A 69947-nucleotide genomic window follows, 5' to 3' on the forward strand; every position below is an offset into this window, starting at 1 on the left:
TTTTTTTTAAGAACGCTACATAGGATAAATATCACTGTAAGGTTTTTCCATTTCCATTTTATTTGGATTTACTATTTGACAGCATGCATATCGTATTGAAGGCAAGAGGAGCACACTGTTTAAATAAATGTTTTTCACCTGTTTTAAATGTGAAAGTGTTGGTGTGGAGAAAAATTAACCACTTTTATTACCCTAAACATTTTCTTTAAAACGCTGTAGGCTACCTGATATTTTCTATATTCTAACCCAATGATTAATAATAAATAGATGTTTAATTAATGTTTATTATTAATTACATTTGTACGTTCTGTTTTAGAACATCCTTGAGTACGTTTTTCCCTTTGCAAATTATTGATGTGTAAAATGTGTTGCCACTGCTTAGTGTAAACCAGATTTATACCTCTTAAAATCTTTAATTTCTTCTCTTTTTTTTTTACAAGTTCTTATAATGCAGCCTTTGCTGCCATCTAGTGGACGAAGCAGACAGTTGACAAAGGAAAAGTACAGTACACAATGTTCACAATTTGTTTCTTTCAAAAGCCATCCATCTAGTTCTCAGACATCCAAACATGTAACACTTGATGATATTTCCATGTTTTAACCATGTTTTAATGTTGACATTACATTTAATCACATTCATTTTTATTATACAAGCCTTTCTCTTCAAAAGTTTATATGACTGAAAATAACATTCAACATGGGGCATGCCTGCTTTGCATTGTAAGAATGAGGAAGGGTTGTGACTGCAACATCAACAGACTATAGGAGATCTCCAATCTGTTTATAGAGACTGCAATGTCCATCTAATGGAATGACTGTCAAGGCGTTGCTCTTTCTACAAATGGCTGTGGCAAAAGTATAGTGTCTTGTTGCGCCAACACAAACAAACACAGGAGAAGCTGACTGCAACTGCATACCCATATATGTTATGTACATACACAGAATTACATACTTACAAGAAAATGTAAATACTGTATATAAAGAAACAATCAAAAAAATCTAATTGAAATCGGAATTCTTGAGACGAAACATTAACATTAACACATCTTTTCATCAGGGAGGATAGAAACATTGAGCGTAAATCACCTCATCTGAGCATTTTACAAGTCCATCTCTGTGTGGTACATTCATACAGAGAGTAAGACCGTTTGAGAGCGAAACAGTTTGAAGAGCTTCAGAAATGCAGTCTCCGTTACAGAGTCCATGCATGGGCAGCTCTCTTTCTCTCTCTCTTTAACTCGGACACATTTGAGACACATTCACATTAATGTACAGTACATCACAGTCATTGAGCTTCGCCTAAGCTTTATTATGACAATGTAAGTCTACCGCCAATAGGACAGGTCATTCGATAAGGTCACTGCAAAACCCTCTTCAAGTGGAATACCATCCCAGGTTTAGATGAGAAACTTAATTATGATCACCCGATGAGTGGTGGTATTCCATAACTAAGAGGTTCAATGTTGTTTTCATGGAAACAAAGGTTTAAACTATTTCCCATTTAGGTCAATAAGCACATTCAGTCATTGCACTTCTTGGTAAATTTGGAAAAATCAGGATTTCACACAGGGATTTACAGTACTTTCAGATGATTGCTCACCCCATTGCAATTTCAGTGCAACTAACCTGGGTCTAACATGTAACTCAAGTGCTGATTTCCCCTGATAATGAATGAAAATAATGAGGTGTATGGAAGATACAAAAACAAAAACCAACCAAGCAACCAACAAAACAAGCATTTACACTCCAAAGCGGCCCCACGCAATCAAAGTCAACACAGGATTCTAGTTAATAGTGCTACTGTACCTTTAAAATTCCACTATAGCTACACGTTATTTTAAAAGAGTGGATGAAAATCACGTATGGCACAATCAAGTTCTCTATGATCCCAACCTACAGACAAAATGACTAGATTTTTTTTCCCTCAAGCCTGGTTTAAATACACATATAGCGCATGTTTATCAAGATGAGGCCTGAGAAAGACAGTAATCTACTGCTGATCCAGTCCTTTCTGAATGCACACAGACACAGCTGTGACTTGTATCACAGAACATGTTCTTGAACAACTCAAACAAATTCTGATATGACTCCATTAGCTGTTATTGCAAAATGTTTATCATACCACAATAATAAAATATAGATGTTAAAAAGTAGATTGATCCTCTGAAAAGTGTCTAAAAGTGTCCAAATAGTTCATCATCGCATTCTTAAAGTACATAATAAGTCTATGTAATTGTGATTGTGAGTGTAATATGTTGATTTTATTTGGATTTCCTATTTGGCAGCAATATTGTATTGAACTGCAAGGCTCTTGAAATAAAAACGTCACAATGATGTAGCGTATTATTTTTAAATAAATTATTTTCATTTTTTAAAATAGTTTTAACTTAGAAAAATGTTGGTGATAAAAAAATAAATCACATTTATTACTCTAAACATTTTCGTTAAGAAACAAGATACCTGTACCTGGCCCTTAAAATATTTCCTTTCAATTATGGCTTCTCACAGAACATTTAAATCTACTGTGATGTTTCTCACATGATATATTTTTTGTTCTCAGTAAATATCAACTTTTTGCTAATAATCCACAATAAGTCAGGCCCACAAAGCCCTGCACTCAGAACAATATGGCTGCCAGTGAGATTTTGAAAAACTAGGTCTATGTCCATGCCAAGCAAGTAAGATAAAAACCTCAGCTCAAATTTTCATAACTTCAGAAATGTATAGCTACATCAGTATTCTTGGTGAGAAATAAATTCATTTTCAGGGCTGTGTGAACAACCATAAGACAGCGAATGCTAAAACTGAAAAAAGAAAGAAAGATGTATGTCCATTTTAGAACACCAACTGTGTTATAAAAATAGTTGATTTATGAAATTCCAATGAAAAACAGCAGTAATGTTAGAGACTATAAAATATCACCTTTAACTAATTTGGATAGATACAATGGGATTTCACTGGGAATACACTGACATGTCGGGGTTTTTAGTGTACTTGTAGACAAAACATTATAAAGTCCTGAACTGATCATGATGTAATTGTAAGGAACAGCTGCATTTATGTCTTACATGTTGCTGATTGTTAGCCCTAAAATTCAACATTTACCAATGGCACATAGTTCAGTGATATTATATTTTTGGCACAATATGTTCAAATACAGTTATTATTCAACATGAAACTGCAGTTTAAAAAAGACATTAAATAATACCAAGGTTGATTCTGTGGTCTCCCATACCACCTTTGGTATCTCTAAAATGACTAATCTAACAACATCTACTTGTACGAATAATTCAAATACGAAACAATAAATAAATGAATAAATAAATTGACAAACAGCGAGCTAGATAAATAATTCTAAATTAAATAAATATGTTTTCCCTCATGATTCCTGGCATGATATTTTTTAAGATATAAAAAAATAATTAACATTCTTACCTCTGAATATGCATATGGTGCTTTACATAGCTTTACAAAACATAAATGTACATAAATACACTCTTGGATTCACAGAAAATTGTCACTCTCAGGTTCTCTATATTATCACTTTAGGGACATGAGAATAGTCGTTTTTATTGTATTTTACTTTCTGCTTGAACTATCTACAAATACCCTTTTTTATAATTGAAAATATTGATTTACTTTATTTTTCAATGCAAATGACTGCTAAGGACTCAATTTTGGGGAGAGTGAAAAACAAAAATAACTGACCGCATTCTAATAGGAAAAGAGACGGATATAGCTAAATAAAAAAGGACTAGCAATGGTTCTTATAGCTAAAGCTCGAGCAGGTACTGAACAAAATGAGCTCATTTTTGGATCAGAATTAGCCTCCCTTTCTATGCGTTTTGCTGGGCCAAAGTCTGGATCTTAGCACTCAAAACAGAGCACTTCAAAAAACTCTCCATCTCAAAACCACCAAGAACCCATAAAGACTATTGATCACATTCTGAATAATTACTTTTAATTGGGTAAACTTTATTTTACCATGCCTTAGTGGGAATTATGAAATTAGAAGAGGCTCAGTTACAATTTAAGAAAGATAAGTGCAAACTGAATTGATCAAATCAATTCCTGAGGATAGAAGAGTCAAGAGGCATTCAAATACGGAACAATTCGCTCTCTTTATCCTTGTTGCAGCCACCACAAAGCTATATGGGAACTGAAACAGACAACATGAGAGAAACTGCTGGAGTATCTTTATCATGATGAAGAATGTTCAGTTGAAAACCAGTTGAAAACTTGATCTATTTTGATAATTATAGTATTATCTTACATGTGATAATGAAACACTTATGGTGGTTTCAAGTCCTTTTCTGCTCAAGTGTCAAAATACTATGCTGCCTATACTGAAAAGTAAAAGAATAGTTCACCCAAAAATTATTCATCCTTATCACTCAAAATATATATTTTTGTTATCAGCAGGTTGCTGTCTTAAATTTTTGGGTGAAGTATCCCTTTAAATAACCAACAAACCATAAAATGACAAATAACATAAAAATAACTCAAATAAAGGATTAAGACACTTAGAAACACTGCAGAGAGTTTCCTGAATCAAATATTTTTTTCTGAACCCAATTCTTTGTCCAAAGGCCAGACAGCTACCAAAAACCATATAATTACCACATGATAAGTAGTTCACTATCATCTCCCAACCTTCCCACACAAAATGTGAGGAAAAAATAAATAAAAAATGCTCAGTGCTTGGCTCAACAGTTACTATTTCATCAAGCAGCAGTTGGTATGAGTGTAGAAAATGAGAAAATATCACTTCACGATAATGGTGGGAGGAAAATACCACCAAAACTCTCTTTCCTGAACATTTTCCCTCATTTTTATTCCTGGCATACCTGTAACTCTCTCTATCCCTTTTTTCTCCTCTCACAGAGGCAAGTCGGTGCTGTTGTGGCGTGTCTTCCGTGAGGTGCCGTCATCCCGAGGGAGAGCCTTCTGTAGGTTGGACATGGCTGCGGTCTTCTTTAGGTCAATCACGGCGTAGCATTCTCCACGACGGGAAGATGGAGCCGCTGCGGCGGCGGCTGCCATGCCACGTTTGAGGGGAGGAGGTCTCTGTGGTACCGGAGCCCCTCCTCCGTGTCCCGAGCAACCAGAGGGCTCACCCTCCAGGTCCACCTGGATGTAGTTGAGCTGGCGAGAGGGGGGAGGCGGCGGGTGACGGCTATGCTGCTCGCAGGTGGCGCTGCCACGTCCTGCTCGCTGACGTCTGAAGTCGAAGTTGAAAACCCGGTTGGCCCTCTCAGAAGGGTGAGGGTGGGGATGGCAAGCGTGACGAAGACGTGTTGGAGGCTGTATCTGTTAAGAGTTTGCATGCAAGTACATTTCAGTGTTACTAGTCACAGGGTTCCCACACTTTTTGACTAATGACTTTTCCAGATTTTTAAAAACTTATTTTATACAGATTCAACTCTCAAAGAGCAATACCTAGCCAACTAAATTATTTTAGAGTTGAGCATAACTATAAAAGTACATAATCACTACATAAACGTTCTTGACTCTGTGACTTTCATGTGATCTTTTTTATATTCATATTGTATCATCATTTTTATAATACATTTATTTTTTTATATTTCATTTTCAATTCTATTATATTTGATTGAAATTTGACTTTTGAATTTATATGACTTTTCCAGGCTTTACAATTCCTTGATATTTCCCTGGAATTAGATATACACTCACCTAAAGGATTATTAGGAACACCGCACTAATACTGTGTTTGACCCCCTTTCGCCTTCAGAACTGCCTTAATTCTACGTGGCATTGATTCAACAAGGTGCTGAAAGCATTCTTTAGAAATGTTGGCCCATATTGATAGGATAGCATCTTGCAGTTGATGGAGATTTGTGGGATGCACATCCAGGGCACGAAGCTCCCGTTCCACCACATCCCAAAGATGCTCTATTGGGTTGAGATCTGGTGACTGTGGGGGCCATTTTAGTACAGTGAACTCATTGTCATGTTCAAGAAACCAATTTGAAATGATTCGAGCTTTGTGACATGGTGCATTATCCTGCTGGAAGTAGCCATCAGAGGATGGGTACATGGTGGCCATAAAGGGATGGACATGGTCAGAAACAATGCTCAGGTAGGCTGTGGCATTTAAACGATGCCCAATTGGCACTAAGGGGCTTAAAGTGTGCCAAGAAAACATTACACACACCATTACACCACCACCACCACCAGCCTGCACAGTGGTAACAAGGCATGATGGATCCATGTTCTCATTCTGTTTACGCCAAATTCTGACTCTACCATCTGAATGTCTCAACAGAAATCGAGACTCATCAGACCAGGCAACATTTTTCCAGTCTTCAACTGTCCAATTTTGGTGAGCTCTTGCAAATTGTAGCCTCTTTTTCCTATTTGTAGTGGAGATGAGTGGTACCCGGTGGGGTCTTCTGCTGTTGTAGCCCATCCGCCTCAAGGTTGTGCGTGTTGTGGCTTCACAAATGCTTTGCTGCATACCTCGGTTGTAACGAGTGGTTATTTCAGTCAAAGTTGCTCTTCTATCAGCTTGAATCAGTCGGCCCATTCTCCTCTGACCTCTAGCATCAACAAGGCATTTTCGCCCACAGGACTGCCGCATACTGGATGTTTTTCCCTTTTCACACCATTCTTTGTAAACCCTAGAAATGGTTGTGCGTGAAAATCCCAGTAACTGAGCAGATTGTGAAATACTCAGACCGGCCTGTCTGGCACCAACAACCATGCCACGCTCAAAATTGCTTAAATCACCTTTCTTTCCCATTCTGACATTCAGTTTGGAGTTCAGGAGATTGTCTTGACCAGGACCACACCCCTAAATGCATTGAAGCAACTGCCATGTGATTGGTTGATTAGATAATTGCATTAATGAGAAATTGAACAGGTGTTCCTAATCCTTTAGGTGAGTGTATATTCCATACATTTACTTGCTTGTGCTTTTGTTGATGTACCAGTTTAGTAGTCACAGGTTTTTCCACATTTAAAAAAAAATCTTTTTTATAGATTGAAGTCTCTAAGAGCAATACTTTTTTTTAGAGCTAAACATAACTATAATATACAGTATATTGTTATAGTCAATTGTTATACATGTTATATATTTTATTATATTTATGAAATTGATCTAATTTGCCTAGAAATCCCTATTTTACAGTTCCCTGATTTGCAATTAGATTTGGCATATTCTCACAAGCAACATGTATTTGCTTGTGCTTTTGTTTACACACCTGTTCAGTGTTGACATAGTTCTGCAGAGCATCGCGATGAATCCCACCGCCACTCTCCTGATGATATCCGTTTGGGGTTGTGGGCCCTTCAGAATACTCGTACTCATCATATTCTTCTTCCTCTTCCTCCTCATACTCATCCTCATCCTCGTCTTCATCCTGATCCTCTTCTTCATCACGCTGAAGCGCACGGTATTCCCAAACCGGGGGGAGCGAAGGAAGGTTTTCATAGTTGAGCAACGCGGTGCGCCGATGACCACCAACCCCCATTCCCCGGTCACAGCCATATCCCTGCGGAGGCAGTGAGGAAGCGTGTGTGTGCGTCAGCGGGAGGGAGTGCGGATGTGTGTGTGTGCGGGAATCACCGGTGGTGCTGCTACTGCTACTGGAGCCCAAAGACTGAGATTGGGACACAGTGCTCGGACTTAGCCTTTGCCTACGTGCCCCTCGGAGTCCGTTGATATTCTCATATGTCAGCTGGCTTTCTGAGCAAGGCTCCATGCTCGGGTGTCGGTGCATTAGATGATGGCAATGGTGATAGGAGTGTGTGTTGCACATGTGTACGGACGGAGTCTCCTCTCCTTCTGTTTCAGAGCTGCCATCTGGTGCTCGAAGCGGGTGAGTGACGTGACGGTCTCTGTCTCTTTCCATCATGTGGCGCTGTGCTGGGGTCGGACCCAACATGAACTTCACCTCCTGAGCTCCAGGCTGGAGGAAGACCTGAGGGTCTTTGTGAGGGTCGTCCAGAGGGCAGCAGTGCAAGCTGGGCTGGCCCGGGACTGGGCCCCCACGTATGGTGGTGGTAGTTGAGGTTTCCGGGTAGGTGGTGGGCCGAACTTCGGGCAGGGAGTGGACACAGTGGCGGCTTGAGAGGTCAGTTTCCATTCCCACTGTATTCACATATGTATGAGTCTGAAAACAAGCGAGAAAGTTTCGTAACTTGCTATTTAAGTGACTTGCTGCACAATAATTGCCTGGGCTAAGTGTTACAGTATGGATATTTGAACACCTGGAAAAAGATTATTTTATATGCACACTATTTTTAATTTTTGATCACCTAATTAATTTCAAGCAAAGTAAGTTTTATTATTATTCAAATGTACAAGGGCCTCAAAAGTCTTTTAGAAATGTAAGCCAAACTTACAAATGCATGAATTGTCAGTGCATTAAAAGATAAATCAACATCAAATAAAGAGGCATTTATAAAATAGAACAAACACACTTATCAAGCGAAACACTTCACTTATTAGAAGCTATGAGGTTTAAAAAGTTTGTGAAACACAGTTAAATGTTATTAACTTGAATCTGTGGTTATTCTGCTAGAACCCCTGTGTGAACTTGAGGGGAAGTGACCTCATGCATCCACTGAAATTATTTTTTGAGATGAATTGGTTAAGGGTTAGTTCATCCAAAAATTACAATTCTATCATCATTTACTCTCATGTTGGTCCAATGTTATTTTGGACCCAAATGACAAAAAAATCCACAAAATTTGTTCCGCAGAAGAAAGAAAGTCATACAGGTATGGATCGACACGAGGGTGAGTAAATGATAATAAAATGGTAATTTTTGGGTGACCTTTCCCATTGCAAAATCAGCTTATTTTTGGAGAAAAGTTCTAGCATTGTTTGTTTGGTTTGGTATGTTGTGGCTAATGCAGTCCTGCTTGTGCATCCAGATACTTTTTGTGGCTTCTGTATATGTGCACAGGCAGGTGTTTGCTCTCACTTGGTCATCCAGTCCCATGAGGCTGTGTCTGAGGTCGTTGGTGAGAGAGGGCTGTGATGAGTCTGCACTGATTGGGTATCCTGGGTATCCATTAGGAAAACCCTGCATCGGGAAGGCTGGGGCTACACAAACAGAACAAAGCACAGTACACTTAAGCAGGTGACATTTAGGCATCCCTCCTATAAAAGTTCTGTTGATTATGAGCAAGACATAAAAATAAAGTTGTGAGAGACATTTAATGAATGGAGAGATATGTAAATACAGGTGGCTAGGTGTTTAAATGTGCATGCACTTTTTTTTACTGATAAAAAAAAGCCATACCATTGATGTGACATTGAAATTAATTTACATGTACATATGAAACCCTATGTTATAAGTGTGTAGATAGGCTATTCCAGCTCACTATTGGGTGTCTGTGGAGTTCGAGGCATGTCCATCTCTGGCGCATGCCCGGGCCGGGTCATGATCATAGGCTCTTCCACCACATTGATGCTGTTACACTGCATTAACTCCTGCAGCAGGTTGAAGATCTCTTCTGCACGAGAGCACTTGAATGCAAATATCCCTGTCAAAACATACAAGAATAACAAAAAAAAGCAAGAAAAATAGTAAATGCATAGGTGGATTGTCACTTTTATGCATGGGGGAAGGCGCAAAAATATATTGGCAGCATGAAATTGAACTTAATTTAACAATAACTACAATTAATATAACTAGTATGCACATTAAATTAAATAGCCACATCAACCACCCCATAAACAGAGTGCAACAGTCAGGTTCCATAAGGAAAACTCATTCCATTTTCTCCATAAGGAAATTGATTTTTAACAATAACTTACAAACCTTTATAGATCACGATAGGCCTACTGTTCAGAGTTCAGAGGTTAATCAATGGTATATGCTTCAGCAGACATTATTTTAACTTATTTTTTAAATAATTGTGCTTAACAGCTACATTTATTGTGAAAAAGTACATTACCCATGATGATGATGCTGTATAAAAATTCCACCAATCAGTCGCAACAAGCAAATCGGGCCAAAAGAGCCTCCATGAAGCACTCCGAATGACGTTAAAATACTTAATTATTTATATTTATATGCATTTTTTGCAATAAACCTAGAATATATTGTTTCTATTGATTTAATCAACAACTTTAAATTAAAGCCATTGAGTACACGGTCTTGTACATTTGTCTTTTTCTCCGATTTTCAAATACTTTTTGCTTCAAATAAAACTTTGTAACATTGTGTTTCACCTCATAGCTGGTTGTCTTGGTGGCAAAAACGAATGGAAAAATTCTTCCGGAACCAATGCCACTGAAAAAGTGTGCGGATATTATTGTACTCTATATATACCTATGAACAAATGTAACACACAATTCAGTCTTACATCTGCATAATGTAAAGGTAAGAATCATCTCACCTTGTCCTGTCTGACAACGACGGCCACTCTCGAAAGAGAAGAGGTTGGAATCGTAACCATATCGCCGCAGGCAAAGGTATGGCCACCGGATGGCGTCACGTTTGCGCGTGTGCAGAATGAGCTCTGTCTGGGTGAGCTCCATGGTTCCTGAGCCCAACTCATTTCCCTCATCATCCACATTAGTCACCTGTCAAACAAACCCAGTTATCTCAGATCCAAATGATGCTCTACTAAGCAAACTTAGCAGCTGTTGTCAAATGTTGCACTTAAAATATTTACCACCACAGTACTTCTTTAAAAGGTTTGTTTCTATCAGAAAGTGTGAATACACAGATGTCTTTTGAAAAGCACCTTGAATTTGTTGAGATGGTTGTCTTGGATAGCGTCTCTGTATAGACAGCTCCAGCAGCTCCCCATAGCTTCAGCAGGCCAGCTGAAACCTTAAACAGGGACAAACGGGTAAGTTATTGCTAGAAATATATGGAGACAGATAGAAGTTAATAACCAGGACATTTATAATTTGTTATTTATGCATAAAGAGATGACTGAAGACAAAAAGTACACTTATGCATGCTCACCTGGTCCAGGCCATTAGTGGGAGTGATGCTTGCGTCAATCCCAGAATCCTCTGCTGGGTGTCATGGCGGAAGTGGGGTGTGCTTGTAAGAGCATCCAGGCCCAGTGCACAAATATTTCATTTCTCCTATGAAGCAGAGAAAAAGAAGAGACTTGATGTACAATCCTCCGAGTATACTGTCCTCTTTTTTCAAGAACTACTGTGATTAAGACACAGGGAATGAAGTTTATCTGTGTCTCCTCTGACTCCCACTGGAGAAATAAAACGTAATTACTTTACTGGGAATCTTATTCTCAAGAGAAAAGCAGCTTGCAATTCATGGTTTCACATTCAGCCTATAAGATGTGCACTGATCCTTAAAAAAAAGATGGCTAATAAATGATAACCTCATTTTGTATTTCAGGTGGCTTCAAACACAGCAAAAAAAGCTAGTTCTGTGTTCAATTTAATGTCATAAAAATGATGCTGGTATGTAGAAACAGTAAAAATGCAACTTTTGATTGTGTGATCCCACCACGAAAATGCATTGTTGTGTTACTGTGTTTCCCCAGTAATTGTAATAATGTATTATTATATTAAAAACCCATAGACAAAATTTCAACAGGTGTCATTACTTTCTGTAAGTGTGGAATGATCACTAACTACTATCTAATTCAGTGTAAACATGATTTTAGACCATTCATGAACTGAATCTCAAAATGAATGTCAGTAAACATGTTTAGTGTTTTTAAAATATGCAAGAATAACATGCACCTGCTTAAAGTTTAAAACACAAACGTTGACTACATGTGTTGATCACTTAAAACGAAACACTATAAAACTGTAAATATTTGTGTCCATCAATTAAAAACCAAAGATCAATTTCTGCAAGTAACAAGTAATGCAAGTTCATCAACACAGCAGTTCATCAGAAAATCACGTTAATTAAAATGTTCACGAGCATGCTGGACCACATCAGAAAATCTCACAATGTATGAATAAAAACAATAAATAAAAATAATACCTTTTGCTCTCAAATCAATGCAAATTATTTTGCAATGAATACCTAAAACATGCAAAAAATATATATAACATGAAAACACTATTTCATTCTTCAAACTTTTTGCTCTGATTCTCTGCATGCTTGTAAAAACTAGGAACTACCATGAAACAAGAATGAAAAATAGAACAAAAAAAACTTTAATTAATGGCAAGTGTGTTTTGTGTAAACTACTGTTTGTGTCTAACATTTAAACAGCAGCTTTGTAACAATGACTTCCACAAGAATGTAAACTCAAATCCAATTCATATTACAAAAAAAAAAGAGATTAACTACTATATAATGCTAAAATATAACTTGTATATTTGTTGTCTGTTTTATAATATTAATAATATCAACATTAACATGACTCAAAATTACTAATCCAGTGCTCAGGCTGGTCAACATAGCATCACGAGCATTTAAAATGCAATAACTTGTTTCAATAAAATGAAGTATGCATGATTAGGCTAAATTTAAAAAGGTTCATGCTGGAAGATGACAGAATTTTAAATGTGTACCTGGCCCTTCAGTTGAATTCATGAGCAACTCATTAATAAAGTTTGTCCTGCACATGAAGGCCCAGTCATAAAGTTGCTTTCCACATAACCCCAGACTAACATAGTATTAGTGCCATACAGTAGGCTACACAGAAAAAGGAAACTGTGCAATGCAATAAAGGTAGGCTTGGAGATAATCCATTTAATATTTTATCTCTTTTTGTATACTGATAAGTCAGTATATATGAGCATGTCAGTTCATAACATCAGGCCACACAATGTCTCGTGTCTCACACAGCAATTTGCACTGTCGAACCTGAAATCCACGTTTGATTTTCTGAGATCTATCATCCAGGACCAGACGCGTTTGGCACCTGGAAAATTGTGTTTTCTGACTGTGGTTTATGCAATAAACCAGAATCGTACATCCAGATCTCGTGCAGCAGGTCTTCCGAATAGACAGTGACAAACAGATGCAACTTGAACGTCTTGAAGCACATCACCGCCGCCAAGAACCAGTAGTAAAGAGCGTAGAACTGCTGCACAAATCTGCAGGACTAGCTTTTTAAATGCTAAGACAGAAAAGCAAAGTAGAAGTCGAACCAGTAAAAGCAACACTTGCGGCGTTCATGGAGATGGAGATGGCTCGCTCGCTACGTTCCAGCCTTTGTATCAACGTTAGTGTTACACGACCACTTACCGTTTGCAGCTGGATGCTATTGATATGTGTATCAAACACAACACATTCACGCAAACCAACGAGATGAATGAGAGCAGGATGCGATAGAGCTCGCGCTGTACCAGCAGCATCGAAACACGTTTCGGCTACTGCAGAACAATAATCAGCTGCGGTTTCTACTCACATGTTTGGCAATGATTGCAATTCGAGACGAGACAGATGAAGGATGCGAACAGCAGTCCACGGCGGATGCTACACCATCGGACTTGGCGGTCGGCGTGGTGGTCGTTTTGATGCTTATTCTAGTGGTTAGACTAAGAAAATAGAACTGCGTGAAAATATAACAATAAAGGCAATTGTTTTCCCCCCCCGTAACGCCCCCTTGCTGCGGCACGGGCCTCTCTTTGACATTTCCCGACCACCAGGGTGAGAGTTCAGGCAGACAACGAGGGCTGCTGGAGCGACAAGAAGGTAGAATATGCTGGAGGACCAGAAGATGTGTTTGAGCATCACACGATGACGTGTTGGCAGCAGCTCTATTTAAATCCACCTTGCTGTCATTTAAGACAGACAAATCCAATTCTTATTGGTTTATTCATTCAGCATTGTGTCAAACAGGTGTTTTTCGATTAGAGAAATGGTTCAAACTTTCATTTCTGAATGGTTTGTAACTGTCCAATATTCATTACTTAGTTTATAGTCAGCTGTCCGATAGTTTATTGAAGAAGAATACAAATTTAGCTACAGGGAAAGAAAATCTATATATACACAAAAGATGCATTTTTATTCAAAAGCTTGAGTGTCTGAACTTTTTCAAAAAATATATCAGATTCTCAGATCTTTTGTGTTAACTTAATCATTATTTTCAGAAATGTTTTCTAAAATAATAAAACATTGAAGATATATATATATATATATTTACAAATATTCTTATATTTTTGAACAAGTACTTGGGATTTTTTTATTTGAACAGAAAGGTCTTTTCAGAAAGTAATTTCTGACTTTTTTTATTATTATTATTATTATTATTTTTAGAAAGCAGGCCCGGAAATGCCTGTCAATCTTATGGTTTATACTTTTCAACCTCAGATCATTTATAAAAAAAAAAAAAAGCACTACCATGTTACATGTTGGAGCGCTGCCCACACGGCTAAATGCTGTAAACAAAAAAAATATATTGCTCATTATTACTTGGATGCTAGCTAATGCATTAAATAATTTTAACAAATTATACCTTAGTGTTACCGAAATGTGGTATGCTACACTTTGATTTTCATCTAGCTCATTTTATACTGAATCTACAAAATCCACAGATGATTGCCACAGACATTGCTTTAATCGTAAAAATCAGTGCTTTCGTCAGAGTAGATGTAATGACAAAGAGAGAGAACATCTTCAACAGTCTCACAAGAGTCCAGGCGAGGCTTTGAATGTGGAGGCTCAAAGAGCTCAAAATCGTCATGCATCTCAAAACGTTCGGCAGCAGCAGGAGAGAACTCATTGCCAGAGTAAATAGCCCTTTTTCTCTTTCTTGAGCCTGTGAAATAAGACAGAAGTTCCTCCGAATCAGTGGCTGCTGCTTCCATGACGCCAGGGCTGAGAGACAGCTCGTACTTGTCCTCTCCCTGCTCTGTGATGGCAGCAATCTCAGTCTGTCCATAGTATTCATCAACAGAGAGGCCTACTATGTCAAAAATATCCTCATTTGCATGATGGGAAGGTGTCGAGAAATTCGAATTCTCAAGAAGGTCCGTTGTATCATATGGCACGAAGGAGGATGGATTCTTTATGTTGCTGCTGTCATCAGCTCTGTTTGTCCCATCCACATCAATGCCAAGATTCTTCACCCTATCCTTTAAGCTGGCAGGCCAGAAGGCTGGTGGAAGGTTGTAAACACCCAACAATTTCATTGGACCAAGCTCCTTAAGATTTGGAGGATCCCAGATCAAATCTAAACATAAAAACATAACCAAATATCTCTATCACCTCTATACTGATAAACTGCAACATTGGTGTGATATTAATGTTATAGGAAATTACTTTCAGGTCTGATAACACCACAATGGGTCTCAATCGCATCAGATCTTGGAAGGGCGGTAGATTCCACCTCATCTCTGTAATCCTGCAGTGAGGGAGGAGGTGGAGATGGAGGTGCCATGAAGTCATTTTGGGTCGTGGGGGGTCCTTAAAAATTACACAATGTAATTTAATGTAACAAGCAAAAATATTTCAATCAGATTTAACTGATGTTGTATGAAGAAATATTATTAAAAAATATCATAATCATAATTCATATACAATTTATTGCACAGCATTTTGGATGAATGAAAATGATTATTTTTCATCAAAAATAGCTAGTTTAAAGGTTATGCTCGATAATTTGTTTGGTTTAAATCAACCACTTTAAGTGTTGTTAGGCATGTTCTCTTACCATTATTCAGGCATATTTGAGGTGGTGGAATGTAAGAAGACTGGGAACAGTCGTAGGAATTCATTGAAAAGTAGATAGTCTCAAAAATTGCTCTCTTAAGTCAAATGTGTTCAACTGAGATTGTTTGTTAGCAGCAAAATAAGACCTCAGTACTTTCACCTGCTGTTAGTATGTTTAAAAGAAGCATTCCTAACAATTCCCTTTATGATGTCATAGTGGCTTTATTGTAATTCCTGCAGTGGCAGGAGATGGAATGATGTACAGTTAAATACAACCAAAGAAAATGCAGTTGTACCAGATATATAAACAATAAAAGGAATACATTTTTGCAGCCATCACTGCCAAAAATTAACCCCTTTACTGACACCCCCTTTTTTGCATAGACATGAAAATGCACTATCCAAACTTAAATGGTTGTAATTCAAGAATGCTTTGGAATATAGACCTAAGGTTGGTCTTGTTTTAAAGAAGACAATTGTAGAAGTGAAAGTTAATGAAATTATGAAAGTGAAATAGAAAATACGTTTTAGAAGTTTGTTTAAGCCTATGAACATGTAAAAATATATATATATTTTTTTTTAATATGAAATATTTATTTTACAAAACATGTTTTACTCTAAAACTGCAAGAAAATCAAAGCAAAAAAAATCTGAACAAGTTGTGTTCCAAATGTTAGGTTGATATCTCAAAAAGTTAGCTTTCAGTAAGATTTTATTTGGGCGCAGTAGGCTACCAAACTTTTCACTATGACGTCCAAGCTACTGCGCCGCGTTGATCTTCTTGAACACACTAGTAGTGGGAAGTTCGGATCATTTTACTGACTCGGATCTTTGAGTCTCGTTCAGCAAAATGAACGAATCTTTTTTCGAGTCATTTCGTTCATTTCAGCATAATATAATTAAAATGGCATGTTAAATATCCCAACACATCTAGAACTTACGAAAATGTTGATTACATTTGTAAAAAGAATAAAAATAAATTATAGGGTAATGCAGCCAAAGCCAAATTATAAGAAACCGAAATTTTTACGAATTGATTAGTTGTTGGGTTTTAAGTTCAGGCTATTGCAGTCTGATTCTGTTAGTTCACCTCACCTCCTCATCCGAGACGTTCTTTCCTTTGCAACTTCATATTTATCAGGTTTGTTCTCCTCCTCTTGTGTCTCGAGACGTTAGTTGTCGACTCGTCAGTGTCTGACTCTGATCTGTCTGCTGGGCCGTGCCGTGTGTGATACAGCAGGGCCGGAAAGAGTAATGATTAGTTCATCTTCGAGTCTCGAGTTCGGGTTCGGCCGGGTCCGAGTCTTTCGTTCTTCCTGTCAGTCCCATAGAGGCTATGCTGTCAGTACCGGAAAGAGTAATGATTAGTTCATTTTCTTCGAGTCTTCGGGTTTGAGTCCTTCGTTCTTTTGTCACGTGACCGCTGGTATCTCGCATCAAATACAATATTAGATTCGTATTATTGACTGCGTCTGAATGTATATTGTTTTATATTTAGGAATTAAAATACAAAATATGTGAAATAAACATTATCTGAAAAATAAAAGTTCCATCTTATTATTGTCCCTGTCCGTTTCTTTAAATGTTTCTTGTGCATCTGTGGTGTGTTTTATTATATATTATACATTAATTAACTACTATTATATTATACATTAACTACGTGCTTGTTTGTAAAAAGGTTGTGAATTAGTAGGCTATTCAATACGGTGACAAGTCACGTGACAAAAGAACGAAGGACTCAAACCCGAAGACTCAGAAGATGAACTAATCATTACTCTTTCCGGTACTGACAGCATAGCCTCTATGGGACTGACAGGAAGAACGAAAGACTCGGACCCGGCCGAACCCGAACTCGAGACTCGAAAGATGAACTAATCATTACTTTTTCCGGTACTGACAGCATAGCCTCTATGGGACTGACAGGAAGAACGAAAGACTCGGACCCGTCCCGAACCCGAACTCGAGAGAGATGAACTAATCATTTCCAGTACAGATTCAGAAACCATATGTTGCGCAATGCGCATGCGCGATCAACACAAAATGAACGAATCACTCTCTGAGACAACTCGGTAGTCCCGAGTCATATTAAAGATTCGTTCAAAATGAACGAATCGTTCATGAACGACACATCACTAGAACACACCACTCTGCTGAGGGATCGTTTCACAACACGAGGGAGCGGCAGATATTTACATGACTCTCTCTAGTGGCCAACATTTAAGTAGCATTGTTTCGACACAAGAGCAGCAGTAGTCCTTCTTGCACGCCCACTGTGTTACACAAAGTTTATGATTTCAAGATCATTCCGGTCATAGAAGGCCATCGAGACTTCTCTCGTCCTCGCATAACATCGAGCAGCTCTTCGACCTGTCAGGTAAAAACAACAGCGCTGTAGTTACAACCATGAGTACAACACGCAAACTCTTGATTCGGCGTTTATGTAAACAAATTTCCAACATCTGTAGCGCGCGTTAAATATTGTTCTGCGTGACATTTCGCGACAAAGCCACATGCTGTTTGCACGAAAGGAAGAATACTGTCTAATATTCGGCACAGTTTTAGTAGTCATAGGGTACGTGCGTGGAGTCTCTCACATAGCAGGACAAACTGAACTGGCATGAACCAAATTTCTATTATGTTTGATTCTATTATTCCATTGTTGGAAGTTCATTCAAATTAGCTTTTTAAACAAAATATTGATTATTTTGTTCGCCTATTTATTAAGAAAAAATGTGACAACTTTCGCCAAACAGGCATTTATTTAGAACGCAGTTCATATTTACGTTTAAAATATGTTTATTATTTGTATTCATTTATTTGGTAGCATTTTACAGTTCTGTTCCCCGTGTACACACTATGTATTTATTTTAGCCATTGTAATAACTGGATAATAACTAGGTACTCACCCTGAGCTCACCCTTAAATCTAACCTTAACCCATGTAGTTACCTTATATTACCCAGTACTTGTAAGTACCCTACACTGTAGGCTAGCCTAAGTGCACGTACTGTAAAATAAAGTGCAACCAATTGTTTGTGTGTTTACATGTTTACCCAATAGCTATAGCAAAATAGGATTATATTTGAATGTTTCATTTATTTTACTTCTTTTTATAGGCCTATATATTAATTACTACATATTATTATATTATTATTATTTTTTGCATCAAGCTAATGTTGTATGATTGCATTTGTTGAAGGCTGATGTCCTTATTTTACTACTAATGAGCCCTAAGCTACTGTTGGCCTCCTTGACTCACATGCTGTGGAGATAAGCTGTCAGACGTGTTAAACAGACAAGGAGGTGCAGAGCAATTAGACTAAAACAATGTGTATGTACATAGGCAATGCTTAGGGATCTTAATTTGCCAGTTTGCATTGAAAGGATGTGGATTCCTATGCTGAGTTTGACTGCCCTGCCACACGTTGGTGGGATATTTGGAGGTCTCATCACACGGAAGGAGGTGAAGACCTGGTACACCACGCTCAATAAACCCTCATGGAGGCCACCTAATGCTGCCTTTCCAGTGGTGTGGACCACTCTCTACACTGGCATGGGGTAAGTTCAAACAGTGGCCACTAACTGTTTCTGTCAGTTATGCATTTAAAAGCTTTGAAGGAAGTTGAAGTTAAGTTTAAAAGTTAATAAGTAACTAAAGAAACCTCCAGATGGTGTGAATAAGTTTATTTATTTATTTTAAGCTACGGTTCATACCTTGTGTGGAAAGAGCTTGGAGGCTTCAGCCAGGATGCAATGGTGCCACTGGGGCTCTATGGGTTGCAGCTGGCACTTAATTGGGCCTGGACTCCCATCTTCTTCGGAGCACACAAAATTAAACTGGTGAGACATTACTCTGAGGTTCAAAAATCATATTGTTCAGTTTAACTACTTTAAAGGGAAACCAGGACCAGTTTCTCTGCATATAGCTATGAGATAGTATCAGATTTTTGTGAAGACATGCTTGACTGAATCTCTATAGTACAGTTCTTCTGTTGCTCTTTCATATCTAGGCAATGATAGAGATAGTGATGCTGAGTGGCACAGTGGCAGCCACAATGGTGTCTTGGTATCCCATCAGCCGCACTGCAACACTGCTCATGGTACCATACATGGCTTGGCTCTGCCTAGCTACCTGCCTCAACTACTGCATTTGGAGAGACAATCCAGATCCCAAAAAAGACGACTAAAGAGGCCAATAAAAACTAACACCTTTCTAACTAACACAACTGACTAGAAAACTACTTTATTTTGCTTGTTGGCCATTTGAAGTTACTATTTAATTATGAAAGATTTTTTTTTAAACTTTACTTACAAGTTTATAATATCAGAAAATTCACCATGTCTTAATTATAAGAGCAGGAAAGGCTATAAAATGAGAATGTTCTAATGCTTCCATAATTTTTTTCACTTAAGCTCAGCATTTTACACAGATCAGTTTATAGGTTCTTCCAACTTAAAATGTTTAATTAAAATAAATAAATGTTTGTTTGTCTTCTTGCCTATTTTTATGAATAAAAAATTATTTTAACGACTCCGTTTCTTGAAAGGAAACTCAGTTACAACATAGATTTTATTTCAAACACCAAGGTCTGGTCACAGGGTGGTGGTCAGGCAGGGTAGGTTTTTATCATCTATCTTTTATGAACATATTTTCCCATGGCGTGGGCCATTTTATCACTATCTGCCAGAAAATTCCCCAGTGTGCACTCCGCTTTGATAGTTCACTTGTCTATGCAACTATTAGTAAACTGCTGCCATTTCATCCTAATCCTAAATTACAAATTGCACAAAATTTCTTCACAATTTACAAATTCACAATAAATTATGCTGGATTGTTAAAATGGAAATTAAAGACATTACTGTTTTACTTTAGACTTTAAGGAATAAATATATAACCCCAAATTATGTTAAGAGAAGTAATGAAGACAAAAGTCTGATTTTCTTTTCTTTTTTTTGTAATTTGAATAAAGATTCTTTTGAGGGAACCTACCTTAACACCCCATAACTACATATGCAAAACAGAGGATTCAACCATCTAGAAAAAAAATACATAGTCTTAAAGGGTTAGTTCACCCAAAAATGAAAATTATGTCATTAATGACTCACCCTCATGTCGTCCCAAGTCCGTAAGACCTCCGTTCATCTTCAGAACACAGTTTAAGATATTTTGATTTAGTAGTAAGTCGTAGTTTTTGTTATTTTTGGACCAAAATGTATTTTCGATGCTTCAAAACATTCTAAGTAACTAACCCACTGATGTCACATGGACTACTTTGATGATGTCTTTATTTCCTTTCTGGACAAGGACAGTATACCGTACATACATTTTCAATGGAGGGACAGAAAGCTCTCTGACTAAATCTAAAATATCTTAAACTGTGTTCCGAAGATGAACGGAGGTCTTACGGACTTGGGACGACATGAGGGTGAGTCATTAATGACATAATTTTCATTTTTGGGTGAACTAACCCTGTAAGTTTAAGTTAAATTTTAAAGAATGTACATAATTTAGCATGGCTTTTTATCCAGTGGAATCATAAAACATACTGGGTTGTTTACGGTAAATACAAAAAATATTTATTTGCATTATGGATTCAAGAGAAATAATATGCAAGTAATAATCTATGAAACTGAATGTTATTTTTCCTGAATTATCACATTTCTCTAACTTTAATAAAGCTCTCCGAATGAAACCATCCGTCCGTTTACTTCTTGGAAGTTTCTGTTCAACCATCAAGAGAGCTACAGTTGTTAGAAGTGAAGATTTAAATACACTCCTTAATTGTTTTATTTGAAAAAGTGCAAAGAGGGATAAGATCTGTACAGTATGATGATTATTTTTCAGTTTTTTCAGGGGGTCCATCTTCAGGTTTAGAGGAGAAGCGCTCCGTTAGTGTCTTCCACAATCCCTTCTTTACCTCATCTGCTTGCTGCATGTTTCCTGCAAAAAACAAAAAGACAAAATAAACCAGCTAGTAATACAAATGACCTTTCACATTCTAGTACACATAAAAATGACAGCTAATGAACCATTACTTTGACATGAAATGTAAAGGTGATCTAAACAAACGGCTCTTATAGTGAAAATTCACAATACAATGCAACAATAACAAAATGTTTCCTCCCTAATTAAAAAAATATATATACTACATTGTTGTCTCTTCACTAGATTATGAGATGCATGCTACATGACACTGAATGTCACTACAGACTAGTACTTTACATTTAAGATTTAAACAAATCTTTATATACACTACTCAAAAGTTTGGGGTCAGTAAGATTTATTTGTTATTTTTATTAAAACATTCGATATGGACACACTAAATTCATCAAAAGTGACAGTAAAGATTTTTACATTGACTTTCTAAAGAATCCTGAAAATTGTTTACATCACTGTTTCCACAAACACACCGGTATTACGAAGCACTGTTTTGAAGAATATTTCTTGAGCAGCAAATTAGCATATTAGAATGATTTCTGAAGGATCATGTGACAGGATCAGAAAAATCAACTTTACCATCACAGGATTAAGTTTTAATCCTCACCTGTTGCCAATAGTATTCGGCACTCTTCCACTGTCACACCTGTAAAACTTGTATCTTTTGCTCGTGGAAACTGAAAACAAACAGACAAAAATATTATGATGTTGTCAAACTAAGGTTTGTGTCAATCAAATCAACTAAATGAAAGACGTTCTACAAAAAATGCGAGGAAAGATGTTGTGACAATACATATTCCAGTCTCCACAGAATATGCGAGCTATGAAGATTGTAAAGATACAAAAAAAATACAACATTTCTAAAGAAGACAGGCCAGTTTAAGTAAAACTGATTATATAAAAATAAACTTAGATCTAAAAAATCTTTTAAGAAATTCCACTCACCTTTTCTTTGTACACATTACTGTTGATGCGAGCCAGACTTTCATACAGCTGATCACATTTCTCTGGGTCTGAAATCTAAATTGAGACATAAGACAACATAGGCAATGTTGCATAAGATATTTGTATTGTTGCTTAAAAAGTATTTTTACAAGAAAAAAAAACATACACCAAGCTAGAGAAAATAAACCTTCAAGTACATGTTACAAAAAGAACTCCTCTAACATATCCTAATAACATGTTAGCGACTGTCTGTTGAACGCGTGAACTGCGCATAATATGAAAGATGACATTTGACTTGTCTTGCAACTGGCAAGGTCTGCAGCAAGGGTAAATCGTGCAGTAAGTTAACGTTAAGTTAATTCACTTAGTAAATCGCCTACCTGTGTATTTTCGCCTTCTCGGAAAGCACTAGCGACTCTTTGGCGTAAAAATGTTCCTAAATCTCGCCCTTTCTTTGATTCGTCCTTTGGCCATTCCTCGCATAGCTTTAGAAATCGACGGTATCTGGTGGCAGACATGTTTAACGTACAGGAATTGTAGGTGGTGTTTCACAACTGCACTGTGCTGAAAACTGTAAGCCGTGGAGGGTCAAATAATACGGCGTTTCAAAATTGATCCCTTATAGAACGAATTGCCCGTCTCTAAATACGGCTTGTCCCAGTTGAGGTTCCGTAGTGCCATACTGTTAACCTCGTGGTTTGCCGTAGAAATCTCAAGGTAATTTCAAAGACCCTTTGCTCGGCTAATACTAAAATAATCATTTAGTACCTAATAAAATGAGCGGAAAGAAAGTCGATGGGAAATCGGGTAGCGTCATGGGCTGGATAAGCACAGCTTGCCATTTTGCAGCGGACAGAAATGACTTTAGAAGGTTTGTTACCGTTGTAAATGATCTGACACAAACAGGAACGTTAACGTTACTGCTGCGTTCAACTCCTATACCCGAAGTGATGTTCAAATGTATTCTTTTAAATATCCTGCCAGCATCTGTGGTGATCCCATTTGTTTTATTGTTACAGGAATCTCCTTGTAAACCTGGGTTTATTTGCTGCGGGTGTTTGGGTCGCAAGAAACCTCTCAGATTTCGACCTAATGTCTCCTCAGCCAATTACGTAGCTCCCGATCAACAACGACAAAAAGGACTTACAGGTGAAACAGCAAAAAACAACTTGGCATTGTTCACCCCCACCCTTCAAAAACATATCCGAAACTTAACTCCTTTATTTTCTCTTCTCAAAATAGGTGGTGCTGAAATGGAAGAACAGAAACATTTTCTACAGTGGGTCTTGTTGAACAAGCCCATTCGACACTTAAGGGAACAAATCCCAGCAACTGGATAATTACAATTGAAGATTTCTTGTGTATTTTGTGTTTTGTTGAAATAAAGCTCACGTTGAACAGTTGCCTACAGCAGTTTATTCATGAATACATAAAATATACATAGTATTGGAACAATATTCTAGAAAATAAAAAATTCCATTAAAATTTATATTTTAAAGCACTTTACAATGCATAGTTTGATACCCTTTCACGTAGCATTTCCACACTTGCTATCCCTTATTTTGAAGACAAAACTTTGATCCAGGTCTCTTTTTCTGACCTGAGGAGAGACAAGTATTACTGTTTTAAATATTACCTTACACAAGAATTGAGATTTTTCAAACCAAAATGTTCTCAAAATAAACAGTGCTTAAGATAATAAATACAGGGGTTGGACAATGAAACTGTTGGAGGTTTCACGTCTATATCTTCACTGATTTTACATTCTACCAGTAAGAACAGAGTGTGAATTAGCTGAGCAATAGCACAGCTGTAAATAAAATAGCAATCCACACAACATAATGGGAGGCGTATAAGAGTTCAATAGTGGAATTCAAATTGCTGTGCATCTCACTGGCTCATCTGTGACCAGGACAGCAAGTCTTTGTAGTGCATTGAAAGCCATGGTATACAGGGTAATGTCAGCATACCACCACGTAGGACAAATCACATCCAACGGGAGTAGCTGTTGATGCAAGAGGAAGCTGTCTGAAAGGGATGTTTAGGTACTAACCTGGATCTAAATACTTTTTGAGCCACTTAGGAGTCAAATATTCTTATTCCAAAAATAATTTCCTTCACCAGCATCAAATAGTGACCTGGCCACTATTCTGGAAGAATGGCTCAAAATCCCTCTGGCCACTGTGAAGGACTTGTCTCTGGCATTCCCAAGACCAATTGAATTGAATTTTGTCTGCAAAAGGAGGCCCTACACAATATTAATACATTATTGTTGTCTAAAACCAGGTATTTCAGTTTCATTGTCCAACCCCCATACTTGTAGTCTTGGCAATGAATTATATATTGTATAGTGAAAGTTACCGTGTGTGTGCAGCCAATATGAGGGCGGTGGAAGACCTATTGTGGTTCTTGGGCAGATGGAGCAGGAGGGACTCAGCGGGTAGTCCCAAAATTGTTTTGATTTCCTCTACACGCACATTATCAGGAAATAGTGCATGGTCCTGCACAACAAACCTGTGTCCACTGAGTGGAGTGTAAAATAACAATAACATTGGATATCAAAACTTTAACATAAAACAACCTTACAAAAACATTTCACCAGATCATACCTTCTAACAGAGAGGAGCAAAAGATCATTGAAGAGATGAATGTATACATCTTTGCGAGAGACTACAGAGACTTTGTTATCGCCACCAACAATTAGTTGCTTCAAAGTTCCCTCTTGAATCAAATGACGCCCTCTGGTGATTAATGGAATGGACTGATTGAGAACAGAAGAAAACAGGTTTAAAAATATGACAGCAGAAAGAAAAAAAAGGAAGAAATTTTTTTTTACCTGTACATTAAGATTTTATACCTTGACATTTCCGAAATCCACTAACTTGTCCAAACAAACAAGCAGCTCTGTCCTCTTCATTTGTTCGACACTTCTGTCACACTCCTCCACTATCTACACAAACAGATTTATGAAATTACAAATGTATTAATTTATAAAGTATCAGATTAATTGCATCTGATTATGAAAGCTTGTTTCTGCCACGGAATAAAAAAGAAAAGAAAAAGGTAATTGTGACTTCTGTCTTTTTCTCACAATTGGATGATAAAAAAAAAAAATCACGACTAACTTTTTTCCCCTCGCAATTGCAAGAAAGAGCTTTTTTCTCAGAATTGTGAGAAAAAGTAGCAATTACATTTTTTTTTTATGTCGTGCCAGAAACAGGCTTCCATACAGTATCTAATACTGATCAATATGGATCAATTAATATCTAAGAAAAGATCCAAGATAATTTATATATAAAGATATCAGGGGCATTTATTATTTTGAAAGCAAAGCATGACAGCCTACCTTACGTACAGCTTCAATGGCTTCCATCAAATTAGAGACATTAAGATAAACACCTTTAGCTCGCTTGAGGATGTTCTAAACCAAAACACAAACAATTCATGTTCACAAAAAGATGAGACTCTGAAGAGCCAACACATCTCCCTGGCCTGTATAAAGGAAAGCCAACCTCAAGTAAGAGTGTCATCCGTGTGATCCTCTGAAAAGGAAGAATCAAGAAAGATTTGAGCGTCTGTCTCTGGCATTGTGGATCTTTCTCTAGTTTCTTCAGGATCAATGCAAATTTCCTGTTGCTCTGCCTGGTGGGAAGTATAAAATGGTAATTAGAACGCTACCATGCCAATGCTATAATATTAAATTGAATGATGTGTTCAGTATGGAATAAAAATGGAACAAACAGCAGCTGAGTGATGATGGCCTCCTGGTACATCATGTTGGTGATATACGGCACATAGACTTGTTGGAAGTCTTGCTGGTGATTCAAAACAATATCACCAACCCGTGACATCACCACATCCTGCCTGAGATGGGACTCCAGGTCCTGCAGAATCCTAAATAAACCCAAATAAAGTAATATTGCATTATGATTTATATATATACACACACAAAGCTGCATTTGTTCAAAAACACAGTAAAAAAAAAGAAATGGTAAAATATTTCCCCATTTTAAATATTTTAAAATGTAATTTACCCTGCACCCTGTGATGGCAAATCAGATTTTTCAGCAGCCATTATATTAGAAATACAGCAAAAACAATACTGTGAAATATTATTACAATTTAAAATTATATTTAAATATGAATATACACCATATAAAAATATAAAATAATTTTTATTTTAATAAAGTATATATATATATATATATATATATATATATATATATATATATTCCTGTGATTGTAAAGTTAAATTTTCAGCAGCCATGACGAAAGTCTTTAGTGTCCATGATCCTTCAGAAACTCAAGTAACATTTTTTATCATCATCAATGTTGAAAACAGTTATGCTGCTTAGTTTTGTGGAAACAGTGAGACATCTCTTTACATTCTTTGATTTTAGGATTCTTCATTGAATAGAAATCTTTTGTAACATTATAAAAATGTATTTACTGTCACTTTAAACCAATTTAATATAGCCTTTGCTGAATAAAAGAATAAAAAAAAACACTTTTAATGGTAGTGTATGTAAATCGTTAGATTAATATACTATTAAATAAACAAACATTTTCACATAATATTTGTAATTGTACTTTTTTTATCATTAGATGTATAGAAATTTATAGTTTGGCAATCAGTGAGATCAAGTGAAAGCAGCATAATGCATCTTTCATTTACATAATTGTATTGTGTTGTATTGTATTGTATATCCAAGCATGTATCCTTACCGTTCACTGACTCTGCAGACGTCCTTTAGGTTGGAGAACAGAACATGATGCTGCACACGGGAGAGGATCTGTTTGAGTTCTGCTGAGCACTGATACACATTCAGAGCTACCACCAGACTCTTCTGATACGAGGCCTCTGACACAATCAGCTCAAACATGGCCTAGCCCAAAATCACAAAAACAGAGGGATGAGTAGTGTAACTTTACAGTAGCCATCAGACCAAGGTCACATTTTGCAAGCATGTGGAGTCTTGTAGGTATCCTGCAATATACACCTCCTGAAGCTGGATCTCCTGCGCACTGAGGGACTTCAGCAGACACTCAACTTGCGGTAACTCCTGCCATAGAGCGTATGGCTTAGCATGTAGTCCTGGTGGACTCAACACAGAGGTTGGGCTTAAAGGAGGAGGAGTTTTCAGACCATGACGACGCACCGATGCCACCAATTCTGAAAGTCCTGTGTGCTGTGCTCTTTGTAAATCCTTCTTCACAGACTTCATCCAATACTCCTGATATAAAGGGACAGCTAGGAAAACAAAATTGGAACATATGAAAGCAATATTTGGTGCTACCATTTTGGTAAATAAATTCATATCATATTGTGTAATGAAAATAAAGATTTTTAGGACCATGTGTGTCTTTTGCTGTTTGGATGAAATGTGACCCAGCTACAGCATTTGGTTGACCGTTTTTGCAAGATTCATCAGTAAACTTACAACTGTTGATGTACTTGGATTTAAACTTGGCAACATACGTTTCCTCTTGTTGTGCATCGACTTCAGTTGCATCTGCCCTGAAACGAGAAGAATGCTTAAATGCTTAATTGCTTTGTTTCTGTGCAAAGGCTGATGTACGGACAGAAATGGACAGTTTGTTGAAATGGACACACTGGAAGCCTGAATTATAGTTTTGTGTTACCTTTTCACCTCATTGTCCTCCCAGTTCATGTCAGATGATTCCAGACTGGAGCTCTCCGAAGAAAAAAGGGATGAAATGGGCAGAGAAAACCCCATTAAGTTCCATAACTGTGAGGTTGCAACAGATCTAAGAGCTTCAGACAACCCTTGAGATGCACTAAGGAAAAGAGATCAAAATGAAAAAGAGGTAAAAATGAAACACCATCCTGGCACCATCTGAAGCTTTTAAAAAAAAATTATTGCGAGGTAGGCGGCTAATAGGAAATAAAACTACAGGTTAGGATATGAATAGTTATGATATTAGGCCATGTCAGAACAACAGAGTAACAAACGTACGTCAGAGTTAAAATGTATTTTAATTACATACGAGTAAAGCCCTACAGACGCTTCACAGTCCTCCACATTTATGTGTTGTTCATCCAGCCCGGGACGAGCATCTAGTGCTTCTGTTACATCATCTCTGTCGGCCCACATTCTCTCATTCTCCATGACATGAGCCATTTAAGGTAATGTTTCTCGCAGTTTTATGCGTAGTATTAAATTTGAATATAAACTTTGAATTATCGCAATAAAATACCTCTTTTACTCGCAGATACTCATACGCCACTGGAGTACTTTCCAAACCACTGGATTAAGATATGTCTGGGTCTAATTGACTCAGCGTCCTCACCTGTCCAATTTCCCACAACCAATTTTGCTGCGTTTGATTGGGCGTTGCTTTGGCGAAGGCTGAACCTAAAGAAACAATAAAGAAAATGTAATGCCGTGTCTCAGTGTCATGTCATCTTATGAAATAATGGGATCAAGATTATCATTATCATCTCATTACAATTAAATAGTGCAAATAAATAAAAACCTAATGTTCCTAAAAATATGCTTTATTTTCTGAATAAAATAGTTTTAATTAATATTCCTTCTCTAATATATATTATGGTTTTAAGGTCAAATTTAACCAAAACACTTCAATGTGAGAATCACCCTATTATTATAAAAGATGAATCAGTGACACGTTGTTAAATGTAAGCAGTTTATGCTAGTCTCATGCTTAGTCCGTATTTTTTTAAACACTTTTGACATGATTTCTGTCAAATAATAATTACACTTAAATCATACTAAAAAGCATAACTTCACGCTTGAAATAAGAATCACTTTCTCCTTTTATTTGGTTTTTAAACTGTATACAAGATGGAACTGAGTTTCTCAAATAGAATGAACACAACTGATATATGACCCAGAGATTACAAAAATGACAAGAGGGTAGACATGACAAAAGATCATAGACAGCTGGACAGAGCACATCAGGACTTTACACTAAAATCAAGTGTTTAGGGACAAGGGACAACAAATAAGAGAATAAAACAGACATCCCAACAAAATGTAGTGGTTGCTGCCCTGAGGGCATATTGGGGGGTAACTCTTCCTGTAGAACACTTTGTCAGCACCAACTTTGTCCTGTCAATTTCATTTTAATGGAAAACACAATATAAAACACTACCACAACATCATGAATTTGATAAAAAGAAATACTACTGATAATAGACTGACAATATTGTTCAAGGATGGACTATGAACGCAAAAGGTTATGGTATTTAAGTCTACTATATAATTTCCAAAGGCAACCTATAGAAAACATGTCAAGTTATACAGGATTGGCAACTATCAAATAAAATGGTTATTAAAGAGAAAACCTCAGCTTGAACATTATCGGCAATTCAAATTGGGAAAAGGACTCTAAAATTGGTGCTTTACCGGTTTACTATCTGTTCCGATCACATTTAAACAAAATTAATTTAGTAAGATGCTTCAGAAGATTCTGTGTAAGGTCAGTAAACATCAGGCACATAAATCAATTTTGAGATCTAAAACCATGCAGTTGTTGGAAGATAGGAAACAGGTCTATTTCTGACACATTCATTTCATTACAGAGCCCCACCACATAATGTAAACTATTCATATTCCTGTAAATTGTCTGACAGTTTATCAAATTTATTCAAACCAAACCAATAAAATCAACAATCCATTACGAACTATTGAGGCAACATGCAAAACTTAAAAAAGACTGCACAGACTTTATCGTTCTCTTGAAAGGGAAATATGGCCAGCTTCTCGCATATCTATTTTTAAACATTATGTATGGTGGCAAAGTAGAGAGCCAGAATAAGACCATCAAGTACAAGACAATGAGGACTGCTAAAGGAAAACCACAGGATGAAAAAGGCTCATATGTTGACTGACGGCATCCCTACAAAGTTGATTTAGAGTCTAAGTGGGCACAGTGATCTTTCTTGCAAGCAGCACCAATAAGGCAAGCTCCACGCTTCCTTGAGCCTGTTCCAGTGCCTCAGCGGCCTCACGAGCGGAGAACCCTGACGCCTGGATCCTCTGAATGTGCTCTAATGGAAACTGTCCCATCGAGGCCTGTGATGGAAGTTGGTTGGAGTCTCCAAGGAAAAGAGGATCTGCCGCAGTCGCTTGAGTTTGAGGGGATGGCCCTTGACTGGAATTGGTTGATATGCCAGCTGCAACAGAAAGGGGGCGTTGCTGAGACTGGTCAGCTGATATGTCAATGCCTGAGGGGTTTTCGTCCACAATGTCCTGCACTTGCTGGCCCTCAGGGAGCTCAAGATCTCCCTGGGAAGAAGCTGTCACCAGCCCAGAACCTTCCTCAATAACAAGGGCACAATTTCTTTCAGCTGCATAAGGGTGCTGAATAGTTTGTTCCACTATAGGATCTACCAGAGTAGAAGCTTGGTTCTCTGTGTGCCTTGGATTGCTCGGTACATCTAGAGTATCCCTCACTGATTGAGAAGTAAATTCAGCTTTGGCAACACTTCCCTTCTTGTCCTTTGTTGTGGCAGTATTAGAGGATGTGTCAATAGTTGGGTTCAGAGTGGCTCGGTTTCTTGCAGCATGATCCTGGTCCACCTCATCAACAGATTGTCTTGATGTTGTAGCATTAGGGTCAGACAGAGGATTCATTCCAGAAACTGTTGGCCAGCTGCTGGACATCAGAAGATTATGGAGCTCCTTAAGGGCTTGAGCCAAGGAAGGGATGTTATCTAACTCTGGCTGGTCTCTTTCACAGGGTATTACACTCTTTTCAGTGTCTGCATTGACAGAAGTAGTGGCTGGCTCAGCAGGACAGGGTTCAAGGCTCAAATCTGGAACAGGCATGCATTGTGGTTGGGCCCCTGAAACATCTTCAATCACACTACCTTGGTCTCTCTGGAACTGATCAGGAAAGTCATGGCCAGTTTCTGGTTTTGCATTGGAAGAAACATCCATGTCCATTTCCTGATCCAGTGTTAGAGTCTGAGAGCCTGGGTTAAAAAGAATAAAGGGAGATTCTGCTGCTACAGTCCCAGAGGAAGTGATATTCTTCCCCAAAACCGTGTCCATTGGACTGCCGGAATCTCCTGAAATGATGTCACCAGTCACTTTATTGTCCTCGGGCACAGTACTAGAGAATGGTTCCTGAGAGGGAAGAGTTCTTGGGATGGGAGCATCTGCATCCGTCTGCAAGCAAGAAGATGTTGAATCGGCCAGTCCTTGGGACTGAGATCTGAAGGTGTCATCAGAGGGATCTGGAGAGGGTTCACCAACTTTTAATGGCTGAAGTGGAGAGGATTCAATCGATGTGGGAATTTCAATTGGGGACGCTCCCTGGTTTATAGAGGCTGGGGCAGATTTGGAACAATCTAGGGTGAGACTGTGGGGATGACTTGAGGTTGACGATGTTGTGGGTTGGTTGAGAGGTTTAAATGGCAGGGATTGTGGTGAGGTAGTTTTTCCATCTTCAATATCTGAGAGAGATACAGTAACTGATGAACTTGAAAGTCTACATACAGTATAGGTGATATAAAACCAAGCAAATTCAACAAACACTGCAAACCATGCAAAAACAGTTAGCATCATAGACAGGCAAAGTTGAACTTATTTCAAGAAATTACTCACAAAATGAAGGCCGTTCCAAAGCGTACCAATGTATATATTGTGTCTAATATTTACTGGGTCAAATATTGTATTAGGCTAATGAAATATTCCCTTTGTGACTGTAGTACCTGGTAGGTAGAGCCCTCTCCAGCTGTCTGTCCATATGACATCAGTTCTGTCCTGCTCATAGTTAGGGCACACAAACGCCACACATTTCATGCAATAAGAGGCAAACAATTAGCAAAAACACATCCAGAAAAAAGGCGAGAAAAGAGGCATGCTCCTATCAATCACATAAGCTACACAAGGTGGCGTTCAACTCACATTATTCAAGGGTAATCTGTAAACATGAACTTCATCAACATGACCTATATGAACATGAATTACAGTATTTGCAGGTATAAACAGCACATTTTTAATGTTATCTAGTGACAATGTTAAAACTGAAGAATACATTCTGAAGAGCCAATGTCCTAACATGTTTTAAGTCATGTTTCCTCAGTATTCCTCAATATTGTGAAATATTACAATAAAAAAAAAAGTCTCATGTAATCCTTAAGAAATCATTCTAATTTGCTGATTTGATGATAAAGAAACATCCTCAATATTAAAAAACAGTTGTGCTATTTTTGTGGAAACTGATTTCTTATTGAATTATAGAATTCTTATAGAATTCTTAGATGAATAGAAAGTTCAACAGAACAGCTTGAATTTAATTAAATTGTCACTTTTGATAAATTGTCCTTGCTCAATCAAAAACTATTGATTTCTTTTTTCTTTTTTTTTAAATGAACACCACCTTGTGAACTCGGTGAGTGGTTCTGTATTGCAACCAAGATAAACAAACTATACAAAAATTGTTTTCTTAAATTCTTCTGATCCCTAAAGAAGGAAATCCCTTTTAATTCTACAATAAACCCCTGATGACTATTCATTCCTTGTGATAAAATCTAATGCTGCCTTCGTGTGTAATTGGAATTAAATACGGAGATTAAACAAGTTTCCTAGTCAAAAATTGGACATGAACTCAAGTCATATTTACCACTGGGACATCAAAATTATCAGGGATAATTTTGATACCCAAGTTCCCGAGCTGGGCGGGTCATAAACTTTAAACATGGCAATAACAATAAGATTTTCCAAATAAACAGGCAAGAATAAACCTGGCGTCCTCCATGATTCCTGTTCTTTCCGACAACAAAGCGTTTGAATGCGACAAGCTCGTAATCACGACTTGAGAAGTAGGAAATTTCTGATAGCACGTGAAGGCAGCATAAATCTAGCTTTTATTCCAACCCATTAGCCATGCAATCTCTTGGTCTACATATCATGCATCTCACCGCTGTCCTGCACAGATCTTTGTATTGCCTCTGCCAGTTCTCGATCTGCAATCTCCTCAGGCCGGGTATCCTCTCGTCCCTCTGGTCCATATGCCAGCCGGGCACACTCGGGCAGCTCTGCCTCAGGTAGAAAACGTGTCTCTGTACCCGTCGTCCCAATCAGGAGAACATTTTTCTTCAGATCTATGGAGCACTGGATGAGAGAAAATCAAGTTATAAGAAATAGAACAACGCTAAGTAGAAGAGAACAGGCATTGCAAGCTCAAGTAATGAAAACAAAAACTTCTACTGGTGATCTACTCTAAAACAGAACTTAACATAAATTATATTTAATATTAATATCATTGTTTACATAATATTATAGAAAGAAAAAAAATAGCTAACAAGCTATTCAGGCTATATTTGTAAGATTAAGTGAGATATAAAATATTTTCCTGAGTACACAGCCTGACAATAGCATGCAGACAAAGTAACCTCATTTGCTAAACTCTATGGGTCTCATTCATGAAACATTCGTAAATATACGAGTAAATATGCGAGTGATTTGCGCGTAAAGAGACCTTCCCGAAAACTCTTCTCCTGATTCACAAATACTTCGTAAACGTCAGATGTGATAGTGAAATGTGTGTGTGTGTTAATGAATTCCAATCAGTCGTAAATGGGATGCGCGTGCACGTTCATTCTCAATTACCATAAATCCCGCCCATTAAATCCGACTGACAACTATATATGGGCATCATATTATGACATGAATGCGAAAAAAAAAAAATTTCTCAGATGCAGAAATTGAAGTTTTATTATCAGAAGTTCATTCAAAACGCCACATTTTATTTTCAAGCGTACATAGTGGCGTATCGGGTCCTAAAAAAAAAGGAAGCTTGGCAGCATATTACAGATGCAGTTACTGGAGTTTCATCTGTTAATCGAACATTCCCAGAAGTGAGAAGAAAATGGTTCGACATTAAGCTTGAGAGCAAAAAACTAATTAGTTCACTTCGGAAAAATAGTATTCAAACTGGAGAAGGACCACCATCGCAGATGCTATTACTGGCTCTCATAATAAGAAAAACCGTATGTAATTACTATATATAATATTTTTTCAAAATGCTGTGCAAATATGTACCCGATTAAGGTGAATTAAAATGCAGCCTTATGAATGAGCAAAACGTTCGGGTGTTAAGCGCACTATTTACGCGTGGCTGGGAGCAGGTGTAGATTTCTTGTGTACCAACTAACATTTGGAAAATACGAACATTTTAATGAATCCGAAAATTTACGCCAGACCCACTTTACACACGATTTACACAAAAATTCGTTCTGCTCGTGTTTCATGAATGAGACCCTATGTGTCTAGGGAATATGGGAAAATCCTCATGTTAGTTTCATTCCATTAAAGCAACATTAATGGCAAGTTAAACAGATTCCATTACGGGAAATAGATCACTTTATTGGCTATGAATCAAAGTTCCCGAGCAGACCTGGTGTCTCTTCAGCATGTCAAGGCCTAACAGCATATCCATGGGCTGATCTTCCAAAATAGAGAAAGAGCAAGGCAGGAAATCTCCTTCGATCTGCACCTGGGCTGGGTGTAAAATATATATTTTGTATATTATAATAAGATTTAAGAGAAAGTGTTGGAGGATATGCATATTGCATATTAAAGGAGCAGGTCTAAATAAATGCCATACTTAAATGAACTCGGCCAATAATTTTTTGAGTGCCAACCCCTTTGGCAATGCCTGCCCAGCGTCTGTCCACTAGACGCATGATATTACATCGCTCTGCACATGCTTGGCTCATAATCGTCATCTGAGCTCCTAAAGAAGGATTATAAAACATTAGCACATAATATAAAGACACCTCAAATGTTAAAAGGATTCCCCAAACAAGTATATGAATGAAGCGTATGACTGAATATAGGATGCTAAATTAAGTAAAAACTATAGATTGATGATGTTTAGTAAGACATTACCTTAAGCAAAATATAATAATGCATTCAACAATATCCTTGAAAAGATATATTAAAATACGATTGACTACCTGAGTCAACAAAGGCCTTTACTGGGTGTCCATTGACTTTGCAGTTGATGTATAGCATGACCACCTGGCCAAAACTCTCAGGTGCTTCTTCCATTGCAATGGTCATATTCTCCTCAATGTTGTGCTGTCTGGAAATGTAAAATAATGTCATGCATTCTTTTATTTAATTTTTTTTTATGATCCATGTGCCATAGACCATGTTTTTGCTGTGCATATAACCTCACCCCTTATGTGTTACCTGATTTCTTCCTCAATCTTGGCCTGAGCATCCAAGTCAAAAGGATCTGCAATCAGCAGTTTGATTCTCTCCTGCTCTCTCCGTGCTCGGTCCTGCTGCTGCTCCACTAGCACCTTGGTGAAGCGCTCTGAAAAAGGGAAGAATAATTATTCTGTCACTCTGGGAAAAAAAAACATTCAATCATCGATTTAGGTCACATCATCTTTATTTACCAAGGTCTCCACTCAGTAGAGCCTCAGCAAGTGGAGGGTTTCGCTCTTTCAGCAACGAAAGCTCATGTGGATTTGCCAGCAACATGTCACGTAGCAAGGCGGGGTTGTCCAATCCCTGGGGAGAAAGGGCTGAGCCTGAGCCTGAGCCTGATCCTGCACCTGAGCCTGATCCTGGAGTGGTGGCTTGGGGCGGCCTTGATTGGGTGGCACTGGGGCGCTGGGGATGGTGCTGTCTGTTTTGGCCTGAGGACGTCCCAGGAACAGCAATGGAACTGAAATCGATCCGAGGCAGACCTAAGACATTAAGATTAATTATGAGTAATGTCATGATAAGCTCACATAAAGCCATTAAAAAGCAGATCTAGTTATGCTGGTTTACCTGGAACTGAGGGTTGTTGTCCTAGTAACCTCTCTGCTTGTCTTAACACTAGCACATCTCCATCCTTCAGCCCATAGTTCCCTAGGGCTCGGGTGGGATCTTGTAACGGCTGCTCTGCGTATGAGATCTAGAGAGCAAAGGTTGCGTAATTTTATCCAATATGTTAAAACACAGCACATCCTCTTTTTGTCAAATAACCTATTAAATCACTTTACATTTCAAAACAATTCTTAAAAATACCAAACTCACAGAAATAAATGCCTTAGTTTTTAAAGTTGTTTGTTTCAGTTTCAGTTCATGCACCATTTAATGTGAGTACAGGCAAAGTTTCCCTTTCAATTTTCAAAACGAAAGATTTATCTGCTACCCCATGTTACCCAACACCCATGTCAAATAAAGACTCGTCCGTGTTATGTGTTTTAACAGCACACAATTCTGTGTATTATGGTTTCCTGACAAGTTTAATCTTTACCGACCAAAATACGTTTTCAGCTTCAATTCAGCTTTGCTAAATGCTCGTCATTAGCGCAACTATGATCTGTTAATCTTTCCAGATTTGTTTTTTTTTCTGGAAGTGTTGACATAGGCTCAGTATGCTATTAATAGCATGGACCTATGGCACTAATTTGTTTAGTCAGGTCGCTTAGCATAGTAGCTAACTAACTGTTGCAACACTTTTGGAAGATGTTTACCTGAATCTCCCCGGCTGGTATTCCTGATTCAAGTTCGCAAAGAGCCAAAAAATCCCTGAGTTCAAGCTCCGGGGACACTTCCAGGGCGAAAGTGGTTTCCGAGCGGTCTCTCGGTGCACAAAACACGGTGAGCAGCATTGCGCTCGGGGTCAAACCCGGTTACTGCTTCTCTCTCGCTGTCAGAAACTGCCGTTATTTCTGGGTTTTGCTACAGGAAACGTGACGACGTCTGTCCTGTTAAAACGTTGTGTAAAATCTGGTTATGAAAAAGTTAAGCATATGGAGAAACATCTGAACAAGCCAACACAATTCGCTCATAAAGAATTCGTTCACTTCCTTTTCACACAGCTCTCTAGCCACTGCCGTAAAACGATTACGTGTGTCGTAGCTTACTGAGACAGGAAGTCAGAAACAACCACTGTCAATGGAAACAACATACATCAAAACAATGCATTTTGATATGATAAATTAATAGAATATTTGAATGAATGAATAAATACATTTAATTCAATTTATCAAATTAAATAAACTAATACCATTAATTAAAGCGAATAACCGAATATAAATAAAGCAAAAATAAATAAAATACATGTAATTCAATTGTAGTGTACACACTACACAGATACTAGTTTGTCCAATGTGTCCTCAGACTTTTATACCAGTGTTACATGCATGCATATTTATTTAGACTTTTATATTTCGAGATCCGATTTAGCAACTGTACTAATAAGTTAATAACACATAAAGTACTTTAATATCCCTACAAAATATTTTAGTAAGCAAGTGTACCACAAACCCCGTACTGTAGAGGGCGCTACGGCACAACTTAATTGGATATAGATCATAGTTTTCACAGCAGTTTTAATTAATATTAGAGAATTAAATTAACAGTTTTTATAATTATGAGGAATGACAGTCAAATGTAAAGGTAAGGGTACTTTAAGGATAAAACTGTGACACTGACATACTGCTGTATTGGCAGTATTGCCCTTACAAATAGTGTGTTCCTGGGAAAAAAGCTTTTAAAAACAAAGAAACTAATATCTAAATCACTAATCTAAAAGGAAATTTGACCACGTGAGCCTCTTTGTGAAAAAGATCATATACATTTTTCCACTATTTAAAAAAAAAAAATTATTATACACGTATGATTTTTTTTTGTTCTTATGTTTTTATAACATTACTATAAAGGTGACTAAATATGACTGTAAATATAAATCACAATCCAAGTCAGTTTATTCACCATCAAAATGTTTATTAGACCCTGTTAAGTGTCTCATCCTAAGACAGAGTCATGTACTGAATTTGATCATGTGGTCTCTTAATGAGTGGATCTTATAAAAACACCTTAAATGCAACAATATACACACTAAAATACACAAACTGATGACACTATTAGAGCTAAGATAGCTATGTTTCTGTACCAGATATACAAATTTCCTAATTAAAACACAATATATTCATTTAACACTTACAAAGCACATATTCAACATGTTCTGGTCAATCCTTTGTGCAAACAATTAATACACACACACACACTCACGGAACAGACACAGATCATTGCAGAAATTCACAAGGTAATTATGAATATAGCATGCACATATTGATTTAAACAATACTTGTATATAATCTCTGACCTATTTTGTTTCTGTACACTTCTTTAAATTGCTCTTCACCCAAACAGAACAACACACTCCCTGCATTCAACCGTCAACTTTGTACTAACCCAGTTAGTACTAACCCAAGTTATTTTTAGACATCCTAAATTTGTAAGGACAGGTTAAAAATTGCATTTAGATTGAAATGTATATTAGGTTATAAAAAGGCTCCATTAGAAGCTCACTGACAGCCTGTCTTGTCTTACAAGGTTAGAGTTCAGATCTTTTAAAGGAAGAGTTGGGAGAGTGCTCATGGTTGGTTTGGTTAGAGCAATAAACTGGCTCAATACTGTGATCACATGAACATAACAGATTTTTTTGACCCCATTATAAATGGGTCACTTTTGTAAAAGATGCTCCATTTTTGGATTAATGAATGAGAAGCCAGCAAAAGCGCTCTGGTCCATGGAATCGATCAGGCCTTTCTCGCAGTGTGAGAGACGAGGTTTCTCACTCAAAAACTCCCGGTCGAAGTTACTGCAGTCATTTGGAGCTTTCTGCAATTAGACAAGACCAGAAAAAAATTTGGCAAACACAGAAAGACAAAAAAGAAGAAACAGATATGGGAGGAAAAACATACCACTTTTGGTTTGAAGGGGGGCTCAACTTCTTTACTTTCTAGAGCAGGCCAGTTGACAGTCTTGAAAAATTGGTGGCCTCGTATATTACCCACAATCCCTAAACGGCTTGACGGATTGCGGTCAAACAGCTGTGTGCAGGCGTAACAAAAAAGATAAAGTGTAATTGCAGAAATTTGATTTGTGTTGTTTTTAATTGAGTATATGTGCATGTATACCCTTTCTAGCATCTCTCTAGTATCCGCTGTGATCCAACGGGGATAATGAGGTGTGTCCATTCGGATCGATTCAAACAGCTCGTCCTCGTCGTCACCGTGGAATGGAGATTGACCAATCAACATCTCATACACGAGCACGCCAAATGACCACCAGTCTACTGAGAATGAGTACTGATGACCCAGCAGAATCTGTGATTTACCACACACAAACACATCAAGTCAGGACCAGGACATTGTTGGTCTGAGAGTGAACCAACATCAAAGTGCATTTTATACCTCAGGAGCGATATAATCTGGAGTTCCACAAAAGGTAGTGGCTCGATTGTCCCCAAACACGTTTTCCTTACACATTCCAAAATCAGCTATTTTTATGTGACCGTCTCCATCTAACATCACATTATCCAGCTTGAGATCCCTGACAAAAGGTAAAAAAATTATCACTGAAAACGGCCCTGTGAATGGTTTCAGAGGTGAAATGGGGAAGTAATGTGTAATTAATACATCAACACAGTGGTGTAATTTTGTCTGTACCTGTAAATAATGCCTTTGGAATGGAGAAACTGCAGGCCACACACTATTTCAGCTGCATAGAACCTGGTAAGAGACATCAGATCAATACAATAACATGCTCACTAAATCAAGGGCTCACCAATATTTTATATTATAGAAACTATTGTTATTTTGTATGCATATACGCATGACATACGTGGTTCTGTACAGATCAAAACGCCCCTTTTCCTGTATATGAAACATCAGGTCTCCTCCATTCAGATACTCCATCACAAAGAATAAGTGCTCCTGTTAGAGATAAATAAAAATAAAATATTTATTGCTAACAATAAATTATTTGTGCATGACATTGTACATTTGTGCATGACATTTTACATTAACTTATTGTTTGGTACTGTCACTTTAAGATTTAGACACCCTGCAGACCTAGAGTAACTGTGGTTAGGTTTATAAATTGGGATTTGGTGACATCCTTAGATTTTGTTTTATGTGGTATAGATGGCTTTTACAGCCATTTTCTTGGAAAATCTGATAAAACAATTATTGGTCAGTCCTTCTTTATTGAGTTTAAGACCAATGTGTAGTTGTATTTAACTTTGAAACAACATCCATGTTGTCTTAATGTAAAGAGTTTAGCTGCCTGACTATAAATAAAAAAATCTATAGGAAAGGGAGGCATCCAAATAATAATAATAATAATGTCTAGTCAAATTGCCCTTATTTTAATGAGAAAATTGAATTTAAAATGAAAAATTCATTGGAATTTTATTGAACATTTTAATTTAACTGGAATTTTAAAATGTAAAAAACTTCAAATGATGATAATGTACTAAATGTGACAGGCATAATTGCATACATTTCAAGTGTTTGTGTAACTAATTTGTGATTGTTTTTTTTGTTGTTGGTAAATGTATGTTTGGTGTACCTTGGTCTGAAAAGTGGAGTAGAGGTGCGTAAGAAACGGATTGTCCCAGGCGAGAGCCAGCACTCGTTTTTCTACCATGGTGCACTCCACATCATCATCCATCAACACCACATCCTTCTTCAGTGCCTTCACCGCAAACCATTCACCAGAGCCCTTTAGCTCAGCCAAAAGCACCTGACAACAGAAAGATGATGAACATGGGTTTGTGTGAGTGACCTTGAGCATGACTGTATGTAGCAGCTACCTAAAACTTAGAAAAGGCAAAAGGCTAAGTCAGGGAGCTTCCCACATAATCCTGTGCCCCTCCACCATGATAACATAACATAAGCAAAACGTATTACCTCCTTCATGTCTTCTACACTGTATATGAATGTGTGTGGGAAAGAGAAATTGTATGTTACCTTGCCAAAGCTTCCCTTGCCCAGGACTTTATGGAAAATGAAATGCTCAGCAGTGATACGTGTTTGGTGGGTGAATCGAGAGGGGGGGCGAGGACTCAAACCCTCCCATAGACGACCATAAGGAGCCCCATCTGCAACATAGCTTTTCTGATAAACTGAAATCATCCTTTTTATTGTTATAATTACCACCATTTAAATCAAGCACTCTCACCATTAACATCAGATCCTGGACTTTTGTTAAAATCCTGGTAAACAGCAACATCCTGCGAGTTGCTCTGTGAGTTGCTTTCAGGTCGCTTGGTGGATTTCTATGACAACACAAATATATACAACTTTATTTCAGTACTTTAATGCTGTTATTTTTATATTAAGGGCCTCATAACAAGGGCTTGTGCAAACATTGATATATACAATTGAGACTTGAGTAAGAGCCTCTGCCAGTAGTTTCTGGTTGATGCCACACAAATTAGCCACTTTAGTCTGGCACTTATGATGGACATTCATGGAACAATCTGAAAAAGAAGAGACAATTGCAAACATAATCAGAGTCCAAAATTAAGACTAGCCAAACACCAAATAACAAAAATAAAATGGCTCCCCCCCCAAGTACATATAACTAGACAGTTTACATAGTTTCAGACCATTGAGCTGGTAACTATTTTTAGGTGTTTCTATATATTCAAATGGTTTAAACCACGATATAAAACACCAAAATATGTTGCAAGTTAAATAAATCAAAAAGGGAATTAATTATATTAATTTTCATAGTTTTATGGTCATAATAATTGCCAGTAAATCAGCAGGTTTGGCAAACAGTTAATTTAGGGGGCCTTATAATAATACATATACTGTTCACATAGTATACTCACCCTCGCATTTGAGGCCCTGTTTGACAAGACCCCACAGCAGACTGCCGCAATGGTCACAAAAGGTTGGACTCATGTAGTTGTTGTTCTTAAAGCGATGTGGCATGTCAATCTTAAAACGCTCCTTCTGAAACTGTAGACACAAACTTTAAATAATCCTATCACAATAAAATTAAAAAAAAAATAACGCAATACAGCACATACCATGGTGTCTCGACTATTGGTTGCAGTGCCGGTGCACCTTCCAATAATTTTATCAATACACTTCTTGTGAATGGCAGCATTGCATTCTGGTGGAGAAAAACATTTTTTAGGTGGGCTCAGGAACTAACACAGGTTTTCCGAGGCTCTGTGTGTTCAGTGTTCCTTAATTCTGGATAATACAATAAATCCAATCCAATCAAGTATTTCCCCTTTTAGGGTACAATCTAAAGCAAGTCTGTGGACATAGTATGTGGGCAAGTATTTAGGATAATGGGGGAAAAAAAAACAGCAAAATATACTCACGTCTGCACTTGTAACCTTGCTTGTTGAGACCCCTGGGCAGTAAAAGACAAAATTATAAGTATGTCTGAATTATAAACTTCTAATGTCTTTTAACTGAACATTCAGGACTGACCAAACAAAATCTCTACAGACAGAGCAGAAGGTGGGCTGTCTGAAGAAGGTGGCGATGAACTCATGGTTTTTGATGAAGTGAATCTTAGCCTGTTTAATCGCTCCACGACGACGAGTGAGAGTTGGTGCCTCGTCTTCTGTCACTACTGACTGATGACTCTCTGAGAGTGAAAGAGAAAAAACGAAACAGGATGGAAGCAGAATCAAACTGAAGGCATGAAACTTTTTGACAGTAAATGCATGAGATCGTTATGTCCTGAAAGCAATTAATTATAATTTTAATTAATATATATAGTATATAGTAAATATTATGCTTTTTTTATTCAACTTTTGAAATGCCTGCATTTTGTTCCATTCAGTTTTGGAATGAAACATTCAAAAAACAGTTATTTTAAATTGTAATAATATTTCACAAGATTACAGTTTTTACTTTAATTAAATAAATAAATAAATACATAAATAAATAAATAGGTAAGCATAAGAGACTTTCTTTCAAAAACATTTAAAAAATGTATTACAGGCCACAAACTTTTAAACAGTAGTGCACATAATTTTGTACATCCCTACACATCATTACAAACAAATCTGCAGTGGCACACTTTGTATTCTAAAAACATTAAAACACAATATAAGAGGACCAATGGACAGAATATTTGAAGAAGACAGAGTAATGCAGGGAAGATCTGTTGTGACATGTTCAGCAGATACATTCCATTGCACAGAACTTTAAAAGAAGTCCAAATGGATTCACACACACCCATACACACGTGATCAGATAAGCATGACCCCTCCCCAAGCTAACGGCAATAGGATAGATTCGAGCAGGGCTGCGTTTAAGTCCAATTTTTTGTGCTCTTCCTTCGCTAATTTCTATCCATCTCGTTCACTCGGATATACGTCATTGCTTACGCAGCACGAGTGCCTACAACTGGCGAAACCCTTGAAATGTATTTAAATAGAACACCCTAAGCCCTTGATCACTTGGAATCTGCTATGGAGCTGATTTATTTTGTACAGTTTTTTTCCTTATGAATTTGTTTTAGCCACCATTCTATAGGCCTGTATGTATTCTTGGGCTGTAAAAATAATAATAATAATAATAATAAAAAAAATAATATATATATATATATATAAATTAAATATGAATATATACATTTTATATTAAATATAAAATATTTGAAAAAATACACAAACGGAAAAAAACAAAAACTATAACTGTGTTTTATAGTCATCTTAAGGTAGCTACAAGTATTAAATGCAGTTAAATGTCTAAATTACTCCAATATCAAACACTAGAGTTGTCTGGGGTGGGGGTAAATTAAGCGTGACCTGCTGTGACGTCACAATCGTGTTGCATTGTGGTCTATGGATCTGCCTGAAGTGTACATGTTGAGTAGAAGCGCTCCCTCAGTCAAAATCAAGGGGTCGAGGGTCTGTCCAAATACACTTCCTTGCCCACTTGAATGGCGGCGGGGATTCCCCCGAGGGGAAGTGCATAGGGAAGTTTGCAAATGTATGTCTAAAAGTGGACTTAAACGTAGCCCAGGGCTTTAAATGAAAAAAATTACATTGAGAAGGAGCTCAAGGGTGGCACTGAGGTGAAACGCCCCTGTCCCATTACTGACCCATAACTCAGGGTGGATGTATTAAACTGCTTGAGCATAATATGAATAGCTCCCTTTAAATCTAGCCATTTTCATAAAAAGGGCATTTATATGAGAGCAGCAATCCAGTCTCAAGTTAATGATTCTTTAAGTTCTTATTTGGAAATGCAATTCATATTGTATTTAGTTTATTGCCAAATGATAAGATGCAGTCAGTATATGCACTATTAAATCACTGGAAGAGAGAAGATTGAGTGCATATTTGAGAGAGTATGCCTTACCTGTATCTAAATCATCCAAAAAGAACTGTGCAGACATCATAACTTTCCCTGAAGGCTGCAAATCAACCTGAAAATGAAGTGAGACTTTATAAAATTACCTGAGAAAATGCAAATATTGACACTACATGACAATGCATAGACATAACCACATACCCAAAATTCTGCACGTCCGTTTGCCTTCTTGCATCTTTCTGCCAACACAGACACACCCACAGTAACATCTGCTAAAGGTTCTTCTGCAGTTCTCATGAGTAGTATTTGTATCACACGTCCCTCATAAATATGTGCATCAAAATTGGATCGCCAAGCAGGATACATGGTGGGCTTCTTCTGGATCAATGTTTTTCCTCGTTCTTAAAAGGAAAATGGGATATTTTTGTGATCCAACATAAACCATTGGAAAAATGTTTGGAATGAAATACTAGTATACTTCACAGTAAAGTGAAACTATTTTTAAAAAGTATGTGAAGCAGTATGCAAAAGGCAGCAATAAACATTTCCGTTCATACTGTAGTATGACCTCATTACGTTGCATGAAATAAGTACAAAATATTTTCCTGCTAGTTTTGAAAATCAACCAGAAAAATGATATTCAAAATTGCAAGTGATATTGCTTTCAGTCACATGGAGATGTAGGTCAAGTCAGGGTTCATTGCATTTTGGGAAACAGTATTTCGTGCATTGTGCTCCGTTCTAAACTTCTCATTTGGCAGAATGAAATAGTAATTCAGTTCTATGCAGATGGAGGATTTACATGTTGTTCCATGTACACAGAGTATACTTCAAAAACAGAACAAGAAGCATGGCAATGTGCCATTTCAAACATAGCAATGCACTTGAAACCCCCATTACACACACACACACACACACACACACGCATGGACACATTTACTCACCAGTGCTGAGAGCTTCCTTCATTTTGACGGCACAGAATGGTGCCTCAACCATTGGCGGGAATGTGCCAAGATCATAGGCATTAAACGCAATTCTCAGGAAAGGGGCCATGGCAACCCCTCAGGCACAGCCTAAAAAAAGACAAAGACAACCAAAATTCTTATGATTTTAATAAGAAAGAAATACATCAGCATTACTGCATATAAGAATACAGAAATCAAAACAAAAATATTACTTCATTATCAATTTAGAACTTATATCATTATGTTGTAATTATATTTAGTCATAAACAGGAGGCTATACATTGTTTATGCTAGCACATGTGCCTGCAGAGGAAATTGTTTAGTCTCATTATTAGGGATCTTGGTGTTAATTTCTCAGTTCTATCATTAAATGTAATAGTAGCTCTATTGTTCTCTTAGCAGTTTCATAATACTTTGTTATGTTACTTAAGTTTTGTTATAAATTCGCATCAAAAATATATAGTCGTCCACCCTCTTTCTGACCTTTACCATTAAGCGGGCCATTTTTTCTGCTGCGCCTTTAAGGCTTCTATGTAAACGAGATTGAGTGCTTTGCTGTATTTTCTCAAGAGCAGTGGATTTGCTACCGCTCTGTTGGTCTCTTTTTGGTTCAGAAAACAATCCATGATGAAATGATCAGACTGACATGATGACAGTGACCATGAAATAAAAACAAACTTCCAAACACTGGGATTCTTTAGAAGGATATGCAGAGTGACAGGTGCTACACAGAACCAAAACCATTGCATTTTTACTCTTTTCATTAGTATTTCCAGAGTTTAGGAGTAAAAGTATCCTACTTCCTTCTTATTACCTCACTGTGAATGGGTGGACCAAGTACCAAAGTACCAAATAGACATTGACGGGGAAATGCAGGCATTCATCAGAAGGTGTCAGAATGTCAGAAGGTGTATAGGAATAAAGATGAAGTTTAGTATATCAACATGTATTCTCTGAGAGTCTGATATACTGTGTGTATCTGAGTCTATTTCAAAATATTTCAATTTCATTTGATTTGAAACATTGAGTGTATTTGTCTGTGTAAAACTGTGGTTAACCTAAAATGTCATTGGTCCAACAAATAGCTACTAACAAATTTGTGAGATCTGTATTTACTCAAGTGCTTTAAATCCAATCCCAATAAATATGATTAAAAAAAATATTTAATTGCAAATTAAACCTTTTTGCTAAGGTTTCTTAGTTTAATTCTCATGCGACAGGACCATGTAGAGAAAGGGCTCCTAGTAATCTATCTGTAACAAGGTTATCCCTTCAATCCTCAATTGCCTATTTCTATCACATTATCTTCCTTTATTGTGCATCAAAACATTTGGAACATGACCCAGATGAGGTTTATAGGTTATGGTAATAACTGAGACTAAAATTGATTGGTTTGTTTAATGTCAGGACTCCACCCACTTCTATCGAAAGCCAATGACATGAGTCAGGCTGTGACTGCAACATAGAAGCTTCATAACAAACTTGCGGTTGTTCACTGGACTTTAGACCGTATTACTATAGAGTGTGTAAGAATAAGAAAGACAGGGAGAGAGAAATTTTATCAGTCAACACACACCCATATGCACACAAACACACATTTCTGCTTTAGTTCAATTATGAAGCGTACGTGTTGAAACATGTCAGAAACCAGCACAGAAACGTTCAAACAAGTTGCAGCATCTCAATCTAAAAAACCTAAATCTGTGTGTGCTAGCGAATCAGTTGTGTGGAAGCCTGTGTCGATAACATAAGCTAGCAGCACAGTACAAAATCAATTCTGAAACAATCCGACACGTCAGTCTCTCCAATTTACACACACACATAATGAATACTGTCAATGCCTGATTCTTCAGCAAAAAAAAAAAAAAAAAGACTAGAAGAGCCTGAGCAACAAGTCTGTGCTCCTGTGTAAGCATAAGTCTGTAAATGAGAGCGATATAGAGAGGGAGAGAGATAGTGAGGGTGAGATGATGGGTAGGCAAACGTGGTAAACAGGCTCCATGTGCTTTTCTGAAAATAATTTACACATAACAGAGTTAAAATAAGTATTTAGAGAGTGTTTGTACTCTTAAACCTTATAACAAGCCATAACAGGAGCTGAAACAATTGTAAGGGTGTTAGAAGTGTGTTCGTGTGTACAAGGATTTGATAGGCATTCATCACCAGTACTATTGCAACAAACTACTAATCCTATAAGTATTAAACATAAAGGGATAGTCCACCTAGAAAAAAAAATCCTGTCATCATTTACTCACCCTCGTGTTGTTCCAAACATGCATGACTGTACAACATATTTTTGCAGAACACAAAAGAAGATATTTTGAAGATAGTTGCAAACCAAACAGTTTCAGTTTCATTGACATTGACTGTTTTGCTACCAACATTCTTCAAAATATCTTATTTTGTGTTCTGCAGAAATATGTTGTACAGTCATGCATGTTTGGAACAACATGAGGGTAAGTAGTAAATGATAACAGGATTTTATTTGGGTGGACTATCCCTTTAAATGTGTAACTGGTCTCGCACTTTTTTTCTATGTTTTTCTCAAATGGTGCGGTTTGGTAAAGAGGTTGAGGTGCGCAAGATATTTAGATTAGAAAATAAGATTTAGGATTTTAACACTTAAGAGTGGCCTCATTGACTTGGATCAGTAAGCAGGGTGCAAATTACAGGCTTGATCCTACCCGGACATGAAAACAAAACGGCGGGGACCGGGGGGGGGTCAAAGAAATAGTCTACCCGTAATATGAAACTTGGGTCATACCATTAACATTACCTGAGCAGCTGAATTAAATATGCTATAAAAACCACACTCATTCAGGACATGCATTTATTGCATGGACGAAGAACAAAATGTGTTTAAAATGCATATACACAGTTCAGTTAAATCAATGATAGCATTTGCCCTCCTTAATGCTGTTAATCTGGATGCATGGAGCAAACAGTTTGCTGAAAATATACTCAACTTAACAACAACACTGAAATAGGAGTGCACAGTTTATCTGTCAAAAGTTGCGTTCATTACTAATAATGGTAGGTATATATATATATATATTAGGGGAGTAACAGTACATTTATTCGCCCCGAATCGTTGCGGTCTGGTGCATTCAGTCAGACGACGAATACAGTCACAGGCGATCCACACTTCAATCCAGAAGGGGGCGTGTGCAATGATGCAATGCTGTTTGCAAACCGCCACAACCAGAAAAAAAGAGCAGAAGAAGAGACAATCTATGCACCAAACCAAAACAAGGGTGTTTCTCAATACCAAGTACACAAAGTTGGGACTTGCGAAGTTCGACTCAGGAGGACACAAGTTCGGTGATTCTGCAAATGGTACAGCAGCGTTCTTAATAACGTCACTCACTCTGGCTATTCCAGTTATCTTTGTGTATATTTACAATCAAATTAAATATGTACACCACCCTTCCTCTTTTCGTTTTATTTTTTATATTAAACATTTCTCTCTTTCACTCTCTCTCTCTCTCTCTCCATGGTTCAGGCAATATGTGCTTACGTACTCTTGATTATCTTATCGGATTATTGTTTTTTGTACACGTATGTACAATAAATGAAATGACAACTTTTTTGTTAAATGTCAGTTTTAATTATCAATATCCATTATAAAAGTATAAGAAGCTATACAATAAGAAAGAAATAAAGACAATTCAGCAATTCAGTAAAACGTACAAAGTATAACTCCCTCCGGGGGGACTAAATGCTGCTAGGTGGATCTGGATCAAACTATAATTTGCACTACTTTCTGTTCAAAATAAATAAAAAGAAACCTAGGATTGGGGATTTGTTGCTTTTTCCTGTTGTACCGAACTCGTATCGAACCATGACACCAAAACTGAGGTAACATTATGTAACGAACTGTGACTTCTGTACACATATATATATACTGATACATCGCTAATACATATAAATATATGTGTATTTGTGTTACACCCCCCCCCCCAAAAACTCTCTGAGCCCCCCCCCTTCCCCTCCCGAAGGCCATTGTGTAATTCGCACCCTGCCAGTAAACCACCCAGAACACCGTAGTACCCATACTGAAATCAGAAGACCTTAGCAACCGCATAGCAGAAATCTTGTTGCACATAAAGTAAAGCACAACGAAACCTCTTCACTATCTTTCACAGACCATCTGATGAAATTATCAATGTATTACCAAAATCATTGTAACTACTAGTTGTTTTAAAGTGCATGAAATACATAATCTAAGAATGTACTTCAAATAATCTTTCTTGCAAGGCCTTTCTGGAGTCTTTATGTTAATTTAGTTAATGTCGACAGGAGTAGCAGGTTTCATCACTTAGCCTATGTCCACAGTCATACACATACACCATTTAATATACGGGACAGGAAGGAACTATCGACACCCATGAACAGAATGAAAGAGTAGTATGGTGTAAACTGTTCAACCACAGCAGGATGTGTGTCTCCACTGCAAACAGTCATCACGTCATCACATGCAAGTGTAGGGATCCACAGTTAATATTAAAGGAAATATAACAGGTGTGAAATCTGTCCACAAATCACCCACAACAACTAAAAACACCTCCCATTAACAGTAAAAACCATTAACTAAAAACAGTAACAACCATTTCAAATTCCACCATGCCCCCAACACACACACTTAGTCATCTCAACTAGAGCCACGCTCCATCTGTTTTGTATATTAGATCAATAATCATTGATATTTTGAAGAGGAGCGTGTCAGTGGCATTTTAGACCCCTCAATGTCATCAATTGGGGGCATTTATGGACTATGAATAAGAGAAATGTGACAATTCACTAATAATAAAATATAATAATATGTTACTAACAGTTTTGTGTAACAAACTATCTAATGCCAGTAGGCTAGTCTACATCACAGGCGCGAACAGCATTTTTGGATATCAACAGCTCGTAACTCGCCTGTAATATACAGTTAAAATGCTCTCTAGGTATGTCACTAGGTTGAGACACAACAACCTCTATTGCCTTTTCAACTACGTAGAGTTGTTGTATAGCAACACAAAGTGCGGAAAAAAACGATTCTGTCAAGGTCCAGTAGACAGCAGCATACATGACAGTGTTGTGTGAAACTGCGGTTTGAACTGCGCCCTTTTCATTTCATTTCATTCTAATAGCACACATATATGTTTAAAGTTTTTTGAGAAACATAATGCCATAAAAACATTGAAGAGGAGAGGGATTGAGGTCTGGTGTATCTAAAAAACACACAGACTGCCTCTGCGCGCGGCGCTCGAATCAGTTCAGCGCATCAGTCGGAAAACAAACAGCGAAGAAAATGAGTCAAACACTCTAAAATGCAATATTACAAAAGTTCTGACACAACCAAGCAATATTCGATAAAAAAAACCCAAGAAGTGATGTGTAACTTCTTACCTCTGGAAGAAACGGACTTTTCTCTGAGGCGCCTGCTTTCTTCGATGATTGAGTCGTTTCGTTTGAGGAAGTAAATCGCTCGTGGAGTTCTGAGTAAAGTGGGGCGGAGTGACGTTGCACAGGTGCTCTCTTTCTTCGCGCGATCCCTCTTCTGGCTCACGCGCTCTCTCTCAGATGCCTGTATAATAAAACATTGCACTGAACAGAGCTCTAGCACAGGTGCGTTTGTAGAGTCTGTATCAGTACGGCCAGTGTGTTTGTTAGTGACCTCTTTGCGAAGGGCTCATGCGGAGGCACTGGCGGTGTACCTCTAGATGCCCCACTATTGATTGTATGCGTACGGCAAGCCATTTAAACATTTATTCTTTTCATTTATTTATTTTAGCAGGGCCCCCCTAACCATCATTGACACTGATGGGGACAATATTTTGATTTTCTTTTTGCTGATGCTGTTCTTAAAGGGTAACTAAACACTGAAACAACTTTTTTTAGTTAATGATCTGTAAGAATGGAGCTTCATAAATGCTGTTCTTTGATTCGAGTACATTTTTTGACATTTGGGTATAAAGTGTTTTAATTTTCAAATATATGGTGTAAAAACGTATGAGTGCTGCCCTCTTCAGGTTAAACTGAAAGCTCCTGCAGTAGGGGTACTCTCTGACGTAGGGTACTCTCTGACGCTACTCTGTTCCGCCCTTGGTGCGAGCTCACCACGCCCTTGGCAGCCCCTGGTATAAAAGCATCTGGTTCCGTCAAAAGTTTTATATTTGAAAATCAACAAACAACAAATAAAACAAGCAGCTCTATGCACTTTTTAAGACAAGATTCTATTCTGTGGCATTTCCTTCTGACCGTCGTCAATAGCAACGCATTATAAACACAGGGCAAATCCATGCATCACAACGGACGCGCTCTCTCGTTTCATTCAAATACAATTTGCCGTCTTGCGTCTCCGTTTTTGATTGTATTGAAAATAAAATCAGAGTTAATTTATTGTTTACAGAGTTTGATAATATTGTTGTGATCATCTTGTCTGGACGATTGTTTTGTACGCTGTACAAAATGGATTTATAAACAGGTAAGATTTAAAACATTAATGCGAACTTTTCTTCGTGGAAGCTTCACGTTTATTTCGAGTGAGATAAAATATTTCAACTCAAAACAACATTTTGAAGTGTATTGCAGCGACTTTTTTGTGCATGTTCTGCAGACAGGGTGACCATCATCGATTAAGTTTCCCTCAGGACTTTTGTAAAAGCCAAAATATGACCACACACCTCAGATTTGGCCCTCTTAAAAGGCAGAAAAATCAGATGAAGGTGGGGAAGAAAATACTTCAAATGACCGCTCTGTTGCAAAGCTACTTGCGTCACTCCAGTCGGTCTCCATTTTAGCGAGTTTGACAGCAGCTGTCAATCAATCCCTCACTGCGGTCTCAGTTCGTCCCCTCTATCTCCGCTGGGCTCTGCCCACTTTTCCAGCATTTTTCAAATATTGCCAGTGGGTGGAGTCAGGCTCTGACCAGGGGTTTAGTTACCCTTTAAATTATGCACCACTCTCAGTGTTGTTAGGATGACTACAAGTTTTAAAAGTAGTTTTTTTAGGATGATCTGCTTCAGCTTTCTAACAGCCCTGCCAATGTCAAAATGATTAAGACGGCCAGTCAAATTTAAAAAAAAGTCGAGCTTTCCTGTTTACAGAACCTGAACGTGAGCTGGCATATTAGACAAACAGGTAAGAGTGAAGTGTATATTTTAAAAGGCAAGGCAAGTTTATTTACATAGCACACTTCATACACAATGGTAATTCAAAGTGCTTTACAAAAAAGGAATTAATTATCATAAAATAATCATGCATAAGAAATAAAAAAATAACAATTGTATTTAACGTATTTAATCGTATTTAATCGTAAAATAAAAATATTATATTCTAATAAACATTACAGTAAATTATAATTTTTCTAATATTTTATTTCCTTTTTCTTTATTCCCTTTAAATTCTTTTTTTTTTTTTTGCTCCTTTAAATAAATCAATAAAGGAAATAAAGAATAAATAGTCCCCCCTACCTCCAAAAAACTTCCCCCCACTAAACTGGTGCAGGTATATGACGTCAGAACCCAGAAGAATAATTCGCCACTGGTGCCTTCGAGATTTTTATGGGGGTTTATTATGGGGGTTTTCAACTTATGTAAAAAACCTGGGATAAACATAACAATATTTTTACATTTTGTTTGTAACGTACACTGCACAAGCAGAACACTTACACCCCAAACTGCTATTTTAAAAAATGAACATAACTGCTTCAAAATTTGCATTTTCGCTGTGGGTGTATGTAAACCACAGGTTTTATTTTACGTGTAAATCGAAAACCCCCATTAAAAGCCCTATAGGAAAATCTCAAAGAAACCAGTGGCGAATTAGTCTTCTGGGTTCTGATGTCATACCTGCCTAAATAAAACTAAGTAGGCTTAGTAACATAAAAATAGATGCTAGTTGTTTTTAATGAATACATTTTAAAACAGCTTGCCACATACGCCGACATCATGTCCACAGACACAAATGCAAAGAGGAGCAGCAATGCGTTTGCTGCTGATTTATAGATAGTTTACTCAGATGCATTGAGATGAGGAACAGACCATGCATCTGGTTTCTATATGTGTCCATGGAATAATATGCTGAAAGGTCAGATAAATGTGGGTGTGAAGGACACAAAAATGTGAACATCTACATCCTTCTCTGTCTGTCTGTGTGTCTGTGTGTGTGTGTGTGTGTGTGTGTGTGTGTGTGTGTGTGTGTGTGTGTGTGTGTGTGTGTGTGTGTGTGTGTGTGTGTGTGTGTGTGTGTGTGTGTGTGTGTGCGTGTGCTTGTAGTCTTGTCCTGCTTTCCTTCTCTTGGTCCGCAGTGCTGTGGAGTGTATGTCCTAGATTTAAGTGTGTGGGTGAGAATTAAAAAAAGCAAAGAAACAACAGTATGTTGCAGAGCATTTGTGTGTAGGATCTGGTGCAGAATTGGAGGTGGTGAAGGGGTTGTTTTGCTACTCCTTGGCTGATCTACACAGATAAATGGTTTATTTTTATCTGTGAAATAACCACAGCAAAAAAATATATTTAATCATTTGTCTTTGTTATCTTTTCTTGTGAAAAGAACATAAACAGCCTAATATAGTACATGGATGAATTAGTTTTAGCGTACGGGTGCGTTAGAGAGAAGTTTACATTGCTACATAAACTTTGCATCTGACACACTCTCTCTCTCTCTCACACACACACACACACACACACACACACACACACACACACACACACACAACCACACACAACCACACACAACCACACACAACCACACACAAACACACACACACACACACACACACACACACACACACACCTTATATGTCAGTTTCCAGCAGTAAAACAGAAGCCACATGTCTTCCTCTTCTTACCAAAGAGAGTATTTTACAAAGTACTTGTAACATTTTTGGTGAAAATACACATGTGTTAGATAAACTAACCCAAATAAAAGGGAAGCGGATATATAAAGAAAGTTAAAAAAATATATTTTATAGAGATAAGTTTATTTCCTGTGCACTAATAGATCAGGCCATCTACCATGATTTAGAAAATGAGATATTCCTTATACACTCACCTAAAAGATTATTAGGAACACCATACTAATACTGTGTTTGACCCCCTTTCGCCTTCAGAACTGCCTTAATTCTACGTGGCATTGATTCAACAAGGTGCTGAAAGCATTCTTTAGAAATGTTGGCCCATATTGATAGGATAGCATCTTGCAGTTGATGGAGATTTGTGGGATGCACATCCAGGGCATGAAGCTCCTGTTCCACCACATCCCAAAGATGCTCTATTGGGTTGAGATCTGGTGACTGTGGGGGCCATTTTAGTACAGTGAACTCATTGTCATGTTCAAGAAACCAATTTGAAATGATTCGAGCTTTGTGACATGGTACATTATCCTGCTGGAAGTAGCCATCAGAGGATGGGTACATGGTGGCCATAAAGGGATGGACATGGTCAGAAACAATGCTCAGGTAGGCTGCGGCATTTAAAGGGATACTCCACTTTTTTTGGAAATAGGCTCAATTTACAACTCCCCCAGAGTTAAACTGTTGAGTTTTACCGTTTTTAAATCCATTCAGCCGATCACCGGTTCTGGCGGTACCACTTTTAGCATAGCTTAGCATACATCATTGGAGTGGACAAGACCATTAGCATTTCTAAAAAAAAAATGACCAAAGAGTTTCGATATTTTTCCTATTTAAAACTTGACTCTTCTGTAGTTACATTGTGCACTAAGACCGACGGAAAATGTAAAGTTGCGATTTTCTAGGCTGATATGGCTAGGAACTATACTCTCATTTCTGCGTAATAATCAAGAAACTTCACTGCCGTACCATGAGAGCAGCAGGCGTAATGATATGACGCAGCGCCTGAAAATAGTTCCGTTGTGTTGACGGAAGGTGGCCTATTTTTAGGCGCTGCGTCATATCATTACGCCTGCTGCTCTCATGGTACGGCAGTGAAGTTTCTTGATTATTACGCAGGAATGAGAGTATAGTTCCTAGCCATATCAGCCTAGAAAATCGCAACTTTACATTTTCCGTCGGTCTTAGTGCACGATGTAACTACAGAAGAGTCAAGTTTTAAATAGGAAAAATATCGAAACTCTTTGGTCATTTTTTTTTTAAGAAATGCTAATGGTCTTGTCCACTCCAATGATGTATGCTAAGCTATGCTAAAAGTGGTACCGCCAGAATCGGAGATCGGCTGAATGGATTCAAAAACGGTAGAACTGAACAGTTTAACTCTGGGGGAGTTGTAAAATGAGCCTATTTCCAAAAAAAGTGGAGTATCCCTTTAAACGATGCCCAATTGGCACTAAGGGGCTTAAAGTGTGCCAAGAAAACATCCCCCACACCATTACACCACCACCACCAGCCTGCAAAGTGGTAACAAGGCATGATGGTTCCATGTTCTCATTCTGTTTACGCCAAATTCTGACTCTACCATCTGAATGTCTCAACAGAAATCGAGACTCATCAGACCAGGCAACATTTTTCCAGTCTTCAACTGTCCAATTTTGGTGAGCTCTTGCAAATTGTAGCCTCTTTTTCCTATTTGTAGTGGAGATGAGTGGTACCCGGTGGGGTCTTCTGCTGTTGTAGCCCATCCGCCTCAAGGTTGTGCATGTTGTGGCTTCACAAATGCTTTGCTGCATACCTCGGTTGTAACGAGTGGTTATTTCAGTCAAAGTTGCTCTTCTATCAGCTTGAATCAGTCGGCCCATTCTCCTCTGACCTCTAGCATCAACAAGGCATTTTCGCCCACAGGACTGCCGCATACTGGATGTTTTTCCCTTTTCACACCATTCTTTGTAAACCCTAGAAATGGTTGTGCGTGAAAATCCCAGTAACTGAGCAGATTGTGAAATACTCAGACCAGCCCGTCTGGCACCAACAACCATGCCACGTCCAAAATTGCTTAAATCACCTTTCTTTCCCATTCTGGCATTCAGTTTGGAGTTCAGGAGATTGTCTTGACCAGGACCACACCCCTAAATGCATTGAAGCAACTGCCATGTGATTGGTTGATTAGATAATTGCATTAATGAGAAATTGAACAGGTGTTCCTAATAATCCTTTAGGTGAGTGTATATATATATATATATATATATGTCCATGTGCACTGTTTGGGTTAATTTACATATATATATAGATCAATTAAAAGAACAGACAATGCTTTTATCTATTGTAAGAAAAGGGATCTTTTCCTCCCCCTCTCTTTATCACTCTGCTGCAATGCAGAGGAACATAAGGCACTTAAAAGACCCAAAAGTGTCATGACAATGTCACTGTGACACTGCCACACAATCATACACTCACACGCACATTTTCTTTGTCTCTGTGATAGCAATCTGTCTAAATTCTCATCTTTGTTGCTTCTTCTTCTTGGGTGAGCGTGATTTGTACTCGAATAACATCCCGTTAGTAACTTCTTTTAGGCAAAGTTTAATAACAAAATTAACTGGAAAAATGTTACATGGTCAAAAAACTGTATCGCTCCAATATTGCATCACACAAAAAAACTAACAGTCATTGCAGGAAATGACATCATTGTCAATATTAAATATTATATTATACATATAAAATTGTTTGCTCATAATTATTTACCAATTGCTTAATGCACACAATAATTTATTCCACATCTATATAAAGAAACATATTGCTCTTACAGCCTCTCAATCACTCTTCGGTCCGATTTTCTTGGTCTAGAAAGAAATATGAAAGACTAAAAACTGGTATTCTGTAATATGTCTAATATTTGACCATTACATCCATGATGATCAATCTTTAATCTATTTTATGACCTAAAACGATAAAACTGTTTATAATTTACAATACACACAACTGTTTACCTTTAAAATTGATTTATCTACACTCATGGGCAAAAAGTGGGCCAATCCAAACAATGACTTATTAGTTGTCTTAACTGTCACCGTCCCGTATACGGGACGCCTAACTTTACTTCGCTATATTATTATTAAATCCTAATCTAATTATGACAAACTATATATGGTTGGAAAGGTCTAAGACTCCTAAGTAACCGATGAATTTTTGACAAGAGTGCACCTCAAAAAAATCTGCATCATAACAGGAGTTCTGACCTTTGTCACAAAAAGTTGACGCACACACCTTTAATAATTGAAACTTTGGTTTTCATGCTAAAAGTTCATAATAAAACATATAATCTAGTATTTTTCAATAAAAAATTATAATATAATATTATCCTCTAAAAAGTATAATATATATATATATATATATATATATATATATATATATATATATTATCCTCTAAAATATAATATTATCTTTTTTATCGCCTTTTTTTTATTACATCACATATTTTAGTAGTCATCATAAATTAGGTATCATTTGAAAGCTTATAAACTCAGAATTCATCCTGTGAAAACCGTTTTGAAATTGAACGTTGGGTTACCATAGAAACGGTACTCTAAATTATTTTATCAGGCTCCTCCCCTTTTGGGCATCATTATATTTCATAATTTATGATCAAAACCTTTTCTAATCTTGACAAAACACATTTTCAGAAAGGTCTAAGTCTCAAGGTTCCAAATTTCGTGACAGAATTGATATTTGGACAGAAATGTATTAATTTGTTAAGGCAGAATGTATACAACTAAATTCAATGGAATGTATGTCACCCGGTGGCTATTTTTGGTACTACGCCTAAACAAAATCTCATGGGAACTTCAATTTTTGTGATAACAACTTCAAATTTGGAACACAACTTGGTTAGATATATGGCTTTGATTTATATTAATTTTAGAGTAAAAATTATTTTGTAAAATATATATTTTATATAAAATAAAAATATATATAGTACAGTATATTTGATTTACTGTAAATTTAAACTTCCATAACTTTTTCATACTTTCATTTTTTGAAGTTTTCATCTGCTGAGTGATCCCTCTGCTGAGTGTTTCCTTTAAAACAAGACCAAACTTAGGTATATATTCCAAAGCATTCTTGAATTACACCCATTTAAGTTTGAATAGTGCATTTTAACCCCCATTCTCAAAAAGGGGGGTGACAGCGAAGGGGTTAATGGTCTTAACCATTTTAGATCACTGGTCAGGAAATTAGCAAGAATTGCACAAATACTAAAGTAACTTAGCATAGCCTTCCCTTTTGTTTTCTTTAAATGTTTAAGCTGTGTGGATAAACTTGCAGACATTGATAAACATGAACTGTTGTTCATGTTTCAAGCAGTTCATGAGTATTTGAAAAATGCCTCCCAGTTCATTTGAGTTTAATGTGAGACCAAATATTCACAATAGGGGTTTTCTGAGACAGCAATGGCTTTTAAGTTGTGCATTTGCTTAAATTTAGCTAATTTCCTGACCATTCATTTGTGGTCAAAACCATTACAAGCTTAGTGTTTAGCCATTTTGGGTGTGGCCCTTTTTTTAGCTCGGGAGTGTACAAGAGAGCCATGCATTTCACTATGCCAATGTAGGCGAATTAAGTCGACTTTGTTTAATTATAGGTCTCTCGGTGAGAAAGGTGAAGTGGGTTGGGCTATACAAGCAGTCTAATTAGAGATGTTTTGATTAACAGTAATTATCACACATATCACAGTAATGATCAAATTACAACTAATTATCATTAATTCAGTGCAGTCAAGTACTTTGAAGAAGCTACTTAGGGCTGTGTGGAAGCACCATCCCCTCAAATTGGAGTGAGTGATATAGATAGTCCACTACTAGAAAGGTATAGGTTCCAACCTTTAACCATCCAGCACCACCCTTAATAATTATTGTCTTTAACAAGGTATTTCATTTCTTTCGGTTTCTTTCTTTCTCGTAAATCAATGAAATTTCTTAAATGCATAGCTGGTTCAACAAGACCTTTAAATTATGAAATCAAAATTGACTTTATTTTCGTTCTTAATACTGTGTTTGTAATCTTTCATTAAAACGTAAGTTCCCCTCAGAAACGACTTTCCTTTTCGGCCCTACGTCATCAAGCCCCTCCCCTCAACCTGACAGACCACGCCCAACTGCAGATCCATTGCATTATGGAATGCCTACTTTTCACAATCCAATAAGTTGTCAATGTATAATTTTTCAAAAGTCCTGTTTTCTTGTTCAATCTTGTTTCAAAAAAGTACACATTTATTTTATGCTGACTTAACACCTGGAGCTAGAAGGTCCAACCACACCCTAACCCTATAACATATCCCTCGACCCATTAGATTCACAAATTTGGAGCTGGACTAGGTCAAGCTCAACCATTGGTGCCATTTGGTGCTCTTTCTTTCATCTAAACAAGCAACCTTGGATCCAACCTGGGTCCATCTATCTAATGTGCAATGCAATTAAAAAATCTTGCCAATTGCTATGCTGGACACATTTATTTGAAATAATACGGAGATTTTTGCACTCTCCTTTAGAATTTCTGATTATGTACATGCATAGTATCCAACAATTAGGAACAATGATTAATTGGTGGAAGATTTTGCATGTGAGTGTAGGCCTATATTGTTAGCTCAAGTAATGCACTTGGTTACAACCATTACAATCATAAACCTGATTAAAGTGAAACATTATATACGTTACGTATACTCACTGTATATGTTCCACTTCTCTATATTTAAGGGAAGTGAAGTGACATGAAGGCCAAGTATGCACCCATACTCAGAATTTGTCCTCAGCATTTAACCCATCCAAGTTAGTGCACACACATTAGAACAGTGAGTAGTGAACACACACACAACAAACTGTGGACACACACAGAGGGCAGCCATTCACTGCGGCGCCCGGGAAGCGATTGGGTACCTGCTTAAGGGCACCTCAGTAGTTTCCTGCCAGTATTGAGAATTGAACCCGCAACCTTCGGGTTACAAGTCTGACTCTCTAACCATTATGCCACAACTTTGTTACACATGCACATTTTTAAACATACATACACATATAGTATATTATACACATACACACAGTCTTACTGTATATGCTTTCAGAAAAGAAAAAAGGGGAGCATGTGAGGCAGAATGTGATAGGCAGAATGGACAAGAAATAGCTTGAGATCAGAGTGACTTGGGAGAAAAAGAAAATACAAAAGAAAAGAGAGAGGAAGGTAAAATGATGAATGTGTCTCTTATTTAGGACAAGGTGTCCGTAACTTTCAGGTACTCCAGAAAACACTCTCACTCTGTTCTGGGTCACATTGTCTCCTGGGGACGTGGAAGCAGGGCAACATCACCCCTCCCTTTTTCTTCATATCCCTCACACACAGTCTCAATCTGTAATACACTCTTTAATTACTGAGTTGAAGATACTTAATCACAGAATCACATCTCTAAAATTCACTCTGTGGACTCAACCTGGCTGTCATTGAAAATAAAACTTAAAAACACAGAGGGGTCCTAATAAAAGTTATAGAGCTAAACATAAACTCTTGGTTCCTCCTAAAGTTCCTCATCTGAATTAGAATGATTTGCATTGTAAAAAAAACTACACAAAAACATTTGAATAGAACATAACTGAATTTAAATGAACCATTTAGGAAATCATACATGCAAAGCAATGACTGCCATATTGTTAATGGTTTGATTTCAGCATTGGTCAACCCTATAGAGGTTATCGGTATTATATGCATAACCACATTATGGAAGCAAATGTTCACAGACAAAAGGAGGAAAAGAAGAAAAACTGAAGTTGAGGCACTAGTGGGGTTTGAGAACTCAATGTGAACACAATGCACTACACTCAAATAATGTTTATTCAAATGATAAAATAACAGTTAATCCATCTGACAAACTACTTATGCATTCCTCATAAATATACATTAAGCCCTCATACTGAAGATGACAAAACATGACATTCCAAGTGAACAGAATGGCAAATTGGACAAAAGGTAATTCAACATTGCATCCTCATCAAGTGCAACAAGAATTCCAGCTCTGTTGCTTGCTAGATACTAACAATCGGTCCAAAATTACTCCCACTGGTTGTCTGTAGACACCATTGTCCAAAAGACTGATTGAACATAAGATGCTCAAATTCACACCAGTTCCTATCTATTGAAATTGTCCAAATATATTTGAGTGATCTGGGATATTACATAATATATTTCATTGTATAATGAAACTGTTGGTTAAGTTAAGCAACATATCACTAGTTCTCATCTAGATATTCTCATCTAGATGACAGCTGGAAGTGCTACTGTGCGCCTTTTATAGTGTGTCCACAGCTCAACGAGGTCTTTGGAAGAAGCATTTGGCACAAAATAAATGTCTGAGTGTGAGCATTTTGTTCCCTTGGCATTCCAAAAATACATGTGGTGCGTCACGTTAGCGCAGGGATGGCTGATTGCGCTCCCAGTCACACTGGGTAGTGATTTTTGAGTATGACGTGCAAATGCATTGCTCTTGAATGATCAATAGCAGATTTAATTGCTGATATGAGAAGACGACACAACGAGGACGACTGATGCTACAGAACTGTAGCTTCTTCCATGGCGTTGACCCACCTAGAACAGAACAGAATTTTCACATTATATAAGTAGTAGAACCTAACATATATGTTATATTATTTGTATAATGTTTTAGAAAGAAGTCTCTTATGCAAAACAAGGCTGCATTAATTTGATCAAAAATACAGTAAAAACATTAATACTGTGAAATATTATTACAATTTAAAAGTACTGGTTTTTATTTTAATGTATATTTTAAAATGTATTTTATTCCAGTGATGGCAAAGCTGATTTTCCAGCATCATTACTCCAGTCTTCAGTCACATGATCCTTCAGAAATCATACTATTGTGCTGATTTGCTGCTCAAGAAACATTTCTTATTATCAATGTTGAAAACAGTTGTGCTGCTTAATATTTTTGTGGAAATCATAATATACTGTATATATTTGTTAAAGGGATAGTTCACCCAAAAATGAAAATTAAGTCATTAATTACTCACCCTCATGTTGTTCCAACCCCGTAAGACCTTCGTTCATCTTCGGAACACAAATGAAGATATTTTTGATTAAATTTGAGAGCTGGATCACTGCTACATAGGCTTCCTAAGGGAGTGAAACTTGACGGCCCAGAAAGTCATTGAAGAAAATGTTTAAATATTCCAAGTGACTACAGTGGCTCAACTATAAGTTTATCAAGCGACGAGAATACTTTTTGTGTGAAAAAAAAAAAAAAACGCGCATGTGTCGTGGAAATCTCTTGAACTCTCGTCTCAGGCCCACAAGGAAGAAAAGGAATAGTCGAATAAAGTCGTTATTTTTGTTTGTTTTTCCGCACAAAAAGTATTCTCGTCGCTTGATAAACTTGTAGTTGAGCCACTGTAGTCACTTGGACTATTTAAACATTTTCTTCAATGACTTTCTGGGCCGTCAAGTTTCACTCCCTTAGGAAGCCTATGTAGCAGTGATCCAGATCTCAAATTTAATCAAAAATATCTTCATTTGTGTTCCGAAGATGAACGAAGGTCTTACGGGGTTGGAACAACATGAGGGTGAGTAATTAATGACTTAATTTTCATTTTTGGGTGAACTATCCCTTTAAGTTCAAAAGAACAGCATTTATCTATAATAGAATTCTTAACAATATACATATCTTTACTGTCACTTTTAATCAATTTAATGCTGAAGAAAAGTATTAATTTCTTTAAAAAAATCCTACTGACTCCAAACATTTTGAATGTAACATTATTCATTTTTATATATCATATACATTTTTATATAAATGTACTGTGAATGTAAAGTTGATGTGTTTTCACCTCAGCGCAGTGTTACTGTCCTGGGCTCTGAAAGTATAGAAGAGAGTACTTTTGTGGTACAGCTGAAACATGCTGCTTTCCCCTTCAACCTCCGGCCTCACAGAGAAACCCAGCAGGGGAAGGGTCTCACATGCGACCCTCTCCTTATATATGAGAAAAAGACACAGGGAGAGATTAGAAACTGCATGTTGCAAGTTAATGTGTGCAAAAACGTGACTGTGTGCATTACCTCAGGCTGTGGATATGTGTAGAGAACTTTATCTTTTAAGAGGAACCACAGGCTTCTCCAACTTCTCTTGCTGTTCTTGCACCTCTGCAGCGTTCCACTCATCATGCCCTCAGACCCTGTCACCTTGGCAAAGACACATGATAATATATTAATGTTTCATAGTTCACCCCAAATTCAAAGGAAAATAAACAAAAAATAAAGAAAACATTCATTTAAAAATATATTAAAAAATATATATAATTATATATTATTTAAATTAAATGTATTCATAGATCTCATTACAAAATTTGTATGAGTGATGATTTTCATGCATTACAGCAGAGTTTTAACAGTGTTATTGTTATTGCAGTATTATTTATAATACAGCTAAGATTTATAGTTAATTCTACTTCAGCATCATATCAATTATTAAAAATGTTTTAAAAGTTTTAGTTTGTTAACTATAATAACCCTGTTCTCAAACTCTGAATCCCTGGAGGTTTGTGAGGGCACTGCAGGGGGTTCGTGAGTTGGTAAAAAGCTAATAATTAAATCGTAAAAATGTAAAATGGCATTATTTTAAAATAAAAACAACCAAACACTTCTTTGTATATACATACATGTACATATACATACATGATCCCATTTTAAACTTTTACGATTAAATTTTAAGATATACACTACCGTTCAAAAGTTTGGGGTCAGTGAGAATTTTATTTTTATTTTTTGGAGGAAAGAAATCAATACTTTTATTTATCAAGGACAGTAAAGACATTTATAATGTTACAAAAGATTCTATTTCAAACAAATGCTGTTCTTTTGAACTTCCTATTCATCAAAGAATCCTAAAAACAAAACAAAAAAAAACTGTACAACTGACAGACCAACAACTGTTTCAACATTGATAATAATAATAAATGTTTCTTGAGCATCAAATCCTCATATTATACTGATTTGTGAAGGATCATTTGACACTGAAGACACTGACACTGGTGATGCTGAAAATTCAGCTTTGATCACAGGAATAAATTACACTTTACTATATATTCACACAGAAAACAGCTGATTTACACTGGAATAATATTTAATACTATAACTGATTTTTGTTGTATTTTTAATCAAATAAGCGCAGCCATGGTTAGCAGAAGAGAATTCTTTTAAAAGTATTTAAAAATCGTACCGACCCCAAACTTTTGAACGGTAGTGTATATATATATATATATATATATATATATATATATAAAGAGAGAGAGAGAGAGAGAGAGAGAGAGAGAGAGAGAGAGAGAGAGAGAGAGAGAGAGAGAGAGAGAGAGAGAGAGAGAGAGAGAGAGAGAGAGAGAGAGAGAGAGAGAGAGAGAGAGAGAGAGAGAGAGAGAGAGAGTAATAAGAATACGCTGATCACGCAGCCGTTATTTTGAAATCGAAAGCGAGGCTCTGGTGGAAAGTAAACCGGAAGTGCCACCTTTAATCATAGGAGAGTCGCGAATGCGATGGCGTATTGTTGTGTTTAATGTAGAAATGAGTTATTCTAAAACTGTACATACATTTCTTTCATACTTTAGACTATATACAGTGAAATTCATTTATAAATAAAATATATTTTTTTATATATATAATTCACAACGTAAAAATAGAAGCAGGAACGAACTATATACATATCCTATATTGGATATTAACATCCAATAGTGTAAATCGCGGCAGCAGCTTCAGGTAGTCCAAGGCATTGTTGTTTATCTGTACTTCCGGGGTTCTTCCCACCGGAGCCTCGCTTTCGATTTCAAAATGGAGGCTGCGTGAAATCAGCGTATAGGGATGGGGAGTTTAATTGCTATAAAAGTAATGCAATGGCAAAAATCTTAATAGTGTTAAATAATATTTAATTTTCTTTATGTAGTATATATATTTGCCCTTTTGATTTTTGGGTGAAATTAAAGGGTGTATTTAATTATGAGAGTCATCTTCAAGAGCTGCAAGGCACAGGGTCATAAGTGCAAATCCCTTTTAATAGCACTTACACTCCTTCGGCTCCAAAATCAAGACGGACTGCATTAAATATGTTCTTAGCAGACACTTTCTTACTAAAGTGACTTACTACATGACAAATGACTACTAAGAGCATCATAACCATGCCATTTATACAGTAGATGTGGAAAATGTCTTGTAATCAAACAATTTAGATGTATTATGTTAGATCAGTGTGAAAAATGATCTACTGAGAGTGCAAACAAATATTTAGGTATTATTTCGATATATATATGAATCCAGAGGTTATGAGATACCTGGTTGAAAGATAAATGGCCTTTGCGGCTCTTCCACAGACTTGAAGGATGAATGTTTTGGAAGACAGCAGAGAGCGGTCGACTGGAGCTCTCCGTTATTGCGGCAACATCTTTCAAACAAATGCACACACATATGAGAGTCAAGCATAACTAGGTTTAATTGATAAAACTATTTGAAATGAAATCAAAGATATTGTGGTTGTACCATTCTTACGCAGTTCAGTGTAACAATAATCGCACACTTTGGCACGTCTGTTCTTCATGTATTTGAGGGGGAATTTATTCCTGCAACAGTCTCTGCAAACAACCTATAAGATAAGATAGGAAAAATAGAATTAACAGAGCGTACTGGTACTCTATGTAAGTATGGGTTACACTTTATTTCAATCGTCCACTTTAGACATTCTACTAACTATAACATTGCAACCACATGTCAATTAACTCTCATTAGAGTATTAATAGACTGTCTGCTTAATATCTGCTGACACTTTATTTTGATGCTATTGACTATAAGTAACTTTGCAACTACATGTCAACTTATTCTACTTACCCGAACCCTAACCTAACAGTCTACTACAGTCTAATAATACTCTAATGAGTAGGTTTTGACATGTAGATGCAAAGTTACTTATAGTTTTTTTTTAGAATGTCTAAAGTGGACAAATCGAGATAAGTATGTTTCTCTGTATGCATTTGTACCTTGCCACAGGCATGGCAGTGATGTCGTCTGTTTGTGAGGCTGAAATGTGTGGGACAGTTCATGCAAACGGTCACCTGGGAAACAGACAACAGGGGAGGAGCGTTCTCACCGAGACACATCTCAGGACCCTCCACTAACTAAAACACAAGACAAATTCAAAACAGGAGACAAAATGTCAACTCTTTCAGGTGTCACGTTGACATTTTATCATACTGTCTATAAAGCTTCCTAACCTCAAAACAGTCCAGTAGGTCTCCTGATGCTGGGCCAAGTTCCACCAATGTCCGATTCAGTGTAACAAACCAACTGTCCCGTTCGATGCAGGAGCTGCACATGGGAACACATGCATCAGTCATGCTGAACACATACACATGCATGCTTGGGTGAGTGAGTGCATGTATGTCACTTGCCTGGCAGACAAAGTTATGCTTATATCTTTCACTTCTATCTTCAGTGCACTCTGAGCATTCTCTATAGGTGGCTTGCTGACCTGAAAGACAAGAAGAGTAAGAAAGGTTTAATAATTACAATTCACTCCCTGTCTGTGGTTCAGACAATTTATGGAGCTCAAAAGGAAAAATAAATTGGAAAATAAGATTCTATAAGAGGGAAGACCAAAATGAGAGAAGGAAGATATAAACAATAAATAAACAAATACAATTTATATAGGATTTTTAAAAAACATTTTTAAACATAAGAAAAGCAAACTAGAATATGATGAAGAGAACGATCTGCCATGTTTTATGTATTTTAATTTAAGTTTATTCTCTTATTTTTTATGCATTTTTCCTCATTCTTTTAGTTCTGTATTCTCATCTTGTTTTCTTTTAAGCATTTTTTATTATTATTCTTTTAGACCTTTAGATTCTTTTAGATCATATTATTCTACTATTTATACTTGTCACATTCCCAGCTCAAAGATGATAAAGACAGAATAAGTATTTCCCAATAACGGCTAGATCTATTCAACACGACGACAGAACATAAAACAGTGTGCTACACCCAAACATTACCAGACAACAACTGAATGACAAGGAGGAACCTAAATACACAGTGGTGATGAGACAATGACAAACAGATGTGATGATTAATGAGTGTCCATGATGACTAACGATTGGCGGGAAACTAGGAACAATGGAAACATAGGAAACAAGTGACTGACGAATGCAAACTAAAAGTCCATGAAAATGAAACTAAACACACAGGAGTGCGTTTCCCGAAAGCATCGTTATCCAACTATGATCGCAATTTCCATTGAACTCTATTGGTAACGACGGAACTTGCGACCATAGTAGGCTTTGGGAAACGCACCCCAAATCGTGACAATACTATTATATAGTAAAAAATATACATAGTGCTATAAGGTACTATTTAAATAATGCTTTACATACATACTTATAGTGTTATTTTCGTACTATTTATATGCTATTGTAGTATTTATTAATATTTTGCTTTTATTTTTCACTTTTTTTTGTTTTTATTTAATTGTATGTTAAGTTTTAGTAATTTAGTAATTTTATTAGTTTTTAAAACTATTTCTATTTAGCTTTTTTTTTTTTTATATTCCAGTTTTACTTTAGTAATTGTATTAATCTTATTTTGCTTCAGTTAGTTGCCAAGGCAACATTTCCAGTTGTCACCAATTTTCAAGTTTTAATCTAGCAAGTTTAAGTTTTTGTTATATAATATTTATTTTTAATTTTATTTCAGCTCCATTTCAATTTATGAAAATTATTTTTAATAGTTTTAGTTAAAAATAACAACACTGTTTATAATCAGCATCTTGGGCACTAAAAATGCTGCATTAGTGTTATGCCTATGAAAAAAAAAAAGATTTCCAAGAACCATTATTAATGAATAAACAGTAGAAGTTTCCATGAATGTGGTCATTCCTACCTCCATCCCTGCCAATGGTAATCTGTTGATGAGTCTGAATTTGCAATCTTGCTGAGGATATGTGTAAAGCATTACGTCATTCATCTGAAAATGTAAAATGTTAAGGCTTAGAAATACATAACTTACACAACATACATGTAACATACAAGCACAAATAATTACTTGATCATTTTGTTATTTGCATACCACAACAGTTAATATGAGTTGGTCGCAGTAACAAAAGTTCACCACAAGGGAGCGCTATGAGGACGGTTTTGACCACAAGTTGCTTTGCTGCAGTCAGTGACTAACACAAGCAGCAGCTGGTTTTAGACCAGCTTCCAAGCAAGGTATGATAACATAGCAGTCTAGAACAAATTCAAACGTGCTTTCAAGTTGTGATATAACAAAGCAAATAATCACTGACTAGAATACTTACTGTAATCCTCTGTGTAATAGAACCATTTGTCATTAATTACTCAGTCTGACGCCATTTTTATTCTTTCCAACAAATCATGTGCACAGGATTGTCGGTTATCATAGGCAATGAAGAAAACAACTATACTGCTAAACACAACCAAATTTCATCTTTGTAGACAGGATGTTGTGCAAATGATGTGCCTTCTAACCATCAGATACTGTCTGATAAGGCAGCATATTTTGTCTTCTGAAATGTTAATCAATGGTGCATAAGAAACTACGATATGCCACAGACTCCTACATCAAGTAATAAAACATGAGGGATATTCGAGTTTAGCACTCTGGGGGCCACATGCCCGTCTCATGGCACAACTGTCCGTCTGGCTTTAAAGTCTAGAGTATTTCTGACAGCCCATCTCACGTCCATCCTGTCACCCTCTGTTCTGTTATCTTAACAGATCGCTCTGTCCCCGTTCCCACAGACTTATTCTGGGGTGAGAGCAGCACGGCAAAAACAATAGCACATGTAGACATAAACACACACAGAACAACATCCTGCCAGGAAGCTCAAAAAACAAGTAAAATAGCTCACAAACACAAAGGAGAGACACGAGAGACTATGTAGAAAGAAAGCAACCATGTGTCTTGTGTGCTCAACACTCACAAACTCATCTCAGCAAACAAAAGTGATATATAAAACCAAATGACAGAGAAGATTTTCAGTTGTAGTTTCAAAAATATTTGTATAATGGATAATCAAGTTGCAAAAATATTGTGGGTAAAATCACATCAAATCGGCTCGCATACCAAGAAAAGGTGACGTGGCTGCTTGCACTTTCTGCTGACCTTCATCAGGGTGCCCTCTTTCACAAACACCTATGGCAAAGATACAGATAGACAACCTTACTCACCATTACTGAATGACATTTTTTTCTCTAAAAATCTGAAACAATTTCATTAACTAAATTTTAAAGGGTAAGAGGTATAAGGTGTTATGTGATCAGTAAGCCATTGAATTTCTCACTCTCCCAGGCTGTAGGAGATCTGTCAAACCCAGAACGCTGTGTTCAATGTGGACCAAACGCAGGAGATCTGCCTGACAGAGAAAAAAAACAAGGTAAATTCCCTTACATGTCACAGTGGCGTCATATACACATTCGGCCTTGGTTCCACACACATATAACCTTATAGACTCTGCAGGCACATTAGGCCAACACACACATACTCAC

At 37.1% G+C, this 69947-nt stretch overlaps 8 protein-coding genes and 1 long non-coding RNA gene across 13 annotated transcripts in view; 2 read left to right on the plus strand and 7 right to left on the minus strand.

Annotated features, from left to right (window-relative positions):
* Window positions 1-4620: 4620 nt before the first annotated feature.
* frs3 (fibroblast growth factor receptor substrate 3) lies at window positions 4621-13673 on the minus strand. Of its 2 annotated transcripts, none has more exons than XM_056253829.1 (8): window positions 13333-13673; window positions 10953-11077; window positions 10726-10814; window positions 10375-10561; window positions 9355-9516; window positions 8952-9073; window positions 7224-8135; window positions 4621-5310 (listed from the first exon to the last, which is right to left on the minus strand). In XM_056253829.1, exons 3-8 carry the CDS (start codon window positions 10789-10791, stop codon window positions 4879-4881), a joined length of 1881 nt encoding a protein of 626 aa, XP_056109804.1. In that variant the 5' UTR covers window positions 10792-10814; window positions 10953-11077; window positions 13333-13673; the 3' UTR covers window positions 4621-4878. The 2 variants fall into 2 exon arrangements, with proteins under 2 accessions (XP_056109804.1, XP_056109805.1); XM_056253830.1 differs by lacking the exon at window positions 13333-13673 and adding an exon at window positions 13170-13303.
* An 809-nt stretch (window positions 13674-14482) lies between these two features.
* On the minus strand, window positions 14483-15426 carry LOC130087611 (uncharacterized). The gene is made up of 2 exons (XM_056254019.1): window positions 15189-15426; window positions 14483-15099 (listed from the first exon to the last, which is right to left on the minus strand). Exons 1-2 carry the CDS (start codon window positions 15304-15306, stop codon window positions 14483-14485), a joined length of 735 nt encoding a protein of 244 aa, XP_056109994.1. The 5' UTR covers window positions 15307-15426.
* Window positions 15427-17810: 2384 nt separating this feature from the next.
* On the plus strand, window positions 17811-20106 carry tspo (translocator protein). Of its 2 annotated transcripts, none has more exons than XM_056253845.1 (4): window positions 17811-17952; window positions 18962-19135; window positions 19279-19417; window positions 19588-20106. In XM_056253845.1, exons 2-4 carry the CDS (start codon window positions 18963-18965, stop codon window positions 19762-19764), a joined length of 489 nt encoding a protein of 162 aa, XP_056109820.1. In that variant the 5' UTR covers window positions 17811-17952; window position 18962; the 3' UTR covers window positions 19765-20106. The 2 variants fall into 2 exon arrangements, with proteins under 2 accessions (XP_056109820.1, XP_056109821.1); XM_056253846.1 differs by having other exon boundaries at window positions 17814-17952; window positions 18949-19135.
* Window positions 20107-21347: 1241 nt separating this feature from the next.
* On the minus strand, window positions 21348-23028 carry LOC130087521 (ubiquinol-cytochrome-c reductase complex assembly factor 2). The gene is made up of 4 exons (XM_056253849.1): window positions 22841-23028; window positions 22461-22535; window positions 22123-22192; window positions 21348-21518 (listed from the first exon to the last, which is right to left on the minus strand). Exons 1-4 carry the CDS (start codon window positions 22976-22978, stop codon window positions 21412-21414), a joined length of 390 nt encoding a protein of 129 aa, XP_056109824.1. The 5' UTR covers window positions 22979-23028; the 3' UTR covers window positions 21348-21411.
* A 144-nt stretch (window positions 23029-23172) lies between these two features.
* LOC130087525 (uncharacterized) lies at window positions 23173-23599 on the plus strand. The gene is made up of 2 exons (XR_008807372.1): window positions 23173-23331; window positions 23480-23599. It is a non-coding gene; the product is annotated as an uncharacterized LOC130087525 (long non-coding RNA).
* A 374-nt stretch (window positions 23600-23973) lies between these two features.
* On the minus strand, window positions 23974-28757 carry si:ch73-15b2.5 (rho guanine nucleotide exchange factor 5). The gene is made up of 12 exons (XM_056253833.1): window positions 28470-28757; window positions 28104-28259; window positions 27902-27978; window positions 27461-27711; window positions 27186-27346; window positions 26202-26354; window positions 25973-26102; window positions 25807-25881; window positions 25318-25410; window positions 25070-25221; window positions 24822-24983; window positions 23974-24060 (listed from the first exon to the last, which is right to left on the minus strand). The coding sequence occupies exons 1-12, from the start codon at window positions 28601-28603 to the stop codon at window positions 24018-24020; spliced, it is 1587 nt and encodes a 528-aa protein (XP_056109808.1). The 5' UTR covers window positions 28604-28757; the 3' UTR covers window positions 23974-24017.
* Window positions 28758-29240: 483 nt separating this feature from the next.
* Window positions 29241-37314, minus strand: ddi2 (DNA-damage inducible protein 2). Of its 2 annotated transcripts, XM_056253823.1 has the most exons (10): window positions 36937-37314; window positions 36245-36371; window positions 35866-36159; window positions 35654-35780; window positions 35416-35543; window positions 35064-35192; window positions 34854-34957; window positions 33376-33568; window positions 32164-32215; window positions 31809-31905 (listed from the first exon to the last, which is right to left on the minus strand). In XM_056253823.1, exons 1-9 carry the CDS (start codon window positions 37072-37074, stop codon window positions 32205-32207), a joined length of 1251 nt encoding a protein of 416 aa, XP_056109798.1. In that variant the 5' UTR covers window positions 37075-37314; the 3' UTR covers window positions 31809-31905; window positions 32164-32204. The 2 variants fall into 2 exon arrangements, with proteins under 2 accessions (XP_056109797.1, XP_056109798.1); XM_056253822.1 differs by lacking the exon at window positions 32164-32215 and having other exon boundaries at window positions 29241-31905; window positions 36937-37313.
* An 856-nt stretch (window positions 37315-38170) lies between these two features.
* On the minus strand, window positions 38171-45633 carry prkcda (protein kinase C, delta a). The gene is made up of 17 exons (XM_056253828.1): window positions 45492-45633; window positions 44749-44948; window positions 44596-44662; window positions 42712-42871; window positions 42600-42631; window positions 42297-42382; window positions 42096-42225; window positions 41638-41738; window positions 41438-41534; window positions 41227-41357; window positions 40826-40999; window positions 40097-40188; window positions 39922-39984; window positions 39667-39805; window positions 39391-39579; window positions 39175-39303; window positions 38171-39091 (listed from the first exon to the last, which is right to left on the minus strand). Exons 1-17 carry the CDS (start codon window positions 45598-45600, stop codon window positions 38933-38935), a joined length of 2058 nt encoding a protein of 685 aa, XP_056109803.1. The 5' UTR covers window positions 45601-45633; the 3' UTR covers window positions 38171-38932.
* Window positions 45634-61212: 15579 nt separating this feature from the next.
* LOC130087494 (FYVE, RhoGEF and PH domain-containing protein 5) overlaps window positions 61213-69947 on the minus strand; it is a 13919-nt gene continuing 5184 nt past the window's right edge. The window contains exons 10-20 of one of the 2 annotated variants that reach the window (XM_056253816.1): window positions 69743-69814; window positions 69526-69594; window positions 68320-68403; window positions 66834-66913; window positions 66657-66750; window positions 66423-66497; window positions 65929-66031; window positions 65724-65833; window positions 63466-63588; window positions 63237-63379; window positions 61213-61980 (exon numbers count right to left, since the gene is read on the minus strand). In XM_056253816.1, the coding sequence (XP_056109791.1) occupies window positions 61944-61980; window positions 63237-63379; window positions 63466-63588; window positions 65724-65833; window positions 65929-66031; window positions 66423-66497; window positions 66657-66750; window positions 66834-66913; window positions 68320-68403; window positions 69526-69594; window positions 69743-69814 (990 nt within the window). In that variant the 3' untranslated portion in view covers window positions 61213-61943. Of the gene's footprint in view, window positions 61981-63236; window positions 63380-63465; window positions 63589-65723; window positions 65834-65928; window positions 66032-66422; window positions 66561-66656; window positions 66751-66833; window positions 66914-68319; window positions 68404-69525; window positions 69595-69742; window positions 69815-69947 lie in introns of both variants that reach the window. The other variant, XM_056253815.1, reaches the window with a different exon arrangement.

Source organism: Rhinichthys klamathensis, unplaced genomic scaffold (assembly GCF_029890125.1).
Source record: "Rhinichthys klamathensis goyatoka isolate OS25496 unplaced genomic scaffold, OSU_Roscu_1.1 h1tg000109l_1, whole genome shotgun sequence".
Lineage (NCBI taxonomy): Eukaryota > Metazoa > Chordata > Actinopteri > Cypriniformes > Leuciscidae > Rhinichthys > Rhinichthys klamathensis.

Bases quoted from the DNA above. Each gene is read 5' to 3' on its own strand.
- frs3 (XM_056253829.1), bottom strand. From the start codon at position 10,791: ATGGGGAGCTGCTGGAGCTGTCTATACAGAGACGCTATCCAAGACAAC. The intron at 10,562-10,725 runs GTGCTTTTCAAA...TTTGTTTGACAG, and splicing joins ACCATCTCAACAAATTCAAG to GTGACTAATGTGGATGATGA. The intron at 9,517-10,374 runs GTGAGATGATTC...ATGTTTTGACAG, and splicing joins TCGTTGTCAGACAGGACAAG to GGATATTTGCATTCAAGTGC.
- si:ch73-15b2.5 (XM_056253833.1), bottom strand. From the start codon at position 28,603: ATGGCTCATGTCATGGAGAATGAGAGAATGTGGGCCGACAGAGATGAT. The intron at 26,355-27,185 runs GTAAGGATACAT...GGGTTTATTTAG, and splicing joins GTCTGCAGAGTCAGTGAACG to GATTCTGCAGGACCTGGAGT. The intron at 24,984-25,069 runs GTATGATCTGGT...CACTCCACTCAG, and splicing joins TTGCTCCTCTCTGTTAGAAG to TGGACACAGGTTTGTTGTGC.
- ddi2 (XM_056253822.1), bottom strand. From the start codon at position 37,074: ATGCTGCTCACCGTGTTTTGTGCACCGAGAGACCGCTCGGAAACCACT. The intron at 35,781-35,865 runs GTAAATAAAGAT...TCCCTTTTTCAG, and splicing joins TCTACTGAGTGGAGACCTTG to AGCGCTTCACCAAGGTGCTA. The intron at 35,544-35,653 runs GTAACACATAAG...TTACATTTCCAG, and splicing joins AAGATTGAGGAAGAAATCAG to ACAGCACAACATTGAGGAGA.
- LOC130087611 (XM_056254019.1), bottom strand. From the start codon at position 15,306: ATGGCACCTCCATCTCCACCTCCTCCCTCACTGCAGGATTACAGAGAT. The intron at 15,100-15,188 runs GTAATTTCCTAT...TTTTATGTTTAG, and splicing joins TGGTGTTATCAGACCTGAAA to ATTTGATCTGGGATCCTCCA.
- prkcda (XM_056253828.1), bottom strand. From the start codon at position 45,600: ATGGCCCCTTTCCTGAGAATTGCGTTTAATGCCTATGATCTTGGCACA. The intron at 42,872-44,595 runs GTAAGGCATACT...TTTCACTCTCAG, and splicing joins TTTGGATGATTTAGATACAG to AGAGTCATCAGTCAGTAGTG. The intron at 42,226-42,296 runs GTATGTGCTGTA...TTGTGTCTACAG, and splicing joins CCAATAGTCGAGACACCATG to TTTCAGAAGGAGCGTTTTAA.
- LOC130087521 (XM_056253849.1), bottom strand. From the start codon at position 22,978: ATGTCTGCCACCAGATACCGTCGATTTCTAAAGCTATGCGAGGAATGG. The intron at 22,193-22,460 runs GTGAGTGGAATT...GTTTGTTTTCAG, and splicing joins GTAATGTGTACAAAGAAAAG to TTTCCACGAGCAAAAGATAC. The intron at 21,519-22,122 runs GTGAGGATTAAA...TGTTTTTTGCAG, and splicing joins CCGAATACTATTGGCAACAG to GAAACATGCAGCAAGCAGAT.
- tspo (XM_056253845.1), top strand. From the start codon at position 18,963: ATGTGGATTCCTATGCTGAGTTTGACTGCCCTGCCACACGTTGGTGGG. The intron at 19,136-19,278 runs GTAAGTTCAAAC...ATTTATTTTAAG, and splicing joins ACTCTCTACACTGGCATGGG to CTACGGTTCATACCTTGTGT. The intron at 19,418-19,587 runs GTGAGACATTAC...TTTCATATCTAG, and splicing joins GAGCACACAAAATTAAACTG to GCAATGATAGAGATAGTGAT.